The sequence below is a fragment of the Nicotiana tabacum genome, chromosome 7 (assembly GCF_000715075.1).
Source record: "Nicotiana tabacum cultivar K326 chromosome 7, ASM71507v2, whole genome shotgun sequence".
In the NCBI taxonomy this organism is placed as follows: Eukaryota; Viridiplantae; Streptophyta; class Magnoliopsida; order Solanales; family Solanaceae; genus Nicotiana; species Nicotiana tabacum.
The window spans coordinates 165,916,579-165,988,667 of record NC_134086.1 but is presented as its reverse complement, the minus strand read 5'-3'; positions in this window follow the sequence as shown (position 1 = coordinate 165,988,667).

The window sequence follows — 72,089 nt, the reverse complement described above, 5'->3', positions numbered from 1 at the left end:
CTCATCTTTGCAAGGCATTATACAACCAGTATCTCTTCCCGAGAACTGGGGAACATTTGGTTTGGGATTCATACCCACTGTCACAGACGTGAGAAAGGCCAAAAAGACAAAACAGAAGGCATGGGTCTTTCCAAAGTCAGTCCCACATCTATCAAAGTCTTTTGTCAAGTCCGGTACCAGAAATCACCCGATAACAACAATTCCTAAATCCATGATTAATCCTGAGGAGGAATTAATTGAAAGATTTGAAAAGCTGTTTGACGATGTGAACATGGTGGAAAGCAGTGAAGGTTCTAGCAACGCAGAAGTTCAATTCGTTGGGCCAGAGACAAAGCTTAATAACTGGAAAGCCACTCCTCTCCCCATTCGAAAGGAGTCTTGGTAGTTTATTTTGATTTTCCTTCGGTTTGTTTGGGTTACTTCAGGGTTATAATCCAAATTTTTATCTTATAGTTTGTTTGAAGTGTGCAAACCTTGTTATCTTTCATCATCCAATGAAATACAGTTTCCTTTTCATTATCATTCTTGATAGTTTTCTTTTGTTTTTTTCTTTTTCTGTACAGTCCTTTTTACGATGGCTCTAGTGATACGGCATGCATAAGGAATCCTCAGCCCAGTCTTAAAAATCAATTTGATTCCGAAATAATAATTCAAGAAGTATATTGTGATTATGAATCAGAATATGATGAGGATGAGGCTTTCGAAGAGATTAATAAAGAGTTAATCCATTTTGAAGAAAAAACCAAACCTAACCTGAGTGATACCGAAGACATCAATTTAGGAGACACAAATAATATCTGAGAAACTAAAATAAGTATCCACCTCGAACCAAAGATCCGGGAAGAGTTAATTAAAGCACTCATCGAATTCAAAGATGTTTTTGCATGGTCATATGACGACATGCCAGGCTTGAGCACTGATTTAGTGGTTCACAAATTGCCCACTGATCCAATGGTGCCTCCTGTCAAGCAAAAATTGAGGAAGTTCAAGACTAATATGAGTGTGAAAATTAAAGAAGAAATCACCAAACAGCTGGATGCAAAGGTCATTCGGATTAGTCGATATCCTGTTTGGTTGGTTAATGTTGTTCCTGTGCCAAAGAAAGACGGCAAGATTAGAGTATGCGTCGATTACCGCAATCTCAACAAAGCAAGTCCAAAGGATAACTTCCCATTACCCAATATCCATATTTTGATCGATAATTGTGCCAAGCATGAAATAGGATCTTTTGTGGATTGTTATGTCGGGTATCATCAAATTTTAATGGATGAAGAAGATACAGAAAAAACGGCATTCATCACACCATGGGGAACTTATTGCTACCGGGTAATGCCATTTGGTTTGAAGAACGCCGTGGCAACTTACATGAGAGCAATGACTACGGTGTTTCATGATATGATACATAAGGAGATTGAGGTATACGTGGACGATGTGATCATAAAATCAAAGCATCAAGCCGACCACGTTGGGGATTTAAGGAAATTCTTCCTGAGACTTCGCAGGTACAATCTCAAGCTTAACCCTGCCAAGTGCGCATTTGGTGTTTCATCTGGAAAGCTATTGGGATTCATAGTCAGTCGGCGAGGCATCGAGTTAGACCCATCAAAAATCAAAGTCATCCAAGAATTGCCACCTCCAAGGAACAAGACTGAAGTAATGAGTTTGTTAGGGAGGTTGAATTACATCAGCAAGTTTATTGCTCAGCTCACGACAACTTGTGAGCCTATTTTTAAATTGTTGAAGAAGGATGCTGCGGTCAAATGGACTGATGAATGTCAAGAAGCGTTCGATAAGATAAAAGGATACTTGTCAAACCCACCCATGTTGGTTCCGCCAGAACCAGGAAGACCTTTGATTCTTTACTTAACAGTCTTGGAAAATTCATTTGGTTATGTACTGGGGCAACATGACATGACCGGCAGAAAGGAGCAGGCCATCTATTACCTTAGCAAAAAGTTCACAGCTTATGAGGTTAAGTACACTCATCTGGAAAGGACATGTTGCGCCCTAACTTGGGTAGCTCAGAAATTGAAACACTATTTGTCATCCTACACTACTTACCTCATTTCGCGTCTGGATCCGTTGAAATATATTTTTCAAAATCCTATGCCAACAGGGAGACTTGCAAAGTGGAAGATATTGCTTACAGAATTTGACATCATCTATGTGACTCAGACTGCAATAAAAGCCCAAGCATTGGCCGATCATTTAGCCGAAAACCCGGTCGACGAAGAATACGAGCCATTGAGAACTTATTTTCCCGATGAAGAAGTAATGCATATCGATAAGATGAAGCAAATTGAAAAACCTTGCTGGAAACTTTTCTTTGATGGGGCTGCTAACATGAAAGGAGTCGGGATAGGAGCTGTAATTATTTCTAAAACCGGGCATCACTATACTGTTACGACTCAACTTCGGTTTTATTGCACCAATAATATGGCTGAGTATGAAACTTGTATTTTGGGGTTAAGGCTAGCTGCAGACTTGGATATCCAGGAAATCCTGGTCTTAGGAGATTCGGATCTTCTGGTACATCAAATTCAAGGAGAATGGGAAACACGAGACCTGAAGCTCATACCATACCGACAATGTTTACATGATCTTTGTCAGCGGTTTCGGTCAGTGGAGTTCAGGTATATTCCAAGGATCCATAATGAAGTCGCCTATGCAATGGCTACCCTGGCATCAATGTTGCACCATCCGGACAAAGCTTATGTGGATCCACTGCATATTCAAGTCCACGATCAGCACGCTTACTGCAACATGGTTGAAGAAGAATTTGATGGTGAACCATGGTTCCACGACATCAAGGAGTATATCAGAATGGGGATATATCCAGCACAAGCCACAGGGGATCAAAAGAGAACCATTAGACGGTTGGCAAGTGGATTCTTCTTAAGTGGAGGAGTTTTGTATAAAAGAACACCAGACCTTGGATTATTAAGATGCATAGATGCTAGACAAGCTACGGCTGTCATGTCTGAAGTACATTCGGGAGTTTGCGGACCCCACATGAGCGGATATGTGTTGGCAAAGAAAATTCTCCAAGCTGGTTACTATTGGCTTACCATGGAGCGAGATTGTATCAGTTTTGTGCGCAAGTGTCATCAATGCCAGATACACGGGGATTTGATTCATTCTCCACCATCCGAGTTGCACACAATGTCGGCACCATGGCCCTTCGTCGCTTGGGGCATGGATATTGTTGGACCAATTGAGCCGGCAGCATCCAGTGGACACAGGTTCATTCTGGTAGCCATTGATTATTTCACCAAATGGGTTGAGGCCAAAACATTCAAATCGGTGACCAAGAAAGCTGTGGTCGATTTTGTTCACTCCAATATCATATGTCGATTCGGAATCCCAAAGGTGATCATCACAGATAACGGTGCTAATCTTAACAGTAACTTGATGAGAGAGGTATGTCAACAGTTTAAGATTATACATCGCAATTCTACCCCATATCGGCCCAAGGTGAATGGAGCAGTCGAGGCAGCCAACAAAAACATAAAGAAGATACTTCGGAAAATGGTAGAAGGTTCAAGATAATGGCACGAAAAATTACCATTTGCGTTGTTGGGATATCGCACTACTGTTCGCACTTCGGTAGGAGCAACTCCTTATTTGTTGGTATATGGCACTGAGGCGGTAATTCCTGCAGAAGTTGAAATTCCTTCCCTTCGGATCGTCGCCGAAGCTAAGATTGATGATGATGAATGGGTCAAAACCAGTTTGGAGCAGTTAAACTTGATTGATGAAAAACGATTGGCAGCAGTATGTCATGGCCAATTGTATCAAAGAAGAATAGCAAGAGCATACAACAAAAAGGTGCGCCCCCGAAAGTTTGAAGTGGGTCAACAGGTGCTGAAACGTATTCTTCCACATCAGGTTGAAGCAAAGGGCAAGTTTGCCCCGAGTTGGCAAGGACCATTCGTTGTGACCAGAGTATTGTCCAATGGTGCATTATGTTTAACCGATATTGAAGGAAAATGCATAGATATGGCTATAAACTCTGATGCAGTAAAGAGATATTATACATGATTTTTCTTTGGTATAGTTATTGAATGTTTGTATTTGGCATTATTTCGAAGGTTGGAATGACGAAGACAATTTATTCTGCTATCCAAACACTGTACCCTTTGTTCCGCCTATTGAGCCATATTTGTTTCTTTCTTACCCTCTTTTGAAAGAAAAAAATTATTATTTGAGTGAACTACGTTTGACCTGATTCCTCAAAGAGGATACGTAGGCGCCTCACGGCTCGGTCATAGGGTGCATAATATACATAATGTGCATAAAATAAAACATAAAAAGACCCCCAAGCAAAAAACAACTGTGGCAGGAATTGTGTTGGCAATAAGAAAAATGATTCCAAGAGTTGTAATTTTAAACCCATATCAATTTATTTTGGCTTTTGACACCTTTTCATTCCAACCACTTCCCAAAAGACCTTTCGATCAATCTTAGAAAAATGTCGAGTCGAGCAAATGGAGGTGATTCATAACACTCTGGTCCAAACAGGAAAAAGCGATGAAAATGAGAGAGTCTTATTGGTGAAAACCCTCACGGGCACCATGAGACGACGGAAGCTGAGAGAAAGTAAAATGAGAGAGTCTTATTGGTGAAAACCTTCACAGGCACCATAAGGCGAGAAGGAATTAAGAAATAAACAAATGAGGGAGGTTTGCCGGTGAAAACTCTATAGGACACTGCAAGTTGAATAAGGTACGTAAATTGGCAAAAAGTAAAATTAGGTTGTGGAAATTTTGGAAAGCAAAGTGAAACAATTGAAAAAGAGATTGGTTAATAGACTAGGCTGATTAATCCAAAATGCATACCCTGATCATTGGTGTCAGTGACTCCAATAAGATAAGTTCCTTATTCCTATCTCCAACAGTCATCCAAATTTGGATTTTTCTTTTCATTCTTAATTGTCAAAATCGTCATGTTTCGTCACTAATAATCTTACTCTTCTAAAGCTTTTGAGGTAAGTTTCGTTCCAAGCAAATAAAAAGCAATGTCAAGGTATACTACCAAGATTCAAAATTGCACAATGCAAAATACGGCCATGATAGGCGGGAGGTAATAGGATGAAAATGAGATATGGGTGTGAGAAAAGTTGAATCAGAGAAGTGGTTCAGTAATATCATGAGAGACGTATAGTTACGATTGAAAGGGTTTGAAGTGAAAACAACAGTTGGGGATCCTACGGTTAAGGATCAATTATGAGGACAAAACAGTTTTTTCAACCGCTTCAAGGCAGTAAAACAGGACAAAGAGAAACCCACCCCTAGCAAGAATGCCACAACTAACCACCACGCCTTAAACTAACAAGATTTTCCTTGATTTGAAACAGGGGCAAAAACCATATTTATTTCAGGAAACACCCGGTGAGGGAAGCAAGCAGGCGTCCACCTGGAGAACAAGGAAGAACAGTTGAAATAGCAAGCAGTCGTCCACCTGGAGAACAAGGAAGAATAGTTGAAATAGTAAGCAGGCGTCCACCTGGAGAACAAGGAAGATCAATGGAAGTATCAGCAAGCAGGCGTTCACCTGGAGAACAAGGAAGAGCAATGGAAGTGTCAGCAAGCAGGTGTCCACCTGGAGAACAAGGAAGAACAGTTGAAATATCTGCAAGCAGGCGTCCACCTGGAGAACAAGGAAGAACAGTGAAAATATAAGCAAGCAGGCGTCCACCTGGAGAACAAGGAAGAACAGTTGAAATAGCAAGCAGGCGTCCACCTGGAGAACAAGGAAGAACAGTTGAAATAGTAAGCAGACGTCCACCTTGAGAACAAGGAAGATCAATGGAAATATCAGCAAGTAGGCGTCCACTTGGAGAACAAGGAAGAGCAATGGAAGTGTCAGCAAGCAGGCGTCCACCTAGAGAACAAGGAAGAACAGTTGAAATATCAGCAAGCAGGCGTCCACCTGGAGAACAAGGAAGAACAGTGAAAATATCAGCAAGCAGACGTCCACCTGGAGAACAAGGAAGAACAGTTGAAGTAGCAAGCAGGCGTCCACCTGGAGAACAAGGAAGAACAGTTGAAGTAGCAAGCAGGCGTCCACCTGGAGAACAAGGAAGAATAGTTGAAATATCATCAAGCAGGCGTCCACCTGGAGAACAAGGAAGAACAGTGAAAATATCAGCAAGCAGGCGTTCACCTGGAGAACAAGGAAAAACAGTTGAAGTAGCAAGCAGGCGTCCACCTGGAGAACAAGGAAGAACAGTTGAAATATCAGCAAGCAGGCGTCCACCTGGAGAACAAGGAAAAACAGTTGAAATATCAGCAACCAGGCGTCCACCTAGAGAACAAGGAAGAACAGTGAAAATATCAGCAAGCAGGCGTCCACCTGGAGAACAAGGAAGAACATTTGAAGTAACAAGCAGGCGTCCACCTGGAGAACAAGGAAGAACAGTTGAAATATCAGCAAGCAGGCACCCACCTGGAGAACAAGGAAGAACAGTTGAAATATCAGCAAGCAGGCGTCCACCTGGAGAACAAGGAAGAACAGTTGAAATATCAGCAAACAGGCATCCACCTGGAGAACAAGGAAGAACAGTTGAAGTATCAGCAAGCAGGCGTCCACCTGGAGAACAAGGAAGAACAGTTGAAATAGCAAGCATGCGTCCACCTGGAGAACAAGGAAGAAAAATTGAAATAGCAAGAAGGCGTCCACCTGGAGAACAAGGAAGAATAGTTGAAATAGCAAGCAGGCGTCCACCTGGAGAACAAGGAAGACCAGTTGAAATAGCAAGCAGGCGTCCACCTGGAGAAACAGTTGAAGTATCAACCATCAGGTGTCCACCTGGAGAATAAGGGAATATAATTCAAATTTCAAGAGGTCAGGAGCCCCCCTGAAGAACAAAATGACGATTTATTTTTGACATTATTGGTTGAAGTCAGAAGCCCACCCATATAATGGAGGAATACACTTAGAATCAATAAAGCAAAGGAATCCGATCGGAATCCCCAGCAGGAAACAACAAAGAATCCCAAGCAGAGGAAGAAAGTACTAGACTTGATGAAAAAACAATGCAAAACGGAAATAAGCAGTTCAAGACCGGTAGTCTAAGGAGAATACAAGACAAATCGGAAGCAAAAGATACCAAAGGAGTCACCAAGACATCAAAGCAACAAGAGACACAAGAGCGTGATCTAGATAAGATTTTGTAATTCATATACCATGGTCTAGTCTAGCTTTTTGTTTTTCTTTAAGCAGGGTGTAATAATGAGGTCAGCAAGCAGTAAAAGCAGCATGCAACAGCAGTAACATTGCAGTCCCATGGTAGTCCCAGCTACCGAAACTTCCCGAACTACATTGACCTGATTCCCTTTTAGCCAGGGATATGTAGGAAACCTTTGAAGCAAGGTTCGGTTAAAATCTTTCAAAAAATGCTTCCCACGGAGTATTCAAACAGGCAAAAATCGCTTGTATCCACTCACTTTATCTTTGCACGATAACTCTTCGTGTTTCCGGACAAAGAGGGGCAGCTGTGAGCACGCGATTTTTGCCTCATACGAATTACTCCAAAATAACTCCCGAAATTAGGTCTTTTCTTTAATTATGTGGAAATATTGTACGATTTTCCTGTTTGTTTGCATAGGCATATGTGCGTGTGTAATTTTATTAATGCATTTAAAAATACAAAAAATAATATAATGTAATATGTGTTGCATGTGCATTTAGGATTTAGTTTTTCAATTTAGGAATTAACAGGTTTGTTTTACAAAAAGAAAAATCACAAAAAAATACGTAATTATTGTAATTTTGTCATTTAAATGTGCCTTTGTGTGATTTCATTTTCTTTAATTTACGTGTTAATTATTGTAAATATTAATTAATATTTGTAGTTGTATTTAGATTTTACAATTAATTAGGATTTGTATTTAAATCAGAAAATTAAAGAAGAAAAGGAAAAGAATTCAAAAAATAAGGAAAAGATTCGGACTGGGCCTATTTTAGGCCCAAAAAATTTTGCACTTCCTACCCAGCCCAGATCTGTCAACCCAAAAGCCATCAAACAACGTAGTATAGGGCAGGAGCTACGTCGTTTTGATGGTGCCGTCTGGGTAATCTCAAGACAACCAAACGACGTCGCATTGGCATTTATCATCTGGACCGTTGATCAAATAGATCCGACGGTCTAGTTCAGTTCTTTCATTAAACCAAACGACGTCGTATGATTGTATTTAATCAGGACCGTCCATTGATTCTTGATCTAATGGTTCCAGGCCTTTCCTCATGACCCGACCCACCTGCATCTAAGACCGACCCAATCCCCATTAAACCAAAACGACCCCGTTTAGTTAAATGAATTGATCCAGACCATAGATCTTACGTGATCCAACGGACGAGATCAGACCACCCCTCCCCTATATAAGTTAAACTCCTACCCCAGCCCCCTAAACAAACACCTCCCCTCCCTCTCCTGTTCATCATCGTCCCTAAGACGATGCCCTCAAACCCTAGCCACCGTAGCTCCCCCTTGCCTGAAACCCGGCGGCAACGACGCCGCCGGTCACCACCTTAACACCCCTGAACCCCCTCGATCTCCTTATCCCAACCATCACCATAACTCCCCTCGAATCAGGCCCTAACTCTTCGAATCTTAAATCGAAGGTGGGCCTGAGGACACGACCATCTCCGATGGCCACCAAACCAACACCCAGTAACCTTCCAGTCACACCCAACACGGATCTTCAAACCGTTTGGCTCGAATCATCTCAGATCTTCTCGAATCTTCATTTGAAGATTCGAGCCAAACATGAACTCATCCAGATCCGTCCCAAATTCATACCAAATGACCCCTAGGCCTCCCTCACCCCTAAGTCATCATTGGTTCCCTTCGAATCTGCCCAAAAAATGTTCGAACCCCAAATCCGAAGAAAAACAAAACCCTAAAAAACCAAACCAGGGAATCTGGCCAAATTAAATAAAAGATTGGGGTCTAATAGACCTTAATCGAGGTATTCTCAATTGAGAATACTTCGATTAAAGTCTGTTCGACCTCAAAGTGCCCAAATTTGGATTCGAGCTGGGGTTAGAATATTTCCGAGGTATTTTATTTTATTTTTGTATTCATGATTTTCTATCTATGTATCTGATTAATTTAGTTTTATTAATCTTTTCCATTTTCCTAGCAATTAATTCTGCTCATCCTCAGTGGACTTTTATTTTTGTCCAATTTTGTCATTTGTTTATGTATGCTATGTTTGTTATGTGTGTAATCAATTAATAAGTTGCGTCGATTAATTAGTTTCCATTTAATCCTTGATTCTAGCCATAACACTGAAATTTTTTGAATTGCCTGTGTTCATTGGTTGCTGATCAATGTTAGTTATAATATGTAATCGTTCGATTGAGCTTCATTGATTAGTTTGTTTGTATAGATTGAATCATTCAAAATTCTGTTTGGTTTTAATTAATTACCCGATTAGTTAAAATTCTGTAAATATTGTTCTGAATTGGAAATCTTTGTATCTAATGTTTTTCTGCATTAAAACCTTAGGATTTGGTTATAGCTGTTCAATCAGAAACTAGTGTTGATAATTAAGTTTGAACAGATTGTAAAATCTGTTTTGTGTTGGATTCTGATTTTTTGTATTAGGGTCAGTATTATTGAGAGTTTTCAGGAGTTAGTTAAGGGTTAATTTGGGGAAAATAAACTACATGAATACTTGTTTAAGGGCTGCTGAATATTTAAACATGTTAGTGGACTGATTTGAGACATTCCTAAGTAGGTTTGTGTAAAGATAATATACAACTAATGGTAGGGTTCAATAATGTATTTGTTTAAAGAATACTGGGGAACAAAAGAAGATGGGGGGGGGGGGTGAAATTAAGGGAAAAGGTGTCCTTAGTGGCTGATTAAATGAAAAGCAGTTTTAGTGGCAGATTTTAGTGGAAAAATCTGTTTTGAATAACAAAAGGGGTCCGGGCAGTAGGCTGGAAGAGGGGGAAACAAGTTGTATAAAAGGGTGTGTTGGGATTGATTTTAGAACACACACAGAGAAGGAGAGATACTAAAAAAAACAGAAGAGAGAAGACGGAGAGATACAAAAGACAGAACACAGAAAAATAGAAAAGAAAGAGAGAAAAATCAGAAAAAAAAACTTATAACCTTACATTATAAGTTAGAGTGTTAAGGTTGATTTTGAAACTGAGAGTTTTTAGGTTACATCTTCCTGAGTTTTAAAAATCAGAAATATTGTTTCTTCGTATCTGTCCGGATTTGTTTGGTGATATTGTTTGGATTGAATCTGGAGTTTCTTGAGGTTACTGCTTTGTTTGTTTTTTTTTACGGATTTTTGGGGCTGTTTAATCTGCTGAATTGCTGTATGCGTGCTACTGTAAATATTGCTGACTTTCATATTTCTCTACTGCTGGTTTTTTGCTGCTGCTACTGCTGAACTTTACCTCTTTTACCTTCATTTCCAGGTATATATATCTAGACTCATGTTATTGCAAAGTTGCCATGTTGCAAAGAAATGAAATCTGGAATTCTAAATATGTCCGCTATCCATTTAAATTCATTAGTTGAGTTTCAATTTTTAGTCAACTAATATAGCTTATGCTCGGTATGAGAGCTATTAGTCCATCAGACCTCTTTGGAAGTTAGTATAAGCTTTGCAATAATTCTACTTATTTCAAAATCTCATTAAGTATAGTTATATTTGAAATGTCGAGACAGGGGACTTGGTAGAAATTTGACTATTCTTTAAACTTTGTATTTAGACCATGATTAACTAAGTGCTTGGTAACATGAAAATATCGAGGAACCACGCTAGTAAACTTCCTCAAGCCTAATACTGTTTAATTCTAGTTGACATAAGTATTCCCGTTTATACAAAATAGGGCCTAATAATGGGGGATAACTATAAGTGAAAGGCGAATCGATATAATTCGTTACGATTAAGATATTGGAATATTTCGGATGGTTCAGATGTGTATTTGCGGTATATGTAATGTCATTTTATTAAATCAATTTGTAGATTAGTTCGCTTTCTTAACAACAAATGGCCCATTTGTTTTAGGAATGCGATTAACTCATTTCTTATAAAAATAGTATATAAAAATAATGTCAATAATTTTATAAAGTACAGATTTAGTATTTGTAAATAGCTTGTATAAGTCGAGGTAAAAATTGGTTTGATTTTATCTATCCCAAACTCAATCATCGTAAGCAAATTAACCAAATAATTAGAACTTTGGACTAAAAACAAGTTGTGTAGAAGAAGGTCGGATTTATAAATACTAATTGCAACTTTTTAAGTCAAAGATATACAAAGTAGAGTTTGCTCCGAATAGAATAATGGAAATTCTTCGAAAACTATTAGTTTGCTTATCAATTAAAATTTTCTAGTTTTACACGTAATTCGCTTTGGTAAGTTTTCAAACATATGCACTTAGTCTTAAGCCTAGGAAAATAATAAATAACTTGTGCATATAATTATCAAGTACTAAAAATACATAAACAAAATACGGATACTGTATTCACGATAAAAATGGTAGCTTTAGTTGCACGTTATTTATTTTTCATCTCATTAATTCTTTTAGCTTGAATAGTTTTGAGGTATATAATTCACACGTTTAAAATATAACCTGTGGTCAACACCTAATAAATTTTGATTTTTTCAAGAAATCTCGAGGCATCCCATTCGATGATTTCCCATGGCTTTCATATTTAAAAATAGATGGACATAATAAACATTTGTAGAAAATTTATATTTCCATCAAGAATATTTTGTGTAATTGGGGACACGTTCGCGTGACATGATTACATTTCTAAAGACAATTCGGAGTATGCGTTCGCGCAACTTCGAGTAAACTTTCTTAATAAAAGGGGTTTTTCGGAGGTTATTAAATTAATTTATTTCATATAACCCGAGATGTGTAGTTCACTATTTAATCATACAAGAGTGACGAATGTGCGTAATTTTATTTTAAGCACGCGCAATTTCGGCCATAAATTCATTTTTATAATAAAAAATATAAAAAAATACTATCAATCTTATTGTGTACACATATGCGTGACACGGTTCTTTACAGTTATATAAAAAAAAATACGAATATACGTACGCGTGATTCATTTCAAGATAGGTCTATAATTGTAAACAATCTAACCAAAAGCGGTAACAAAATCATGCAACAAGAAAAAATGTATTTAGTAAATCAAGATAATTAGGCCAAGTACAAAAATAGTTAGGCGACCGTTCTAGAACCACGGAATTCGGGAATGCCTAACACCTTCTCCCGGATTAACAGAATTCCTTACTCGGATTTCTAGTTCGCAGAATGAAAAACGGAGTCATATTTTCCTCGATTCGGGATTAAAACCGGTGACTTGGGACTCCATAAAATTCCCAGGTGGCGACTCTGAAATTAATAAAGAATCCCGTTTCGATTGTCCTTTAATCGGAAAAACTCTCTTTACCCTACGCCCTCCTCCGGAATGTTGCGTAAAGAAGAGGTGTGACAAAGTCCAAGGGCCATCGCCAAAAAAAGGAGTTCGACTTCGATCGAACAACGACAGGTTAAAATTTCGAACAAAGATCAAAATAACACCCTTAAGGCCAAGGGCCATCGCCAAAGAGAAGAGTTCGACTGCGATCGAACAATGACGGGTTAACATTTCGATGAAAGTTCGAAATAACACCCTTAAGGCCAAGGGCCATCACCAAAGAGAAGAGTTCGACCTCGATCGAGCAACGATGGGTTAACATTTCGACGAAAGATAGAAATGACACCCTTAAGTCCAAGGGTCACCGCCAAAGAAAAGCATTTGACCTCGATCGAACAACAACGGGTTAACATTTCGATGAAAGATCGAAATGACACCCTTAAGGTCAATGGCCGTCGCCAAAGAAAAGCATTCGACCTCGATCGAACAACGACGAGTTAAAATTTCGGTAAAATTTCGAAATAACACCCTTAAAGCCAACGGCCATCGCTGAAAGAAAAATGACTTCGCCTAAACCAACGGTAGTTTGGCCCCACCCGGATGACCTAAATCATGACTGGCTTCGTCTAACATATTGGATACGTTATATAACCTCATTTTAAATCAAGAGCGAATCTGCTCAAAGCAATAAGTCATCTATCTACTTCGCCCAAGTAGGTAGATCAACGACTCCATTCGGACTCACATAACGAAGTCCTACTCAGTCCGTCAGAGATCAAATTCCCTAAAAATCAAGTATACGGGAATCCAAATTTCATGCCAAAGTTATGCAAAGCAAAAAGAAGGGAAGTGCAAAAGACATACACCGATGAAAACTTCTTTTTATTCCAAGCAGTTGCACAAATAGTCACAAATTACACACGGCTAAGGCCAAGCAAGTCCAAAGGAAAAAAGAACAACACAAGGACAACAAACCCAAAAAAAAAGAACAACACAAACAAAGATAAACAACTCTTTCACTCGGCGTCATCACTGTTGCCCTCCTCATCACCATCTCTAAAAAGTCTCTCTTCAGCATCAACATCTTTGTCGGCCTCCGGCATCGCAGGATCATATCCGCAATTAACACGAGCCTCTCGTGCCTTAGCCCGTGCTCCTTCATATGCATCCTTAGAAGCAATGCCTGCTTCCCACAAACTCTTGTATATGTCCCGCTGTGCTTCGGCATGTACCCAGAGCTCGTGTAGATGTCGGGGAACAACGGTGGAGGTAGATTCAACTTGGACCAACAATTGCGCCTTCTCGGCCTCAATAGCAGCGACCCGATCCCCTAAAGTCAACGCTTCTCGATCGATGTCACTAATACGCTCTTTTAGCCTCGCCTCTTTAAGCGTCATCATCGCCCTCTCAGATTCCTGCTCGGATTGAAGGACGTGGATAGTGTTCTCTAAAGTCGCCGCCCTCGCTGAAGCCAACGCACAATCACTCTCAATGTTCTCCAACCTGGAAACCTTTCTCTCTAGTTCAGCTAACTTTCCCACGCATTCCGCATTCATCGCCTCGACCCTAATGACATTCTGGTGCATCTCGGACTACATTGACCGCACCTTCGCTTGAATATTCTCACACTCTGCGACAACCCCTTTACACAACTCAAGTTCTTCGTCCTTTGCACGAAGTTGCTCCTCGAGCACGCTACTCCTGCGAATGGCTTACATCAACTCCTGATCCCCCTTCTCCAGTTCCTCACCAAGGGATCGATCACCAGCGTTTGCCTTCAGCCACTCGTGCATCTCATGACACTTGTTGTGGTAGAGCCGATACTTCTCCAACATCATCAGGAAAATCTTGGCCCGAGTGTCAACCTTACGAGCACTCTCGATCTCCACCATGTACGTCAGAAAAACGAAAAGATGGGTTAAGTCCAAGATCGCCAATGATGAAGAGAACATAAAAAAAAAACTTACCCTCAAGCCCATAGCGGCCACTTCATGCATCAAGTCAACATCGTGGACGTCCTTGAGAGCCTCGCTCTCGGCGGCAGAACACAAAAGGTCAAATTGCGGTACCAGGTCTTCTGTATCCCCCAAGAGGTTAATATCCAACAAGATTTCAAGTATACGGGACGGGCCTCTCGCATGTACCACCGTACGAGTAAGGCCCTCTTCAAACATCATGACGTAATCATGATCAAAATCAGACTCAGATTCGTAATCATCAACCACGATGCCTTTTCCCCTTTCTGCGGCCGAAGAAGAAGCATGACCTGGTCCAGAAGATGAAGGCCCGCCCAAAGTAACTGCAGTGGCCTTGGGACTCTGACTCCTCGGCGCAATAGTCTATGGTTACTTATAACGGCTGGAGTCTCTATCGATGGGTTGGGCACGATGATCGACACAATCTCTACAGACGGGTTAGCATCGTTCCCCATCTCAGACTCCATCAAGGGGATTCTGAGTCTAGGAATAGCTCCGTATGATAATTTTGGTATTGGGAGCGCGATCGGAAGTGAATTCGGAGGTCCGTGGGTCATTTTGGAGTCATTTGGCTAAAGATAGAAATTTAAGATTTTTGAGAAGTTTGACTGAGAGTTGATTTTTTGATATCGGGGTCGGATTCTGATTCCGAAAGTTGGAGTAGGTTCGTAATTTTAAATATGACTTGCATGCAAAATTTGAGGTCAATCGGACGTGATTTGATAGGTTTAAACATCGAAAGTAGAAGTTTGAAATTCTAAAGTTCATAAAGCTTGGATTGGAGGTCGATTCGTGGTTTTAGCATTGTTTAATATGATTTGAGACCTCGAGCAAGTCTGTAATGTATTTTGGGACTGGTTGGCATGATTGGTTGGGGGTCCCGGGGACCTCGGGTGGTTAACGAATCGAAATGGAATTTTTAGAAAAGGCTGAAGCTACTGGTTGCTGTCATAACCGCACTTGTGGTTGGTAAACCGCAGGTGCGATACCGCAGAAGAGGTCCACCTATCGTAGAAGCATCCCAAGGCCAGGCAGCCCAAGACCGCAGATGCGGCCCTAAATCCGCAGTGGCCTTCATTTATTCGGGCTCTAGGCCATTTTTGCTCATTTTCACTCATTTCTTGGGCGATTTTGGGAGATTTTGAGAGAAGGCTTCCACCTAGAATCTTGAGGTAAGTTATCCCACCTATTCTTAGTTTAATACATGAGTTTTGGGTAGATTAACACATATAAAAATTAGTGAAAATCATGGGAATAGAGTAAAACCTAGAGATTTTGTTTAAACAAGATTCAACCACGAAATTTGTTATAGAATGGAGTAGAAATCATATATTCTTGATCCTTAGGTTATAAATAACAACTTTCTTCGAAAAATTTCGGAATCCGGGCACGTGGTCCTGGGGTTGGATTTTAGGAAACTTGTGTTTAAGGTTGGGAAATTGCCTAAATAGTTAGAATGCGATCTTGCGAGCTTGTATTGACTAGTTCTTACCTCGTTTATTTAGTTTTGGATCGTTCGGCTCCAAATTGAGAGTTTGAGCTCGTTCTTGGTATTGGAAGTATGCTTTGGAGCGAGGTGAGTCTCCTTTCTAACCATGTAAGAGGGAATTGTCCCCATATGTGAATTAATTGGTTATGTGCTCCTATTTGTGGGGGCTACGTACGCACGAGGTGACGAAAGTCCGTGTGTTGCTACTATTATGCCATTGTCCGGGTAGTCTAGGACCCAAAAGCATGCTATACTTGGAATATCTATAACCTTATTGACAGTTGATTGCTTAAATCCTATCGAATTGGTAAATGGATTTCTAAAAAAAGAATTAAACTTCATTTTTCTAAATTGTTAAAAGAGAATTGGTTTTCTTTGGATAATTGTTTCCTGATGACTTCTTGATTGATTGTATGTGCGTGTTTAAATTCTGGAACGGGCTGAACGCCTCGACAAATTAAATAGATGCATCTATGGTTTGCGTCGTTCGACTCTCGGCAGTGCACATTTTACATTTATGTTAGATCGGGTCGTACGACCTCGGCATGATTTGTGCATGCTTGTATTGCTTGTCTGGAAACATATTGAAGCTGTATTGACTCTTCCCGGTTTGAGAATATTTGTATAAACAATGAAAAGGATTTTGGAAATTTTCTATAAAAGAAAGAATTTCTTACCTGCTTCTTTCCATTGAACTACAATCATGTTTATAAAAATCACCGATTTACTATATTATTGAGATGATATTATTGGATCACTAGTAAATGTCGAAGTCGACCTTTCGTCTCTACTTCTTCGAGATTAGACGGGTTACTCATTGGGTACACGTTGTTTTCGTACTCATACTACACTTCTGTGCATTTTTGTTGCACATGCACATGCATCTCTAGTGGCCTACTGGGTGTAGCAGCATGGTTGATACGGAGACGTAGGTGAGCTACATTTTCCGCAACGACCCGCAGCCAGCAAGTCTCTTTCGGATTACTGTATTTATTTTCTGTCCAATATTGTATTCCGGACGATTGTTGTATTCCATTATTCCGTAGAAATTGCTTATGTACTTGTGACACCGGGTTCTGGGATGATCACAGGATTCTTCAGTAGTTAAAATTTTGTAAAGATATCCTCATTTATCCAACGGAGTTTATTATTTATTATTTATTTGTTTAAAGAAAATGTTTTCTAAATAATTAAAATGAGAAATTAATTAAGTATTTATGGTTGGCTTGCCTGACAGTAGTGTTCGGCGCCATCAGACCCTTAGTGAATTTTGGGTCGTGACAACACAGTATCAGAGCACTAGGTTCCCTTAGGTCCCACGAGTCATTACCAAGTCTAGTAGAGTCTCGTGGATCGGTACGGAGACGTCTGTACTTATCTTTGGGAGGCTACAGGGCTGTTAGGAGTACTTCCCTTCTTGATTCCTTTAAGGCTTATGCCTTTGTTTCTTTCCTACTCAATCTTATGAGACATGAAGCGCTTGTTATAAATCGAGAATTGAAGAATTGTAATGGTACTACAGATGTGGTGTGGGATGTTTCTCCCGATATAGTTGGTTGGGCTATTATCATCGCCTTGCGAAGGAATTTTTCTATCGCTTCGGCTCGGTAGTTGTGCTTCTAAGAGCTTGGAGGCTATGCACAGGTTGTTATGATGCTCACAATTGGTTATCGCACAATATTGACTTGATAGTAGGATATTTGCCTATGTGTTGGGGCAGCGAATAATTTGAAAGAAAGTCTACTCAATGCACGATTCAGATAACTGGTATTTAATTTCCGGCGGAGGAAAAGCAATTGGCCTTGGGATGTCCAGATTTAGAGTGATGGAGTAACAAGATTTAGTGATTTTAATGTGTGATGGGATTTTCATCTGCGTCGTAGTTTCGTAATTCGTGATTGAATATGTTAAGTTCGCCGGTGTTATGGTTCTCTTCAATCCACCTTTGGGGCAGGGTATTGTGGAATAATATTAGAGAGACGACTGTCAGAGATCACGGGGTGCGGTGGTTCAGGATTAAATCGGTATTTCTAATGTTGACGGCTCAAGAAAGATGATCTTCAGAAAGGTTTAAAGTTAGTAGTGATTTATGGGTTCAAGTGCTACGAAGATAGATTTTATTTAAGGCAACAACTGAGCAGTAAAGGATGAGGAAGGACATGTGGGGAGTGTCAGGCAGTGGCTAAAATTTCTAGAAGGCCAGGTATAAGAGGCAAAGGTAAAGTAGTCGATTAAAGGGGTGAGTTCCGCCAAAGTGGGAGAGTGTCGGAGTTGCATATGGGCTTGGTGGTAAGATGACTACACACCTTAAGGAGAGTTTGGAATGGTTTGCGAATTTTAGTGATGGGTAATTGGGGTCTATGGATTTAAGCTGAAGTATGGGCTATTATGCGGCAGAAGATTTGGTATAACGGAAAGAAGCTGCTTGAGATGAAGAAGGATACAATATAATTTTGAATTGGACGGATGTTGCCGCACATCTAATTGATGTCCACGAGGGGTGAATGGACTTGTGCAGCTAGAGAGTGAGCTCGGACTTAGGATAGGTTATTGATGTCGTAGTGATTGTACCCCATACAACAGCGATGGAAGATGTCGGAAAGTGATTTCCACAGGTAGGTTATTCCCTGTAAGTAGGTTAGCGGTCGCGTGGTTGGCGAAGCTTCTGCGGAGGATTTTACTGGCCATTCCGGTAAGAGGTCGAATATGTGAATGTTGATGGGAATTCAGGGTGTTCATGAAGTGCTAATAGAGGGATTTTAAGGAATCTATCGGTTTAATTGCACAAGGTCATGTCAATGAGAGATAAAGGATCTTGGTGAATTCGAGAGGTATGTAATAGTGGCTTCAAGCTAAGTGGAAGAGTCTCACCGCCTACGATTGGATTGCATGGTCGTCTAATTGTGAGATTTCTAGTTATTAGCATATTGGTGGGTTATTTCAGCTAAGGGAGAGTAACCTAAGAGGTGATTTGAGCAAAGGAATTGTTAAAGGTGTGTTATGGTTGGCCTTATTGGCTTATGTTCAGACGCGGGGAAGGATTCTGGATTTATGCCTTGTAGGGATGCAGGTTTCACGGGAAGTGATTCTGCCGGGTGCTTCGTCAAGAGGGTATTCATGTGCTAGAAGATTCATGGAGTTGATTATATTCGGGGCCAAGTCAGAGTGGGTGACTCTCAACAACGGTCCTAATGAATTAAAAAGTTAAAGTGTGGTGCCTAATGATTTCGAGCCTATATGTACGGTTAAGAATCAAGCTTTTTTAGCAGCTTATGAGAGGAGGCCCAGAATGTTCTATGATGTTTTGACTTGCAGTGTAGCATTTGGGAGGCAAATGAGAAAAGACTTCGGATTCGTAGAGGGATTATCAGAAGGGACATACTAGTTGAGAATGTGAATGTGCGCACAAGGGAGGTATGAAATATTTTGTGGGATTGGAGACAGCGTGGTCTCGTGATTCAAGGTCACTCGAGATGTGTGGATGGGGTGTGTTATGTGTAGAATGGAGTTATTGTTATTTCTAAGGCAATCAAGGATATATTGGAAGAAGACAGATTGATTAGCCATAGTTGAATTGGCATATTGGTGGTAGTGATCAGTTCTTTCAGTGTGATCAAGTTATGCAAGTGATTTGTGATGGTACGTGTGAGGCTTGTCGGCCACCGTAATTGATGTTATTCAGAAATATTCTACTGTTATGGCCTGTAATGTGTAGGCGGATCCCGGAAGGGGCTGTGGTGGCTAAGACCGCTACTTAGAGGTTTGTATATTTTACGTTTATGAAAATTCACCTGTGTGTTGCTATGGTTCTCCTGAAGTGAGCTAAGTGAAATGTTTTATATGATGAAGTGTTAAACTATTAGTGGTTCCGGAGTTATGATGAAAATCGTGTTCTATCGTATATTGGATTATTGGGTGCAGTGAGTGGTATGGAATTTGAAGTGAGGATCAAGGTTGCAATTCGGTGTTGACAAGAATGTCACGAGCTCGGATGGGCAGGAAATGAGTTTGGATGTTTAAAGTAAGTTTGTATTGTCTTCAGCGTCACTTGAGATCGATGTTTGGTGGAAAAAAAAGATTTGCATCTTGGTTAAGGATTCTTGATCGCTTTTCGGCATTAGTACGACTTGTGGTTTATATGTACAGACCTGTTATCTATTGCGGAAGGTTGTGGGAGCGTGCCCCATAGGAAGGTTGTATAAGTGTGCCATGTAGTCACTTGATTGATTGAAGAGTTAAACCGAGTATAAAGATTGTGGTGATATCGTTGATTTGGTAATCGATGCCTGGAGGGTGCTTGATTTATTGGGTTGGGGACTATGGAGGATTACTCCAGTTATGATGGTTGTTCTTGTTTGTTATGGGAAAAAGGGGTTATTATGGACCCAAGAAAGATTATGGACCCAGATCGGTACTATCAGAATCGGCTTGAGGTATGTGAATGGATTTAAGTATGAATATGGGCTCTATATCAGGCCAGATATGTTCATTTCGGTAATGCACTCCTTATGGAAGAGTAATCAGGGTGGTATTTCATCATCGGCTATTTCACGTGATGCTATATGGTGCCGTGTGAGTTGTGAACGACTCTATAATTTTCTTATGTATTGAGGTTCCGCGTAGAGATGATGTTATATGAGCAAAATGGCTCTTGAGAGTCAGATCGTATATCACACCTCAGTTGTGCTTGAGTTTTGTATCTTATAGCGCTATATGTCCCCTCAGGGATGGTATTATGCACTTAGCGTGCTTGTGACCAATATTCAGTATTTTGTTCTAATGAGCAATTTAGCTCGATGTGCACCTCCTTAAGTGAGTGTTATGTTTGGATCAGGTTGCGCGCCACAACAGTGTGATGTTGAATACAGTTTTCATACTTCGTCTTATGTGTGTGTTTGTTTCCCATTTTCTGAGGAAAGTTCATATTGTCACACCTCCTTTTTGCGCGCCCGGCCCCGAAGGGTTAAATGCGCGAGGGAGTTTTTCCAATTTAAGTGACAATATTCGAAATGGGATTATTTATTCAATTCAGAGTCGCCACTTGGGAAAGGTTTGGTTTTTGGTGTCCCAAGTCACCGGTTTATCTTGAATCCCAAATCGAGGAAATTTTCGACTTTTCCAAATGAAGTCTGCGAACCAGAAATTCTAAGTAAGGAATTCTGTTGACCCGAGGGAAGGTGTTAGGCACCCTCGAATCCCGGGGTTCTAGCACGGTCGCTTAAATTGTTATAATGGCTAAATATCTGATTTAAATACATGTTATGACTTACGTGCTTTTATTAAGTTTAAACCGCTTTTATTATTGTCATTTATTTTTATAGAATTGCAACGTCGTGAAAATGCATCTCGAACCACGTCACAATCAATGCACCCGTGGTCGTCGACACATTTTGACTCCGTTGAGATTTGGATTTGGGTCACATCAATGTGCACCCGTGTTTAAGAAGGTTAAATTATTAAAGGTGCGCCTAAAGCAACTAGCGTATTGTTATTTTGGGAAGGCCGTAAAATTCGCTAAACGGCCTGTCCCGAATTCTAAGTATTTTAATATATACATTTAGAGGGCCCCGCAGCTTGTGCATTTTTGTTTGTCGAGGCTCGTCTCAATTTTATTTAAAAGGATAAACCTACAGTGACTATATTTTCCTATTAAGTTCATCTCTAAAAATAAAAGAAAATCTCTTAATTAATTACATGCTAAAAAATGTAACTTATTAGTTATTAGTTTACGGCTAATGCGAATGGAAAATTGCGACCGAGTTTGTACAAAGAAAAACTGCTTTCATTCTATATTCTATTATTCAATAATACTAAAACGTGAGATTGACACACCATAATATCAAAACAGATTAACTACTCTTTGATTAATTTAGACTAACATTATTAGATGAAGAAGTTATACATATGCGACATCATTACTCATTTAATCAATCAACTACATTTTTATACAAGAAAGGAAAATTATATTCAAACACAAATCTAAATAGGAGGGATTCAACAGGAATAAAGCCTGATTAATATTTCATTTTTCTCTTCAATCCGAGAGTATACAAATGTGTACCTGGAAATGGCAGTACAAGAACAAAAGAAGGAGAAGTCAGCAGCAATAATAACACAACAACAGCAGGTCCAGCAACACCGCAGACCAGTAAGAACCAGTAGAATAACCTAGCAACGGATTGAACACTCAGCAATACCAAAGTGCAATTGTAGTCAAAATAGAAGAGAGACAGATTCAAGATGCAGTAGTTTACTGATTTTTAATAACACTCGAGAAAAGACAAACGAAAATTATTCAAGTGAAAGTTTAAGTCGTCTTTCTCTTTTCGAAACTCTACCACACTTATTAAGATTTTCAGAAAATATTACTCTCAAAAAATATTCTCCCAAATAATAATCCTCTCTCTCTCTAAGTCTTCCTCTTCTCTCTTTATGTTCAAGTCCCCGTTTTTTTTCTCAAGTCTAGTCCTCAAAAAACTCCCCTATTTCAAGTCAAGAATCACTCTATATATAGCAAGACAAGTCTTCAATTTCCAACCCCAAATTATTTCCCAATGGCATGCTTTGTCCCACTATTAAATGTCTTCTTTAAATAAATACCACATTTCCAACCCATTACCATATGTCCCCCATGCCTACATTAAATAAATGCCACATTACCAACCCATTACAATATGTCCCCCATGTCTACATTAAACAAGTACAAAATTCCTCCCCATTATGTTTTGTCTTGTCCCCCATTATATTAAACAAGTACATCAAAAACCCCACCCCATTATATTTGTCCCCCATGCTTAACATAAAGAATCAAAATAATGTTCAATTACCAAACTACCCCTCCGACCTTATTGCAATTACAAATCTACCCCTGAATGCAATGCAATTTACCAAATTACCCCCATCAGCTCTAAACACTCAATTAATCATAACTTGACCAAAATATGATCAAGATGACCAATTTCTCAACAATCTTCAACAACAATTTACATGAACATGATGAACAACACAAACTCCAAATTAGTGAAAATAAATTAACCATATCGGGAACTAATCCTGGTTAATTTAGACCATTAATGGATGAACAAAGAGACAATAATACAAACAACAATATGCATGATTCAAATTAAATCAAGCAAATCACAAACAAACATAAACTCACATTATATCACTGAATTTAATCATGAACTTCAAACAAAGATGAACATGAATTAAATCTATTTTTAGCAACAAACATGACGGATTCACATGACTCAAACAACATTAATGATTCCCGGAAAATACATAACAACATGAAACAAATTGAAGAAATAACCAATTAAATTTCAATTTGAATCTAACAAACATTAAACTAACAAATAATCAATTAAACAACAATACAAACATGAAAACAATTAATTAATCTTTCATTTGAAATCTGAAAAATTAATTTAACAAGAACACATGAACATGAACAAAACAAAAAAATCATTTCTAACGATTTTAGATTCGAGAAATATCAAAACGAAATACGGACAAACATAAAACTCAAAAACTACTAACCGGACTGAAACGAAGAGCGTATGGACTGACTCGACAAACCTCGGCCAAAGTTCGACCACACGACGATGAACGAATTTAAGAAGCGAACCAAGCAGCGCCGAAGCAGTAGCAGCAGTTCGGCGCAACGGAAGGGATGAAACAGGAGCAGCTGGGGTGCGTTTGGCTTGCTTGTAGACGACGAAGTTCGGCGAGGCAGACGACAGAACCCCGGAGGTCCGTTTGGATGACGAAAGCTAAAAGCAGAAGGAGCAGCTACGGCAGCCATGGATGACACGAAACAGGAGCAGCTGGGTGCGTTCGCTCGTGAAGAAACCATGGACGACGAGCTGGAACAGACGCAACTCGCGTCCAAGTAAACACATGCAACTCAGCCATGAATGATGAAGCTGGAACGAGGTCGGGGGAAAAGACTGCCATGGACTTCGAGCTTCAAACCCAAGCTTGATGTCGACGCAGCAGTCGCGGGGTTTACTTGGACGCGAGGGAGGTGGAGCTTGTGTGTGTGCGTGTGTTGTTGATAGGGAGGCAGCCATGGGAGATGCTCGTGCGGAAGGGGAGGTAGCCATGGATGGCTTGGGGTGTTTTGTGTTTTGGAGAAGAAGAAACCCAAAAAAGGGGGCGGATGGTTTAGGTCTCTTTTTTAGGGTTTTTTGTTCTTTTTCTTTTTTTCTTTTTTTTTTTGTGTCTTTGAAATGCAAGATAGGGGTATTGGGTTATGGATTGGGTTAATGGGGCGGACCGGGTCGACCCATGTGGAGATGGACTGGGTCATGGAGAAGGTTGGACAAATGTTTGGGCCTGGGGTTGAATTTTGAAGAAGTGGCCCAATCCGATTTTTCTTTGTATTTTTGTTCTCTTTTCTTCTATTATTTTTTCTAAACTAAATTATAAAAATACTTAAATTATTATTAAGAACTAAATTAAGTTATAAAAGCGCAAATTAACTCCCAATAACAATTAACGCACAATTAAATAATAATTAAGGATAAAATTGTTCAATTGGACATTAAATGCTAAAAATGCAAAAGATGCCTATTTTTGTAATTTTAATTTTTGTAAAACTAATTTAATTACTAACAATTGTAGAATTAAATCCTACATGCAAAATGCGATATATTTTTATATTTTTTATTAATTTAACAAATAAGCAAACACAGACAAATGCAAATAATTATCCAAAAATATCACAAAAATACTCAAAATTGCACACCAAGGAAAAAATCATTTTATTTTGCATTTTCTGGGAGTATTTCTCATATAGGGCAAAAATCACGTGCTTACAGCTGCCCCTCTTTGCCCGAAGACACGAAGGGTTTTCGCGCAAAGATAAAGTGAGCGATTTTTGCCTATCCGAGTACTCCGTGTGAAGCATTTTTTTTTTGAAAAAAGATTTAACCGAACCTCTGCTTCAAAGGTTTCCGACATATCCCTGGCTAAAGGGGAATCAGGTTAATGTAGTTCGGGAAACTTTGGGTAGCTGGGACTACCATGGGATTGCAATGCATGCTGTTACTGCTGTTGCTGTTGTCACCGCTGCTTTACTGACCGCCTTATTACAACCAAAGAAAAATTGAAACTGAACTAAACACTTATATGCATGTCAACTGCTAGTTACAAGATTCCTATCTATGATTCTTGTGCGACTTGATCTTGGGTCTTAGCTGATTCTGCTTGTAGACTCCGATCTGAATCTTGATGCTTGCAAGTTGTAGGCGCCTATTTATTTCTGTGATACTGAATAGGACGGGGTTGGTAGAACTCGGGACCTTGATCAAACCTTTGAACGATCTACCTCTCGCCTTTTCTCCGGTATCTCGGGGGTCATTTCGATCCGTGTGGCTCGAGGTTAGACCTGCGGGAAAAAACAAACGAACGAAATTTTCTGCCCCAGTTTCACTTGGAAATTTCGTGAATTATTCGCCGGGAAGTTCATAAAATTGATGAAAGAAGATATGAATGCTCAGTTCAGGGTTGGAGCCCTAATACCGACTAGCTGGGAGAAGTTCAGTTTAGAGTTAAAACTCTAATACCGACCAACTGGGGAAAAGTTCAGTTTAGGGTTTTAAAACCCTAATGCTGACTAAAGGAAAAGTTCAGTTTAGGGTTTAAAACCCTAATGCTGACTAAAGGAAAAATTCAGTTTAGGGTTTAAAACCCTAATGCTGACTGAAAGGAAAGAGTTCAGTTTAGGGTTTAAAACCCTAATACTGACTAAAGGAAAAATTCAATTTAGGGTTTAAAACCCTAATGCTGACTAAAGGAAAAATTCAGTTTAGGGTTTAAAACCCTAATGCTGACTAAAGGAAAAGTTCAGTTTAGGGTTTAAGACCCTAATGCTGACTAAATGGAAAAAGTTCAGTTAAGGGTTTAAAACCCTAATGCTGACTGAAGGGAAAAGTTCAGTTTAGGGTTTAAAACCCTAATGCTGATTGCATGGAAAATCTCAGATTAGGGTTTAAAACCTTAATGCTGACTGAATGGAAAAAGTTCAGTTTAGGGTTTAAAACCCTAATGCTGATTGCATGGAAAAGCTCAGTTTAGGATTTAAAACCCTAATGCTGGCTGAATGGAAAAAGTTCAGTTTAGGGTTTAAAACCCTAATGCTGACTAAAAGGAAAAAAATCAGTTTAGGGTTTAAAACCCTAATGCTGATTGCATGGAAAAGCTCAGTTTAGGGTTTAAAACCCTAATGTTGATTGCATGGAAAAGCTCAGTTTAGGGTTTAAAACCCTAATGTTGGCTGAAAGGAAAAGAGTTCAGTTTAGGGTTTAAAACCCTAATGCTAATTGCATGGAAAAGCTCAGTTTAGGGTTTAAAACCCTAATGCTGGCTGAATGGAAAAAAGTTCAGTTTAGGGTTTAAAACCCTAATGCTGACTAGAGGAAAAAGATCAGTTTAGGGTTTAAAACCCTAATGTTGATTGCATGGAAAAACTCTGTTTAGGGTTTAAAACCCTAATGCTGGCTAAAGGAAAAAGTTCAGTTTAGGGTTTAAAACCCTAATGCTGATTGCATGGAAAAACTCAGTTTAGGGTTTAAAACCCTAATGCTGACTAAAGGAAAAATTCAGTTTAGGGTTTAAAACCCTAATGCTGACTGCATGGAAAAGCTCAGTTTAGGGTTTAAAACCCTAATGCTGGCTGAATGGAAAAAGTTCAGTTTAGGGTTTAAAACCCTAATGCTGACTAAAGGAAAAATTCAGTTTAGGGTTTAAAACCCTAATGCTGACTGCATGGAAAAGCTCAGTTTAGGGTTTAAAACCCTAATGCTGGCTGAATGGAAAAAGTTCAGTTTAGGGTTTAAAACCCTAATGCTGATTAAAGGAAAAATTCAGTTTAGGGTTTAAAACCCTAATGCTGACTGCATGGAAAAGCTCAGTTTAGGGTTTAAAACCCTAATGCTGGCTGAATGGAAAAAGTTCAGTTTAGGGTTTAAAACCCTAATGCTGACTAAAGGAAAAATTCAGTTTAGGGTTTAAAACCCTAATGCTGACTGCATGGAAAAGCTCAGTTTAGGGTTTAAAACCCTAATGCTGGCTGAATGGAAAAAAGTTCAGTTTAGGGTTTAAAACCCTAATGCTGACTAAAGGAAAAATTCAGTTTAGGGTTTAAAACCCTAATGCTGACTGCATGGAAAAGCTCAGTTTAGGGTTTAAAACCCTAATGCTGGCTGAATGGAAAAAAGTTCAGTTTAGGGTTTAAAACCCTAATGCTGACTAAAGGAAAAATTCAGTTTAGGGTTTAAAACCCTAATGCTGATTGCATGGAAAAACTCAGTTTAGTGTTTAAAACCCTAATGCTGACTAAAGGAAAAAGTTCAGTTTAGGGTTTAAAACCCTAATGCTGATTGCATGGAAAAGCTCAGTTTAGGATTTAAAACCCTAATGTTGGCTGAATGGAAAAAAGTTCAGTTTAGGGTTTAAAACCCTAATGCTGACTAAAGGAAAAAGGTCAGTTTAGGGTTTAAAACCCTAATGCTGACTGCATGAAAAAGCTCAGTTTAGGGTTTAAAACCCTAATGCTGGCTAAATGGAAAGAGTTCAGTTTAGAGTTTAAAACCCTAATGCTGACTAAATGGAAAAGCTCAGTTTAGTGTTTAAAACCCTAATGCTGGCTGAATGGGAAAAGTTCAGTTTAGGGTTTAAAACCCTAATGCTGATTAAAGGAAAAATTCAGTTTAGGGTTTGAAACCCTAATGCTGATTGCATGGAAAAGCTCAGTTTAGGGTTTAAAACCCTAATGTTGGCTGAATGGAAAAAGTTCAGTTAGGGTTTAAAACCCTAATGCTGATTAAAGGAAAAAGGTCAGTTTAAGGTTTAAAACCCTAATGCTGACTGCATGGAAAAGCTCAGTTTAGGGTTTAAAATCCTAATGCTGGCTGAATGGAAAGAAGTTCAGTTTAAGGTTTAAAACCTTAATGCTGACTAAAGGAAAAATTCAGTTTAGGGTTTAAAACCCTAATGCTGACTGCATGGAAAAGCTCAGTTTAGGGTTTAAAACCCTAATGCTGGCTGAATGGAAAAAAGTTAAGTTTAGGGTTTAAAACCCTAATGCTGACTGCATGGAAAAGCTCAGTTTAGGGTTTAAAACCTTAATGCTGGCTGAATGGAAAAAGTTCAGTTTAGGGTTTAAAACCCTAATGCCGACTAAAGGAAAAATTCAGCTGAGGACGAAATCAGGCCAAGATACACCGAAGAAGAGGACGATGAGGTCTTCACGGCTGAGGAAATCGAGGAGATATGTGGGGCAATGAGATAAATGCTCTACGAGACTCACATGGTTCAACCAGGTGAAGGCTCAAGCGCTGCTGAGATGCTGTACGTGGGGCCGAACGCCAAACTTCGAAACTGGGAGGCCACGCCATTCCCGACTAGACGGAAGTCCGGGTAGACCTGTCCTGCCACCTTTCCTGTGTCACAAGTTGTCTCTAGTACATAACTTGAACGTTTTCTTCCTTTCAATTGTTGTTTTGAATTCCTAAATTGTAAACATTGTTGTCTTCCAATTTTCCAAAGAAAATAAAAAAAAATCATCATTGCTTTCCCATTCTTTCTTTTGTTCTGATTTTTGTTATTTTTCCTTTTATCTTTCCTTTCAGTTATAATAATGCGGCTTTAAATATGACATGCTTGCGGACTTCAGGCCCGGATCACAACGAGCTATTTAACTGTGAATTAATGAACCCAGAACCAGAATATGATGAGGAAGAAGTTTTTAGGGAAATAAACCGGGAGTTGGAACATTTTGAGAATAAACCTAAGCCAAATCTGAACGACACTGAACCGGTTAATTTAGGAACTCCTGAAGAAATTCGGGAGACCAAAATAAGCATTCACACGGACAGGAAAATGCGAGAGGCGATAATTCAACTTCTTTTTGAATTTAAAGACGTGTTTGCTTGGTCATATGATGACATACCGGGACTAGGTGTTGATCTAGTGGTTCATAAATTGCCGATTCATCCTGATTGTCCTCCAGTTCAACAAAAGCAACGAAAGTTCAAAACTGAGGTCAGTGACAAGATCAAAGAGGAGATCACCAAACAACTGAAAACGGGAGTGATTCGGGTAGTCCAGTATACAACATGGTTGGCAAATGTGGTTCCAGTACCGAAAAAGGACGGGAAAACTCGGGTATGTGTAGATTACCGAGATTTGAATAGAGCAAGTCCTAAAGATAATTTCCCGCTGCCCAACATCCACATCCTCATTGATAATTGCGCCAAACACGAGATACAGTCTTTCGTAGATTGTTACGCTGGGTATCATCAGGTATTGATGGATGAAGAGGACGCCGAGAAAACTGCCTTCACCACGCCTTGGGGCACCTACTGTTATCGGGTCATGCCATTTGGTTTGAAGAATGCTGGGGCTACTTACATGAGGGCCATGACTGCCATTTTTCATGACATGATGCATCAGGAAATAGAGGTGTACGTGGACGACGTGATAGTCAAGTCCAGGACGCAGGATAATCACATCCAAGACTTGAGGAAATTCTTCGAGAGATTAAGGAAGTATGACTTGAAGCTGAACCCAGCCAAATGTGCTTTCGGAGTTCCGTCGGGCAAACTTTTGGGCTTCATCGTAAGCAGGAGAGGTATCGAACTAGATCCAACTAAGATAAAATCCATCAGAGATCTGCCTCCCCCGAGAACGAAGAAAGACGTGATGAGTTTGTTGGGCAGGTTGAACTACATCAGTCGTTTTATTGCCCAGCTGACAAGCACGTGTGAGCCCATATTCAAGCTGTTAAGGAAAGATGCGGCGATCAAATGGACAACTGAGTGTCAAGAAGCCTTTGATAAAGTCAAAGAATACCTTTCGAATCCCCCAGTTTTAGTCCCTCCAGAGCCATGAAGACCACTTTTCTTGTATCTGACAGTCTTGGAGAACTCTTTCGGTTGCGTCCTTGGGCAACACGACATGACCGGAAAGAAGGAGCAAGCAATCTACTACTTGAGCAAGAAATTCACCGGCTACGAGGCCAAATACACTCTGTTGGAAAGGACATGTTGCGCCCTCACGTGGGTTGCTCAAAAGCTGAGACATTATCTCCAAGCCCACACGACTTTCCTCATAAGCAGGCTGGATCCTTTGAAGTATATATTTCAGAAACCAATGTAAGCACGTGATTTTTGCTTCACGGACAATCGCTCCAAAAGAAAATAAAAATAGTGACAAATGACTTCGCTGTACAATTTTTCGATTTTTTCGTGACATGTGTTGTTATTCATTTGTGGGTCTGTCCATTTTGCATCTAATCATTATCAAACAAAATACAAAAAATATGTGTCATTAAAAGAAAATTCAAAAAAAATATATATATGTGCATCGTTCGTTCTGGATTGTGATTTAACTTACTTAAACATGTTAATTTGGTGTGATAATTATGTTGAAATGCTACATTGTTGTTTGTTTTTAATCCTATTTGTTTTATTTGTTATTTTTCATTTTAAAATTAGAAAACAAAAAGAAAAGAGTTGAAAATCGGTTTGGGCCCAAAAATGAAAAAAACAGGCCCAAACCAGCACTCAAGTCCTGTCCAAATCCGGCTGCCCAGGCACATCCCAAACGACGCCGTATAAAGGCGTCTGATCTGAGCCGTTCAACCACACTAATCCAACGGTCCACCTTAGCACCCGTAACCCGACCTATTTAGCCGGTCCAACCCAACCCATCACTTAAACCCAAACGACCCCGTTTTAACGCCAAACGACCTCGTCTCACCCCTCACCATCAGATCCCGGCCGTTCAGATCAGATGATCTAACGGTCTGGATTCAATCCTCTACGCCGTATATAAACCTTCCCTCACACCCCACGCCCCCTATCCGAACCCCCCTTCACTCGTCTCCTTCCCCAAGCCTTGAACCCCTAAACCCTAGCAGCCGCCCTGATATCCCTTTCACCAGAACACCGGCGGCATGAACGCCGATGACCACCTCCTGAACACCCTAGGATCACCTCACTGTCCTGAACATGGATCTGCTATCCATTAGCCTCGAATCACCTCCCATCATCTCGAATCTGGATTTGAAGATTCGAGACAAAACTCGATCTATACCAAACCTCACCATCTTCATACCAGGCACTCCCATGACCTCCCTTGTGACCAAACCAAGCTTGGTTTGGTCCGAATCTACCCACAACTTCTAAAAAACTAGATTTGAAAATCCTGACCCTAGAACACATGAACCTGGGGAATTCGGTTAGCCTTAACAGGGGTTTGAGGTCTAATAGACCTTAATCAAGGTGTTCTCATGTGAGAACACCCTGATTAAAGTTTGTTCGGCCTCAAAGGGTCAAAGTTGAATCAGATTTGGGTCAGTTTGGTTTAAACTTTTTCAGTAAGTTTTCTCTTTTCTTTGTTTTAGTTTTGATTGAGTTGTTAGCATGCCTTGTTGTGACTGTTTGTTATTGTCTGATAGTTTTCTTAATTTCTTCCATCTCTGTCAAAGACCTTTTTATTTGGTCGATTGTTTTCTGTGTATGATTTGAACATATCCTGTGATAAACATGTCCGATTAGGATAGTCGTCGCATAAATAATTTATATAGGTTCCGAGTGATTGACCAAAGTTGTCCGAAGCCCTTTAGGTCCATGTATATATTTGTTTATATGAACGACTGATTGTTACCTGTTATAATTAGTATAGTCGACTTGATAAATATCGTCGATTAACTTCCTACGACTGAATGTTCAAATATTCTAATTCGTACAACTTCACGTAAGTGAATGAACCTGTTGATTGTTAATTGGATGCTTGACATTTGCTGTGACTACTAGCTTATAACTGCATTGTAAACAAATTAAAAGAATCAGGCTAGGGCAGTCTTGAATTGAACTTTCAGAAGTTCAAAATGCCCTGATGCTGCAAGGGGTTTAGGGCAGTAATAATCAAGGTTTAACAGGGGTAGTCTGGGGGTTTGAAAAGAACAGAAAAGCTTAGTTTAAATGAGCTGACAAGTAGGGTACTAAATTAGGATTAAACTAATACAAATGGGGAACAAGACACAAGAGTATGGGGTTTTAAATGAATACTTAAATGAACCCATAACTCTTGATTAAAGAATAAGGCCAAGCATGGGGAACAAATGGCTGGCATCAAAAGATGCTTAGGCATGGGATTTAAGAGGTATGGGCAGTCTGCAAATTGGCAGAATCCAGACAGCTTGACTGCACTGGTTGCTTGGCTTATAAATAGGCCATTTCAGAACTTAAAAGGGGCTGGAAAATTTAGTCTGGAGAGAGGTTTTTTTGTGAGTTGAAGAAAACTGAAAAAAACATAAAGAAATTTCCAGAAATACTGTAACTGAACACTGTCCAAAAACTGCACAAAGAAACCAAGTTGGTTATCCTCACTGGGATTGTTATTTGTTCCATTAAGAGAAGTCTGTGTTCTTCTGCTGTGATTGTTACTACACTGAGCTTTCTGTGTACTGTTGGATTGAGTTTTTGATTATCGGAACTGTAGTAGTTATTTGTTGAGCTTTTGGGGTTATTGGGATTACTAGATTGCTGTTACATTCAACACTCTGGGTTGTTGTTTCCTACTCTGTTTTTCTGGGATAGTCTGTTCATTGCTTGATCACTCGCTGAGCTTCATCATTGTGGCTGCTTTGTTTGTTGCTGTGTTGTGTTGATTACCTGCTGTTGCTGTGCCTGCTGTGTGCCACTCAACTGATTTTTCCTTCTTTTGTTCTCTATACCAGGTACACAGCTAATACACTGTCAGATGTAATTGGAAAATTGAGCATGAATACAAATGAAAAGACCTGAAGAATGTCTTTTATACATAGATTGTTACATTAAATATCATGTAATGTATAATAATTTTATTTTTGTTTGGATGCTGGAAGTAGCTTGCCTGTCTAATAGACGTCAATGTAGGGCAATTGAATGTAAGTCTATATATGCATGCGGTTAGGTAAAACATTCCCAATACAATAGGTTGCACCCCAGATTCGGTTTAATCGTGTAACATGTCATTTAATACATGCTAAGCATGAAATTATCCATTCCTAGCTAAGCTCGTCTCCCTTGGATGAATTGCTTTGCTATAATTAGTAATCAGCCACACCTACAGGACAAAGACACAAGTTTACGGTCTCAACCTCACGGAGGTTGAGCCTAGGTAGAAACGGACCAGGCAGGTCCGCATTAGATGAACAGTGGCCCAGGTCTGGCCCATCCCGTATGAGCTGGATTTGGGCCCATAATGTCCGATCAGCTGTCCGTGTGCGTAATCCCGTTTACTTATTCTGTAAAAGCATTTTTGAATCCTGCTATAAATAAGCCGGCAAGCATGTAATTAACTAGGACTATCTCCGTTTTCTATTAGTAGAGACAAACGCGACAAGAAACGTAGTTGCTATAGGATATCCTTTTAAAATAAGGACGAGATGAGCCTCGACAAAAATAAATAAATAAAGAAAAACGTACAAGCTGCGGGGCCCTCGTTAAATGTAAATACCGAAGCATTCAGTTTCCAAGGTGGGTCGTTTAGCAAATCTCACGACCCTCCCGGAATAATAACGCGATAGCCTCTTTAAGCGCGTGTTTAATAATGTTATCTCCTTAAACTCGGGTGCACATTTATGTGACCCAAATCCAAATCTCAATGGAATCGAAATGTGTCTCTAATCACGGGTATATTGATTATGGCGTGGCCCGAGATGCATTTCCATGACATTGTAAATTCCTTTTAATAAATGAGACGAGCCTCGACAAACAAAAATGTAGAAGTTGTGGGGCCCTCTAAATTTATATATATTAAAAAATACTTAGGATTCGGGATATGCCGTTTAGCAAATTTTACGGCCTTCCCCAAAATAACAATACATTAGTTGCTTTAGGCGCGTATTAATAATTTATTTTTCTTAATTCGGGTGCACATTCATGTGACCCAAATCCAAATCTCAATCGTGTCGAGATATGTCAATAACCACGGGTGCATTGATGTAACGTGGTTCGAGATATATTTTCACGACGTTGCAATTTCTCGTAAAAATAATAATAAAAGCGGTCAAGAGTTTAAAACTCGCACATAGGTTTAACATGTACAAAATCAGATAATCAAGCCAAATATAACAGTTGAGCGACCGTGCTAGAACCACGGAACTCGGGAATGCCTAACACCTTTTCCCGGGTTAACAGAATTCCTTACCCAGATTTCTGGTACGCAGACTATAATATGGAGTCATTCTTTTCCTCGATTCGGGATTAAAATTGGTGACTTGGGACACTCTAAATCTCCCAAGTGGCGACTCTGAAATAAATAAACCAATCCCGTTTCGATTGTCCTTTAATTGGAAAAAACTCCCTTGCGCCCTCGCGGGTGCGGAAAAAGGAGGTGTGACAGCTCTGGCGACTCTGCTGGGGATTCAAAACCAGAACTACTGGTTCTGGGATAGAAATTCGAGCTTAGAATAAATTGTTATATTCAGCTTTATCTGATTTTGTTACATGATCTGTGCTTAATGCGTTAATTGGTTGCCTTTTACTGCTTTGATATTACGTGAACTGTATATAAATTGTGCCGAAACCCGTCTTCTTTCTGAGTCTTCTAAATCATGAAGAAGGGTGTACTTCGTACGGCTTCTTTTCTGTATAGTATCAAATCCCAATTTAGAACGAGGTTCGGACAAGTTGCTAAGCCGGTGAAGCTTCTGTATTTCCGGTACGCTGCCCCCCCCGGCTCGAGCTGTCCGCTCGGGTAAGCCAGGTCTAGAACAAACACCCAGGTTCTGAACCTAGAATAACTCAACTTCATGTCGGGTACCTAGTAGGAACGCTTATTTGCATCATGTGCATTTTTGACTTAGGGGACTCAACACAGGGGTTGGGTCCGTCTAGGAATAGCAACATGAAATAGAAAAGGCCATCCTGATGCATCCTACTCACTGCTTGTGCATTTATTTGCTTCAAACATGCATGATGACCGGTTTTGAATGTTGGGAAATTTTTACAAAAAAAAATAATAAATAAAAAAAAATGACAAAATGCAGATAGAAGAGAAAATGGGTATATTTATGAGTTTGTTTTACTAAAAACAAAGGAAAAGAGAAAAGAGAAAAATAGCAAGCTGAGAATGAGGAATGAGTTTTTATTTTATTTTACTCTATTTTCAAAAAATAAAAAAAAATATTGATAAATAAATAAACTAGTTAGTTTATTACCCGAACTACGTCGGTTTGATTATCACCGGATGTGAGATACGTAGGCAACCCTCATCGGGTCCAACTCCCTTTTTCATTTTACCAAAAATGATATACCATAAAGCATATATGTATATATATATACACATGTATATAAATACATATATTGTTTGTTTTTGTGTTCAAAGATTTTTGTTTAGAGTCAAAATAAAGGTTTTTGTTTTCGCCTAAAAGGTCACCTTAATAAATGTGCAGGATGAGCACAGAGCAAAATGAACCATTCTCGGCCCTCAGCGAGGTCCCCCTACAACTCCACATGTGGTGGAATGACTTGGAAGCCGATAGCAAAGGGGTAGTAGGAAGAATATTGGGAGGTTTTGTAAATTTGTTGGGTGTTAGGCCGAGGACAGATATTCTTGAAGCTCTAATACCATTTTGGGACCCAACCCGCAATGTATTCCGTTTTGTTGACTTTGAACTTTCACCGACACTTGAGGAAGTCGCCGGATATACGGGATTGAATGAGAGGTTAAGAGGGCAATATTTGCTTTTGCCAAGGCCAGTGTCTCCGCATGTGTTTCTGGATCTACTAAGCATTAGTCGGAAGATACAACATGACGATTTATCGAGAGGATGTTGTGATCTCCATTTCTTGTATCAGCGGTACGGAGCCCCGCAGGGTTTCGAGGAACCGAACCTTGGGCTAACTCACGGCGGGAACAGAAACAAATGGGAAGCAAGACGTACTTTGGCTTTTATCACAGCATTCTTGGGAGTCATGGTCTGTCCAAGGAAGGATAAAAAGATAGAGATAGGTCTGGTAGGGATGGCCGACGTGGCAATCAAAAGAACCAATAGTACTGTGGTTCCTTTGATTTTGTCCGAAATCTACCGGGCTCTGACTATATGCCGAGAAGGAGGCAAGTTCTTCCAAGGTTGCAACCTGTTACTTCAGCTATGGATGCAGGAACATCTCCATCACCGAGTAGGATACATGAACCACGGGTTGACCGAGAGGAATTGTATCAGCGGATTCAAGAAGCGCATGACAGGCGCCAGATTTCCTGAAGGTGTCTAAGCATGGTTTACACGGTTAAGGTCAACAACAGCTGACCAAATTAAATGGGCATTCGGTTGGTTGAGTGATACTGAGGTGATCTACATGTCGGCTGAAGAATGTCATGTTCTCTTAATGGGGCTTCGCAACATCCAGCCATATGCCCCTCATCGGGTATTACGACAACTGGGCAGGTTTCAAGTAGTCCCTACTGATGAAGATCTGAGCAAGCATGCCTTGGAATTAAGCCCGGGAGTCATATTCCCCGAGGGGAAGATTAGAAAACTGTGGCATGAATGTAGATTCTTGGAGCCCAAGACCATGGTGCGAGAACTAGCTAAAGGTGAGGTAGACCCAAAGTACGATGCTTGGTTCGAAAGAAGGTTTCAGATTCGGCAAAGACCTGCTAAAAGGGCCCACATACAACACTTCACAGATGATTCACAAGAGCAATGAGGATGGTTAAAAAGGGAGGAAGGTTACCAGGTTGAAATCGGGAAGCTAAAGCAACAAGTCGAAAGGCTTGTATTTGAGAACAATGTGCAAGTCGCCTCGGAGTAGGCTGAAAGAAACAAGCTAGCCCAAGAAAACCAAACCTTGAAGGCCCGCCTTCGCCAAGCCAGTAAGAGTAACGTTGACCGACAGAAGCATCGCTCTGACGAAAGATTGATAGCAAGTTTGAGAAATCAGGTCGTCCAAAGCCAAGAAGAATTAGAACAATCAAAAGCTTGCATAGCAAGGATGAAGGTCAGATGGGCAAAGTACACAATGGCCCGGAAGCAGCGTTTGCAACAGGTCATAAGGGATTATGAAATGAGCGTCGGGATATTAAGGGAGACGAACTCCACTCTACATGATCGGATCATCAAACAAGCACGAGACGCCCAGGCCGACAGAAGACAGTGCTACGATGTAATGGCCTGCATGGAAAGACAAATGGAGTTGTTCCAGGATCGACTTGCCGACAATGCTCAGGCACTGGGGTTAAAGAACCGACAAATCAAGCAGTTGTTCAGTGAAAGGGATAACATTCGAGCAAGGATTGACGAAATCGGGCATTACATCTACATGAAATGTCTGGCATGTGAGCGAACACCTCGGAAGACCCTCCTTGTTTCCATCATGGGCTGCGTCCACCGGATTATGAACGAGTTGAAGAGCCTGCAAAGAGACCTCACACCTAGAGCCGCAGAAAGGCCGAATGATGCCTCGCGGGCCCTTAAGTTGGAGAATTAGTTTTTGGTCAAGTCCTGTTTATTTGGCTTTTGTTGTTTTCCCATATGTTGTTTTCTTTTCTTCAAACCGAGTTTAAAATCGTGGAGTCTGTACTGTTGCTATTTTTATTTGAAGTAATGTGTAATAGCAAATTTTGATAATGAAATTAAGTGATTCCAGAAGAATTTCTATGTGTCTTTACTTTGAGGCAGAACTACGTCTGGTCTGATTCGCGCAGGGACGTGATACGTAGGCAATCCCCATAAGATTCGACCGCTTTTAATAAAGAAAGAAAAGAAAATACAAAAAAAAACAACTAAAAAGGGGACAAATGAGCAAGCCGAGATGACGCATGTTGTTTGAAGCAAAGCATGTAGAAACGGTTAACTACCTAGGAGCATTGCATCCTCTATGTGTTATGATCAAATCTGTTAAGCTCTAACGCTAACAAAGTTTGTTGTTGTCTGATCCAGACAAGTTAGTTGTTAAAGAACTCTGGCAACACACTCCTATCAAACCAGATCCAAAGGACCAATAGCAACAAACATGACTACTTCAGAGAATAGTAATGAGGAAGAGAGGCCGATGAGCCAGTTGTTAAAAGAAGCGATGGAAAAGATTGAAAGGATGGGACTAGAGATGAATGCAATGCAGCTAGCCATAGCCAAAACACAAAAGAGTCCTAAAACACTGGGACACATGCCAGAATACCCTCACTCCGGCCCTTCCACAAGCCGCCCAAATCCCCTTTATCATCAAGAGAGAAGCCCTCATGATTCCCAAGCTCCACCACCCCATCAACCTCTCCCAACACCTAATATTCCCATTTTTGTGGGACCAACATCAGCCCCTTTGCAAAGAACGACTAGTGAGCCATTGTTTCAGGCTCACGATACACAATACTATCCCCTTGAGCCTACATTCCATGCACCCGAGCCACAAGCTTACAATCCACATTTGGAAGTGCCGGCAGAGATTGAAAAGTCGGCTAAGGCCCCTGAACAGGATGAAGTATTGAGAAAGTTCAAAAGCCTGGAGCAGTCTTTCAGGAACTTGCACGGACTGGGCAACCAAGTCAGCGTAGCATATAAAGATCTGTGCCCTTTCCCAGACGTCCAACTCCCGGCTGGGTTCAAGATGCCTAAGTTTGATTTATATGAAGGGCACGGTGATCCCATGGCACATTTGCGGGGATTCTGTAGCAAAATGAGAGGGGCAGGCGGTAAGGATGAGCTACAGATAGCTTATTTCGGCCAAAGTCTGAGCGGATCTGCACTAGAATGGTATACCAGGCAGGATTCCAGTAGGTGGTATACTTGGGATGATCTGGCGCAGGCTTTCGTAGGTCATTTCCAGTACAATCTCGAGATAGTCCCTGACCGTCTCACATTATTAAGAACTGGGAAGAAACCTGGGGAAAGCTTTCGCGAGTTCGTATTCCGTTGGAGAGAACAAGCAGCTAGAGTCGATCCTCCCATGAGAGAGGGAGAGATGGTGGACTATTTCTTGCAAACATTGGATCCAACCTACTTTGGTCACTTGGTGACAACAGTTGGAAAATCTTTCAACGAGGTGGTCAAGATAGGGGTCATGATAGAAGAGGGTCTGAGGTCTGACAAAATCTTGAACTATTCGGCACACAAGGCCACAACCCAGGCTATTCAAAGCGGCACGGGAGGTGCGCTGAGAAGAAAGAAAGAAGAGGTTGCCATGATCGAGGCAGACAGTTGGTCCAGGGCTGGCAGGCCGCACTACAACCAACCCAGACCTCACAGGTCAAACTACCCATACAACCCACCACAAAATTTCTATCCACCTTGAGAACCACATTGTTCCGTACACCAGGCCCAAGCATACACTCAGCCTCCGGTTCGCCCGCAATGGCGCGCGCCGGCTCCCCAGAACATATATGCACCACCACAAAACACCTATCCTCTACCGAGGGCATATAGAAACCCTTCAGGGGCAGGCTTTTGGGGAAATTCAGATGCTAGGAATAATAGGTTGCGGAAACAGAGAACTTTCACGGAGTTGGGAGAAACCTACACCGCTTTGTTCCACAAGCTGAGGCAATTAGGTTTGGTTAGTCCTGTCCAGACTCGAGAACCGAATCCCCCACCTCAGAATTTGGATCGATCAATAAGCTGTGAGTACTGCTCAGGGATGCTCGGGCATGATACCGAGAAGTGTTGGAAATTGAGGCATGCCATACAGGATCTTATTGACACCAATAAGATCGAGGTCCAGACACCGGAAGCTCCCAACATCAACCAAAACCCACTGCCAGCGTACCACGAGACTCACATGATTGAGTTGGTGTATGAGGGAGGAGAGTTGAGAAAACCTTCACAAACAGTGATAATGATCCAGGCCGCCCCGAAAGAAGTTTTAACCAGTGGGGGAGCGAGGGTACAGTCACAGGGAGAAGGAGTCAAGCCTGTAGTGATATTGGGAAAGAGCCCGTCCGCCATAACAAGCAAACCCGAGCCAAACAAGTTGGTAATATCAGGGGTTCCGCCCGCACCTGCTGTTGTGCTGAAGGGGGCATATAGAGAACTGGTCACCATAAAGCCTGTAGTCCAGCTGCCAATGATTGATAGTAAGGTTGTGCCTTGGAAATATGAAAAGGCGGTGGTGATGTACAAAGGAAAACAGGTGGAAGAAGTTAGTTGTGAAGCGCAAGGGCTGACTCGATCAGGTCGATGTTTTGCTCCGGTGGAGCTAAGAAGAACCAATCTAGTTGCAACCAAGAAACCTGTGTCCGAAGAAGAGGCTAAGGAGTTCCTGAGGAAGATGAAAGTTCTCTCTTTTTGTCCTATTTTAATTTTTGTTTTGTTCTTTTTTTTTTCTGAACAGTTCTCTTTTTACTGGTTCTAATGACATGGCATGCACAGCGGATCTTCGACCTAGTCTAATAAATCAATCTGAATCCGACTCAATGATGCAAGAGGTCGTTTGTGACGATGAATCTGAATGTGACGAAGGTGAAGCCTTCGAAGAGATAAACCGAGAACTGTGCCAATTTGAGGAAAAACCCAAACCCAACCTAAATGACACTGAGGCTGTGAATCTAGGAGACGCTGATAACGTCCAAGAAACCAAAATCAGCATCCACATTGAGCCGAATGTCCGGGAAGAATTGATCAAAACCCTCATGGAATTCAAAGATGTTTTTGCATGGTCATATGATGATATGCCTGGATTAAGCACCAATTTAGTGGTTCACAAATTGCCCACTGACCCGGTATACCCTCCGGTCAAGCAAAAACTAAGGAAATTTAAAACAGAAATGAGTGTAAAGATCAAAGAAGAGGTGATTAAGCAGCTGCAGGCGAAGGTCATTCGGGTCACTCGATATCCCGAGTGGTTGGCCAATGTGGTACCAGCCCCCAAGAAGGATGGAAAAATCAGGGTGTGCGTCGACTACCGCAACCTCAACAAAGCAAGTCCCAAGGACAATTTTCCATTGCCCAACATCCATATCTTGATCGATAATTGCGCTGGGCGCGAAATCGGATCCTTTGTAGATTGCTATGCGGGTTATCATCAGATCCTAATGGACGAGGAGGATGCGGAAAAGACAGCGTTTATTACGCCATGGGGAACCTACTGCTATCGGGTAATGCCGTTCGGATTGAAGAACGCCGGGGCAACGTACATGCGAGCAATGACTGCTGTGTTCCATGACATGATACACAAAGAAATCGAGGTGTACGTCGATGATGTGATCATCAAATCTTGGCATCATGAGGACTATGTAGCAGACCTAAGGAGATTTTTCCAAAGACTCCGAAGGTATGATATCAAGCTTAACCCGGCCAAATGCGTATTCGGGGTTCCATCAGGAAAGCTGCTAGGATTCATCGTCAGTAGACGGGGGGTTGAGTTAGACCCATCCAAAATTGAATCCATCCGAGATTTGCCACCGCCAAGGAACAAAACAGAGGTAATGAGTTTGCTGGGTAGACTCAATTACATCAGCAGGTTCATCGCTCAACTCACAGCAACTTGTGAGCCCATATTCCGGCTGCTGAGAAAGGATGCTGCGGTAGGTTGGACGGCAGAGTGTCAAGAGGCCTTCGACCAAATCAAAGGGTATCTGTCTAATCCACCCGTATTGGTCCCGCCTAAGCCAGGGAAGCCCTTAATTCTTTATCTGACGGTCCTGGAAAATTCATTTGGTTGTGTGCTGGGGCAACATGACGACACAGGAAGGAAGGAGCAGGCCATCTACTATCTTAGCAAGAAATTCACAGTACATGAGGTCAAGTACACTCAACTTGAGAAAACATGTTGCGCCCTAACTTGGGTAGCTCAGAAGTTGAAGCACTACATGTCTTCATATACTACTTATCTCATATCCCGTTTGGACCCATTGAAGTATATCTTTCAGAAACCTATGCCCACGGGAAGGTTAGCAAAATGGCAAATTCTGCTCACAGAGTTTGATATCATCTATGTGACGAGGACAACCATGAAAGCCCAGGCGCTGGCCGATCATTTGGCAGAGAATCCCGTTGATGAAAAGTACGAGCCTTTAAGAACATACTTTCCCGACGAGGAGGTAATGCATACAAATGAGATGGAATTAACTGAGGAACCGGGTTGGAAGCTTTTCTTCGATGGAGCTGCAAACGCAAAAGGGGTTGGAATAGGAGCAGTACTCATTTCTGAAACAGGACGCCATTATCCTGTTGCGGCTCAACTACGCTTCTATTGCACCAATAATATGGCCGAGTATGAAGCTTGCATTTTGGGTCTGCACTTAGCTGCGGACATGGATGTCCAAGACGTCTTGGTCTTGGGAGACTCGGACCTCTTGGTACATCAAATTCAGGGTGAATGGGAAACACGAGATCTAAAGCTCATACCGTACCGACAATGCTTGCATGATCTGAACAAGCGATTTCGATCGGTGAAGTTCAAGCATATCCCGAGAGTTCACAATGAGGTTGTGGATGCCTTGGCCACCTTAGCATCAATGCTGCACCACCCTGACAAAATGTATGTTGATCCTCTGCACATCCAGGTCTGTGATCAGCACTCTTATTGAAACGCCGTAAAAGAGGAACCAGATGGCGAACCCTGGTTTCATGATATCAAGTAATACCTCAGAATGGGGATATATCCAGAACAGGCCACTGGAGACCAAAAAGAGCCCTTCGGCGTTTGTCGAATGGTTTCTTCCTTAGCGGAGGAGTATTGTACAAAAGAACCCCGGATTTGGGATTGTTGAGATGCGTAGATGCCGTTCAAGCTACGACGGTTATGGCAGAGGTACATGCTGGAGTTTGTGGACCACACATGAGTGGGTATGTATTGGCAAGGAAGATCCTTCGAACAGGGTGTTATTGGCTCACCATGGAACACGATTGTATCACTTTCGTGAGGAAATGCCATCAGTGCCAGATACATGGAGATTTGATTCATTCTCCGCCAACAGAGTTACATACGATGTCAGCACCCTGGCCGTTTGTAGCATGGGGCATGGATGTCATTGGACCTATCGAACCAGCAGCATCCAACAGCCATAGATTCATTCTAGTGACCATTGATTACTTTACCAAATGGGTTGAGGCTAAAATCTTCAAGTCAGTAACTAAAAAGGCAGTGGTGGATTTTGTGCATTCCCATATCATATGCAGATTTGGGATCCCAAAAGTGATCATCACGGATAACGGTGCGAATCTTAATAGCAGCCTGATGAGAGAGGTATGCCAACAATTCAAGATTACACACCGCAATTCCACCCCATATCGTCCCAAGGCGAATGGAGCAGTCGAAGCAGCCAATAAGAATATCAAGAAGATACTGCGAAAGATGGTGGAAGGGTCCAGACAATGGCACGAGAGATTACCCTTTGCTTTGTTGGGTTACCGCACTACCGTCCGAACTTCCATAGGCACAACTCCTTATTTGTTGGTGTACGGAACTGAGGCCGTAATACCAGCGGAAGTCGAAATTCCGTCCCTCTGGATTGTCGCTGAAGCCGGGATTAATGATGATGAATGGGTCAAAGCTCGATTGGAACAGTTGAGCTTGATAGATGAGAAAAGATTGGCAGCAGTGTGCCATGGTCAGCTATACCAGAAGATAATGGCGAGAACATATAATAAGAAGGTGCGCCCCAGGAAGTTTGAAGTAGGGCAGCAGGTATTGAAGAAGATCCTCCCACATCAGGTCGAGGCAAAAGGCAAATTCGCCCCAAATTGGCAAGGGCCTTATATCGTGACCAGAGTATTGTCCAATGGTGCTTTGTGTTTGACAGATGTCGAGAGTAGATGTGTCGACATGGCTATCAATTCAGATGCAGTCAAGAGATATTATACGTAATTTCTTTAATTATGGCAATTTTTGGTTCATTTGTTTGTATTTGGCATTTATTGGATAATGAGATGACGGAGGCAATTCTTTCTTCTATCCAAACACTTTTAACCCTTGCTTCCCCCTTTGAGCCTTAAGTTATTCTTTCATACCCCTCTTTTGGAATCACTAATGGAAAAGACATGAAAAAAAAGAGAGAAAAGAAAAGAAAAAGAAAAATGAAAAGAAGGAAAAAGAAAAAGGAAGATAAAAATCATAAGAAATACAAAACCGTGGGAACTACGTTTGACCTGATTCCTCAAAGAGGATACGTAGGCACCTCACGGCTCGGTCATAGTGTGCATCATAGTGAATATAGGATGCATAATGTACATAGTGTGCATAATAGGCACGGTGTGCATAACGCACGTAGCTCAACACAAGTATAAAATAAATAAATAAATAAAATTCCCCAAGCAAGAAAACTGGGGCAGAGGTTATGTTTTAAGTTCCAACAAAGGTTTGATTCCAAAAATTGTAGCAGATCACCCATCAAGTTATTTCATTTTTTGATAGCTTTTCTTTAACCCCACACCAAAACCAACATCGACGTCCAAAAGACCTCCCGATCAATATCCAAGAGATGCCAAGTCAGGCAAATAAAGCCGAGAATAATACACCGATCCCCAACAAAGAAGAGGATCGTAAGACTGGGAATGAATTGATGGTCAAAGGAATCTCCAGAAGAGAGGGTCGTATCAACAACACCCCGATTCCTCGATGAAAAATAGAATGAGAGAGTCTTATCGGTGAAAACCCTCACAGGCACCGAAAGGCGACGTAAGATGAGAGATATGAAATGAGAGAGTCTTATTGGTGAAAACCTTCACAGGCACCATAAGGCGCCGGGAGATGAGAGAAAAGAGAGAGTCTCATTAGTGAAAACCCCTCGAAGGGCACTATGAGGCGACAAGACAGATCAACAAAAAAGCGACCACATTCGCAACAAAATGGACACTCATTTATCATCCCCAGCAAGTCAGACCATCGGGCAAATCGATTGATACGAATAGACTAGGTCGGGAATCTATGGTGCACGTCATGATCACGGGGACCAGTCATGTCCTCCAGATAAGTTCTTCTGAGTTTCTTCTCCCACCAAATATTGGTTCAGAAAGATTTTCTCCTTTTTCTATCTTTTATTTCTCTTCCTAAAATTTGTCTTGAAAAGGATTTTTCAAAGCTTACTACCACAGACCGAAGGGGAATTCATCCAGCGCAGGATAACACAAACAGTCTTAAAGGCCGGTCCCAGGCAATGCAGTGATCGTGCCCGGCAGTTTTGGAGGAAGTAAGCTCCTAAAGGGAGTGATTCCAGGAGTAAAAGCAGACTCCCACAACCTGTGCTTAAAGAGAAAGCAAAAAAGGGGATAAATTGAAAACTAATCCTCAGCAGGCTAGAGACCCCCAGCAGGCAATTTTGTCCACCAACCAATTATGGGGACATAGAGCAAGAAAAGGGGAAGAGAGAAAAAAAATCATCCGCCGGAACGGCACCCTCTACCATCACGATTAAAACTAACTAAATCCTTTTGTCTGCTGCAGGAAAACAAAGGATTGATAATGGCAGCAAGGCGCAACGCCAGGGAAATCACAAAAAACCGGCGCAGAAAATTTTCTGCCGATTGTCAAAATTTTCTCGAAAGAACGGGGTAACAATTTCAATACATTTAAGTTCTAGGTCGCCCACCAGTATAATGCGGGAATACATTTAAGTTCTAGGTCGCCCACCAGTATAATGCGGGAATACATTTAAGTTCTAGGTCGCCCACCAGTAAAATGCGGGAATACATTTAAGTTCTAGGTCGCCCACCAGTATAATGCGGGAATACATTTAAGTTCTAGGTCGCCCACCAGTATAATGCGGGAATACATTTAAGTTCTAGGTCGCCCACCAGTAAAATGCGGGAATACATTTAAGTTCTAGGTCGCCTACCAGTATAATGCGGGAATATATTTAAGTTCTAGGTCGCCCACCAGTATAATGTGGGAATATATTTAAGTTCTAGGTCGCCCACCAGTATAATGCGGGAATACATTTAAGTTCTAGGTCGCCCACCAGTATAATGCGGGAATACATTTAAGTTCTAGGTCGCCCACCAGTATAATGCGGGAATACATTTAAGTTCTAGGTCGCCCACCAGTATAATGCGGGAATACATTTGAGTTCTAGGTCGCCCACCAGTATAATGCGGGAATACATTTGAGTTCTAGGTCGCCCACCAGTATAATGCGGGAATACATTTAAGTTCTAGGTCGCCCACCAGTATAATGCGGGAATACATTTAAGTTCTAGGTCGCCCACCAGTATAATGCGGGAATACATTTAAGTTCTAGGTCGCCCACCAGTATAATGCGGGAATACATTTAAGTTCTAGGTCGCCCACCAGTAAAATGCGGGAATACATTTAAGTTCTAGGTCGCCCACCAGTATAATGCGGGAATACATTTAAGTTCTAGGTCGCCCACCAGTATAATGCGGGAATACATTTAAGTTCTAGGTCGCCCACCAGTAAAATGCGGGAATACATTTAAGTTCTAGGTCGCCCACCAGTAAAATGCGGGAATACATTTAAGTTCTAGGTCGCCCACCAGTATAATGCGGGAATACATTTAAGTTCTAGGTCGCCCACCAGTATAATGCGGGAATACATTTAAGTTCTAGGTCGCCCACCAGTATAATGCGGGAATACATTAAGTTCTAGGTCGCCCACCAGTATAATGCGGGAATACATTTAAGTTCTAGGTCGCCCACTAGTATAATGCGGGAATACATTTAAGTTCTAGGTCGCCCACCAGTATAATGCGGGAATACATTTAAGTTCTAGGTCGCCCACCAGTATAATGCGGGAATACATTTAAGTTCTAGGTCGCCCACCAGTATAATGCGGGAATACATTTAAGTTCTAGGTCGCCCACCAGTATAATGCGGGAATACATTTAAGTTCTAGGTCGCCCACCAGTATAATGCGGGAATACATTTAAGTTCTAGGTCGCCCACCAGTATAATGCGGGAATACGTTTGAGTTCTAGGTCGCCCACCAGTATAATGCGGGAATACATTTAAGTTCTAGGTCGCCCACCAGTATAATGCGGGAATACATTTAAGTTCTAGGTCGCCCACCAGTATAATGCGGGAATACATTTAAGTTCTAGGTCGCCCACCAGTATAATGCGGGAATACGTTTAAGTTCTAGGTCGCCCACCAGTATAATGCGGGAATACATTTAAGTTCTAGGTCGCCTACCAGTATAATGCGGGAATACATTTAAGTTCTAGGTCGCCCACCAGTATAATGCGGGAATACATTTAAGTTCTAGGTCGCCCACCAGTATAATGCGGGAATACATTTAAGTTCTAGGTCGCCCAATACATTTAAGTTCTAGGTCGCCCACCAGTATAATGCGGGAATACATTTAAGTTCTAGGTCGCCCACTAGTATAATGCGGGAATACATTTAAGTTCTAGGTCGCCCACCAGTATAATGCGGGAATACATTTAAGTTCTAGGTCGCCCACCAGTATAATGCGGGAATACATTTAAGTTCTAGGTCGCCTACCAGTATAATGCGGGAATACATTTAAGTTCTAGGTCGCCCACCAGTATAATGCGGGAATACATTTAAGTTCTAGGTCGCCCACCAGTATAATGCGGGAATACATTTAAGTTCTAGGTCGCCCACCAGTATAATGCGGGAATACATTTAAGTTCTAGGTCGCCCACCAGTATAATGCGGGAATACATTTAAGTTCTAGGTCGCCCACCAGTATAATGCGGGAATACATTTAAGTTCTAGGTCGCCCACCAGTATAATGCGGGAATACATTTAAGTTCTAGGTCGCCCACCAGTATAATGCGGGAATATATTTAAGTTCTAGGTCGCCCACCAGTATAATGCGGGAATACATTTAAGTTCTAGGTCGCCCACCAGTATAATGCGGGAATACATTTAAGTTCTAGGTCGCCCACCAGTATAATGCGGGAATACATTTAAGTTCTAGGTCGCCCACCAGTAAAATGCGGGAATATATTTAAGTTCTAGGTCGCCCACCAGTAAAATGCGGGAATACTTTTCAGCTCTAGATTTTGGAATCAGTAACCTCATATGAAAGCGGAAGGTTACAACAGAGATCCCCAAGCATGAAACTATAAAATCCCCAGCACCAAGAAGCAGAAGGCTGCAAAAGCAAGCGCGCGATTCAAAATGAAGAAGGAACGCGTCTCAAAAGGAGCAGTTGGGAACGTTATAGCATGCTTAACATAACAATTTTGATGAAGAAAGCCATACCACCGGAGAAACCATTGAAAGGCTTAAAGAAGAGGGCCATGTTCCCAGCAGATCAAGCGAAGTGATGAAAACTGGCATTCAGAAAAGGCGAAGGACCAGTATCATCCCCCAAGTTCACAAAATAAAGGCATCAGAGGAAAGCGTTAGCCGACAAGAAAGCAAGGCAACAAGAACAAGTTGAAGATAGATGAAACCTCATGATCCATTGTCTAGCTTAGCTTCTTGTTTTTCCTTTCAGAACGATGTAACAGGGAGATCGGTTGAGCGGTAGCATCCTACAGCAGCATGCAACAGTGCACAACAGCAGCAAGCACTACAATCGCACGGTAGTCCCAGCTACCAAAATTTCCCGAACTACATTGACCTGATTCCTATTCAGCCCAGGATATGTAGGAAACCTTTGAAGCAAAGGTTCGGTCAAATCTTTTTCAAAAATGCTTCACACGGAGTACTCGGACGAGCAAAAATCGCCTGCTTTATCTTTGCGCAAAAACCCTTCGTGTCTTCGTGCAAAGAGGGGCAGCTGTAAGCACGTGATTTTTGCTTCACGGACAATTGCTCCAAAAGAAAATAAAAATAGTGACAAATGACTTCGCTGTACAATTTTTCGATTTTTCCGTAACATGTGTTGTTATTCATTTGTGGGTCTGTCCATTTTGCATCTAATCATTATCAAACAAAATACAAAAAATATGTGTCATTAAAAGAAAATTCAAAAAAATATATATATGTGCATCGTTCGTTCTGGATTGTGATTTAACTTACTTAAACATGTTAATTTGGTGTGATAATTATGTTGAAATGCTACATTGTTGTTTGTTTTTAATCCCATTTGTTTTATTTGTTATTTTTCATTTTAAAATTAGAAAACAAAAAGGAAAGAGTTGAAAATCGGTTTGGGCCCAAAAATGAAAAAAACAGGCCCAAACCAGCACTCAAGTCCAGTCCAAATCCGGCTGCCCAGGCACATCCCAAACGACGCCGTATAAAGGCGTCTGATCTGAGCCGTTCAACCACACTAATCCAACGGTCCACCTTAGCACCCGTAACTCAACCTGTTTAGCCGGTCCAACCCAACCCATCACTTAAACCCAAACGACCCCGTTTTAATACCAAACGACCTCGTCTCACCCCTCACCATCAGATCCCAGCCGTTGAGATCAGATGATCTAACGGCCTGGATTCAATCCTATACGTCGTATATAAACCTTCCCTCACACCCCACGCCCCCTATCCGAACCCCCCCCCTTCACTCGTCTCCTTCCCTAAGCCTTGAACCCCTAAACCCTAGCAGCCGCCCTGATATCCCTTTCACCAGAACACCGGCGGCATGAACGCCGATGACCACCTCCTGAACACCCTAGGATCACCTCACTGTCCTGAACATGGATCTGCTATCCATTAGCCTCGAATCACCTCCCATCGTCTCGAATCTGGATTTGAAGATTTGAGACAAAACTCGATCTATACCAAACCTCACCATCTTCATACCAGGCACTCCCATGACCTCCCTTGTGACCAAACCAAGCTTGGTTTGGTCCGAATCTACCCACAACTTCTAAAAAACCAGATCTGAAAATCCAGACCCTAGAACACATGAACCTGGGGAATCCGGTTAGCCTTAACGGGGGTTTGAGGTCTAATAGACCTTAATCAAGGTGTTCTCATGTGAGAACACCCTGATTAAAGTTTGTTCGGCCTCAAAGGGTCAAATTTGAATCAGATTTGGGTCAGTTTGGTTTAAACTTTTTCAGTAAGTTTTCTCTTTTCTTTGTTTTAGTTTTGATTGAGTTGTTAGCATGCCTTGTTGTGACTGTTTGTTATTGTCTGATAGTTTTCTTAATTTCTTCCATCTCTGTCAAAGACCTTTTTATTTGGTCGATTGTTTTCTGTGTATGATTTGAACATATTCTGTGATAAACATGTCCGATTAGGATAGTCGTCGCATAAATAATTTATATAGGTTACCAGTGATTGACCAAAGTTGTCCGAAGCCCTTTAGGTCCCTGTATATATTTGTTTATATGAACGACTGATTGTTACCTGTTATAATTAGTATAGTCGACTTGATAAATATCGTCGATTAACTTCCTACGACTGAATGTTCAAATATTCTAATTCGTACAACTTCACGTAAGTGAATGAACATGTTGATTGTTAATTGGATGCTTGACATTTGCTGTGACTACTAGCTTATAACTGCATTGTAAACAAATTAAAAGAATCAAGCTAGGGCAGTCTTGAATTGAACTTTCAAAAGTTCAAAATGCCCTGATGCTGCAAGGGGTTTAGGGCAGTAATAATCAAGGTTTAACAGGGGTAGTCTGGGGGTTTGAAAAGAACAGAAAAAGCTTAGTTTAAATGAGCTGACAAGTAGGGTACTAAATTAGGATTAAACTAATACAAATGGGGAACAAGACACAAGAGTATGGGGTTTTAAATGAATACTTAAATGAACTCATAACTCTTGATTAAAGAATAAGGCCAAGCGTGGGGAACAAATGGCTGGCATCAAAAGATGCTTAGGCATGGGATTTAAGAGGTATGGGCAGTCTGCAAATTGGCAGAATCCAGACAGCTTGACTGCACTGGTTGCTTGGCTTATAAATAGGCCATTTCAGAACTTAAAAGGGGCTGGAAAATTTAGTCTGGAGAGAGGTTTTTTTGTGAGTTGAAGAAAACTGAAAAAAACATAAAGAAATTTCCAGAAATACTGTAACTGAACACTGTCCAAAAACTACACAAAGAAACCAAGTTGGTTATCCTCACTGGGATTGTTATTTGTTCCATTAAGAGAAGTCTGTATTCTTCTGCTGTGATTGTTACTACACAGAGCTTTCTGTGTACTGTTGGATTGAGTTTTTGATTAACGGAACTGTAGTGGTTATTTGTTGAGCTTTTGGGGTTATTGGGATTACTGGATTGCTATTACATTCAACACTCTGGGTTGTTGTTTCCTACTCTATTTTTCTGGGATAGTCTGTTCATTGCTCGATCACTCGCTGAGCTTCATCATTGTGGCTGCTTTGTTTGTTGCTGTGTTGTGTTGATTACCTGCTGCTGTTGTGCCTGCTGTGTGCCACTCAACTAATTTTTCCTTCTTTTGTTCTCTATACCAGGTACACAGCTAATACACTGTCAGATGTAATTGGAAAATTGAGCATGAATACAAATGAAAAGACCTGAAGAATGTCTTTTATACATAGATTGTTACATTAAATATCATGTAATGTATAATAATTTTATTCTTGTTTGGATGCTGGAAGTAGCTTGCCTGTCTAATAGACGTCAATGTAGGGCAATTGAATGTAAGTCTATATATGCATGCGGTTAGGTAAAACATTCCCAATACAATAGGTTGCACCCCAGATTCGGTTTAATCGTGTAACATGTCATTTAATACATGCTAAGCATGAAATTATCCATTCCTAGCTAAGCTCGTCTCCCTTGGATGAATTGCTTTGCTATAATTAGTAATCAGCCACACCTACAGGACAAAGACACAAGTTTACGGTCTCAACCTCACGGAGGTTGAGCCTAGGTAGAAACGGACCAGGCAGGTCCGCATTAGATGAACAGTGGCCCAGGTCTGGCCCATCCCGTATGAGCTGGATTTTGGACCATAATGTCCGATCAGCTGTCCGTGTGCGTAATCCCGTTTACTTATTCTGTAAGAGCATTTTTGAATCCTGCTATAAATAAGCCGGCAAGCATGTAATTAACTAGGACTATCTCCGTTTTCTATTAGTAGAGACAAACGCGACAAGAAACGTAGTTGCTATAGGATATCCTTTTAAAATAAGGACGAGATGAGCCTCGACAAAAAAAATAAAATAAAGAAAAACGTACAAGCTGCGGGGCCCTCGTTAAATGTAAATACCGAAGCATTCAGTTTCCAAGGTGGGTCGTTTAGCAAATCTCACGACCCTCCCGGAATAATAACGCGATAGCCTCTTTAAGCGCGTGTTTAATAATGTTATCTCCTTAAACTCGGGTGCACATTTATGTGACCCAAATCCAAATCTCAACGGAATCGAAATGTGTCTCTAATCACGGGTATATTGATTATGGCGTGGCCCGAGATGCATTTCCATGACGTTGTAAATTCCTTTTAATAAATGAGACGAGCCTCGACCAATAAAAATGTAGAAGCTGCGGGGCCCTCTAAATGTATATATATATAAAAAAAATACTTAGGATTCGGGATATGCCGTTTAGCAAATTTTACGGCCTTCCCCAAAATAACAATACGTTAGTTGCTTTAGGCGCGTCTTAATAATTTATTTTTCTTAATTCGGGTGCACATTCATGTGACCCAAATCCAAATCTCAACCGAGTCGAGATATGTCAATAACCACGGGTGCATTGATGTAACGTGGTTCGAGATATATTTTCACGACGTTGCAATTTCTCGTAAAAATAATAAATATAAGCGGTCAAGAGTTTAAAACTCGCACATAGGTTTAACATGTACAAAATCAGATAATCAAGCCAAATATAACAGTTGAGCGACCGTGCTAGAACCACGGAACTCGAAAATGCCTAACACCTTCTCCCGGGTTAACAAAATTCCTTACCCAGATTTCTGGTACGCAGACTATAATATGGAGTCATTCTTTTCCTCGATTCAGGATTAAAATTGGTGACTTGGGACACCCTAAATCTCCCAAGTGGCGACTCTGAAATAAATAAACCAATCCCGTTTCGATTGTCCTTTAATTGGAAAAAACTCCCTTGCGTCCTTTCGGGTGCGGAAAAAGGAGGTGTGACAACCAATGCCTACTGGGAGACTGGCCAAGTGGCAAATCTTGCTTACTGAATTCGACATAGTCTATGTCACTCGCACGGCAATGAAAGCCCAGGCGCTAGCAGATCATTTGGCCGAAAATCCGGTCGATGAGAAATACCAGCCATCGAGTACTTACTTTCCCGATGAAGAAGTAAACACCGTAGAAGTGGTCTCGGAGGATGCTCATGTTTGGAAGATGTTCTTTGATGGAGCCGTGAATGCCAAAGGTGTAGGGATTGGGGCAATTCTAATTTCGCCTTCTGGTCAGCATTATCCCGCCACAGCTAGACTTCGTTTCTTTTGCACAAACAATACAGCTGAGTATGAAGCCTGCATCATGGGCATGCATATGGCAATCGATCAGGATGTCGAAGATTTACTGATTATGGGAGATTCCGACCTGATTATCCGGCAAGTCCAAGGCGAATGGGAAACTCGGGATGTCAAACTTATCCCTTACCGACAGCATGTGGAGGACCTCGGCAAGCGCTTTACATCAATAGAGTTCAGGTATATCCCGAGGTGTCACAATGAACTGGCGGACGCACTTGCTACTCTGGCTTCAATGCTACCCTACCTGGGCAACACCCACGTCGATCCTTTGGAAATCCAAATCAAGGAAAGACACGGTTACTGCAATGTAATCGAGGCAAGATCAAATACGCAGCCTTGGTACCATGACATCAAGAGGTTCTTAAAGACGCAAGAGTACCCCAAGCACGCTACTGGAGATCAAAAGAGAACCATTAGGCGACATGCAAGTGGTTTCTTTCTGAGCGGTGAATTGTTGTACAAGAGGACCCTGGACCTCAATCTCTTAAGATGTGTCGACGCCGAGGAGGCGAGAAAGATCATGCACGAAGTACACGCAGGTGTGTGCGGACCTCACATGAACGGGTATGTTTTAGCAAAGAAAATCCTTCGAGCAGGTTATTACTGGATGACCATGGAAAAAGACTGCTTTAGCTTCGTTCGGAAGTGTCATCAATGTCAGGTGCACGGTGATTTGATTCATGCACCTCCCACAGAACTGCATCCCATGTCTGCGCCTTGGCCATTTGTCGCCTGGGGCATGGACGTCATTGGACCAATCGAGCCGAAGGCTTCAAATGGACACAGATTTATACTGGTTGCCATAGACTACTTCACAAAATGGGTAGAGGTTGTCACTCTCAAGTCGGTCACTAAAAAAGCTGTAGTGGATTTTGTACACTCAAATCTTATCTGTCGTTTCGGTATTCCTGCGACTATCATTACAGATAACGCAGCAAACTTGAACAGTCACTTGATGGGAGATGTGTGCGAGCAATTCAAAATAATGCATATGAATTCTACTCCTTATCGGCCAAAGGCCAATGGTGTTGTAGAAGCGACGAACAAAAACATCAAGAAGATTTTGAGAAAAACAATCCAAGGTTCCCGACAGTGGCACGAGCAGTTGAGAGAGATAAAATGAGAGAGTCTCGTCGGTGAAAACCTTCGGGCACCACGAGGCGACGGGAGTAGAGAAACCAAAATGAGAGAGCTTGTTTAGTAAAAACTCACAAAGAGTGCTATCAAGCGATGACAGGAAGAGAAATAAGAGAGGTCAGCCAGCGAAAACCCGCAATGGGCGCTGTTGGCCGAAAAGAATGACTCCACCCCAAGGAGGTCTCGGCAAAGTTCCACCGGTTTGGAATCATAGATCCGTTCTGGTTCAGGGAAACGCAAGTTCATGGAAGGTCAGGCGTCCAGTCCAAAGAGCATGTCATGTCATTTAAAGTCAGCGTTATCTTCCTCAGATAAGTCTTTCTCGTCCCAAAAGGGACACTCCCTTCCTGAAATTTGTTTTCTCCTTTCTTTGTTTCTCTTCGAATCCCTTTTATGTTTTAACCCCAAGTTCAGGATACACCGGAAAGGGCAGGTGGCAGGTTTGTTTTCACGAAATTCCGTTTCATGAAGGAAAACACCCCGTTTCGTTGGTACGTCTGTCCAAACTGGATGAATCATGATATTTGATGGCGTTCGAAGTAAAGAGGAAAAAGAGAAATTTCCCCCAGCAAGTCCGCCTTCGGACGCATCCCCAGCAGAGTCGCCAGAGCTGTCACACCTCCTTTTTGCGCGCCCACCCCGAAGGGTTGAGATGCGCGAGGGAGTTTTTCCAATTTAAGTGACAATATTCGAAACGGGATTATTTATTTTAATTCAGAGTTGCCACTTGGGAAAGGTTTGGCTTTTGGTGTCCCAAGTCACCGGTTTATCTTGAATCCCAAATCGAGGAAATTTTCGACTTTTCCAAATGAAGTCTGCGAACCAGAAATTCTAAGTAAGGAATTCTGTTGACCCGAGGGAAGGTGTTAGGCACCCTCGAATCCCGTGGTTCTAACACGGTCGCTTAAATTGTTATAATGGCTGAATATCTGATTTAAATACATGTTATGACTTACGTGCTTTTATTAAGTTTAAACCGCTTTTATTATTGTCACTTATTTTTATAGAATTGCAACGTCGTGAAAATGCATCTCGAACCACGTCACAATCAATGCACCCGTGGTCGTCGACACATTTTGACTCCGTTGAGATTTGGATTTGGGTCACATCAATGTGCACCCGTGTTTAAGAAGGTTAAATTATTAAAGGTGCGCCTAAAGCAACTAGCATATTGTTATTTTGGGAAGGCCGTAAAATTCGCTAAACGGCCTGTCCCGAATTCTAAGTATTTTAATATATACATTTAGAGGGCCCCGCAGCTTGTGCATTTTTGTTTGTCGAGGCTCGTCTCAATTTTATTTAAAAGGATAAACCTACAGTGACTATATTTTCCTATTAAGTTCATCTCTAAAAATAAAAGAAAATCTCTTAATTATTACATGCTAAAAAACGTAACTTATTAGTTATTAGTTTACGGCTAATGCGAATGGAAAATTGCGACCGAGTTTGTACAAAGAAAAACTGCTTTCATTCTATATTCTATTATTCAATAATACTAAAACGTGAGATTGACACACCATAATATCAAAACAGATTAACTATTCTTTGATTAATTTAGACTAACATTATTAGATGAAGAAGTTATACATATGCGACATCATTACTCATTTAATCAATCAACTACATTTTTATACAAGAAAGGAAAATTATATTCAAACACAAATCTAAATAGGAGGGATTCAACAGGAATAAAGCTTGATTAATATTTCATTTTTCTCTTCAATCCGAGAGTATACAAATGTGTACCTGGAAATGGTAGTACAAGAACAAAAGAAGGAGAAGTCAGCGGCAATAACAACACAGCAACAGCAGGTCCAGCAACACCGCAAACCAGTAATAACCAGTAGAATAACCCAGCAACGGATTGAAAAAAAATCAGCAATACCAGAAGTGCAATCACAGTCAAAGCAGAAGATAGATGGATACAAGATGCAGTAGTTTACTGATTTTGAATAACCCTCGAGAAAAGACAAACAGAATTTATTTAAGTAGAAGTTCAAGTTGTCTTTCTCTTCTTCAACACTCTAACACACTTCTTCAGATTTTCAGAAAGTATTACTCTCAAAAATATTCTCCCAAATAATAATCCTCTCCCTCTCTAAGTCTTTTTTTCTCTCCAGTCTAGTCCTAAAAAAAACTCCTCTATTTCAAGTCAAGAATCACTCTATATATAGCAAGACAAGTCTTCAATTCCCAACCCCAAATTATTCCCCCAATGGCATGCTTTGTCCCACTATTAAATGTCTTCTTTAAATAAATACCGCATTCCCAACCCATTACCATATGTCCCCCATGCCTACATTAAATAAATGCCACATTACCAACCCATTACAATATGTCCCCCATGCCTACATTACACAAGTACAATATTCCTCCCCATTATGTTTTGTCTTGTCCCCCATTATATTAAACAAGTATATCACCCACACCTCATTATATTTTGTCCCCCATGCTTAACATAAAGAATCAAAATAATATTCAATTACCAAACTACCCCTCCGACCTTATTGCAATTACCATTTTACCCCTGAATGCAATGCAATTTACCAAATTAACCCCATCAGCTCTAAACACTCAATTAATCATAACTCAACCAAAATATAGGCAAGATGACCAATTTCTCAACAATCTTCAACAACAATTTACATGAACATGATGAACAACACAAACTCCAAATTAATGGAAATAAATCAACCATATCGGGAACCAATCCTGGTTAATTTAGACCATTAATGGATGAACAAAGAGACAATAATACAAACAACAATATGCATGATTCAAATTAAATCAAGCAAATCACAAACAAACATAAACTCACATTATATCACTAAATTTACACATGAACTTCAAACCAAGATGAATCATGAATTAAATCTATCTTTAAACAACAAACATGACGGATTCACATGACTCAAACAACATTAATATTTTCTGGAAAATACATAACACATGAAACAAATTGAAGAAATAATCAATTAAATTTCAATTTGAATCTAACAAACATTAAACCAACAAATATTCACTTAAACAATAATACAAACACGAAATAACATGAAAAACAATTAATTAATCTTTCATTTGGAATCTGAAAAAATTAATTTAACAAACAACACATGAACATGAACTAAAAATTAATTCAAACGATAAACAAAACAAACATTTGCCGATTTTAGATTCGAAAAATATCAAAACAAAATACGGACAAAATAAAACTCAAAAATCACTAACCGGATTGAAATAAAATATGTACGGACTGTTTCGTCGACCCAAGCTTAGAACAAATGACGATGAAAACAAACTGTCCGGAAACGAGTATCGCACCAAGATAATTTGTCGCCGAAGACGACCACGAACGGACGACCAAAGAAGATGGACGCCCGTCACAAGAAGATGGACTGTGAATCAGCTGGGGCGTGTATGGTCACATGAAGAAACTGGCGCGAGCAGCAGTGATGGGTCTGTTTGGCGTCGAACTGGACGACGAGCGGCTGCGGCAAACGACTGCCATGGTAGAAGGGGAAGCAGCGTCAACGACGCACTGGGGAACGGACTGGACGACGAGCAGTGACAGCAGCCGTGGTTGACGCGAAACAGGAACAGTTGGGTGCGTTCGCTCGTGAGAAACCATGGACGACGAGGTCGGGGGGCAAAGGCTGCCATGGACGCGATTTTGAAACAGAAGTAGCAGCAGCTGGAGCAGAAACAGTGACGAGCTCCGAACTGGAACGAGGTCGGGGGCGAAGGCTGCCATGGACGTCACGCTTCAAACCCGAGCTTGACGTCGACGCAGCAGTCGCGGGGTTTACTTGGACGCGAGGGAGGTGGAGCTTGTGTGTGTGCATGTGTTGTTGATAGGGAGGCAGCCATGGGAGCTGCTCGTGCAGAAGGGGAGGTAGCCATGGATGGCTTGGGGTGTTTTGTGTTTTGGAGAAGAAGAAACCCCAAAAATGGGGGCGGATGGTTTAGGTCTCTTTTTTAGGGTTTTTTGTTCTTTTTCTTTTTTTCTTTTGTTTTGTGTCTTTGAAATGCAAGATAGGGGTATTGGGTTAATGGGGCGGACCGGGTCGACTCATGTGGAGATGGACTGGGTCATGGAGAAGGTTGGACAAATATTTGGGCCTGGGGTTGGATTTTGAAGAAGTGGCCCAATCCGATTTTTCTTTGTATTTTTGTTCTCTTTTCTTCTTTTATTTTCTAAAACTAAATTATAAAAATACTTAAATTATTACTAAATTAAGTTATAAAATCGCAAATTAACTCCCAATAACAATTAACGCACAATTAAGTAATAATTAAGCATAAAATTGTTCATTTGGACATTAAATGCTAAAAATGCAAAAGATGCCTATTTTTGTAATTTTTAATTTTTGTAAAACTAATTTAATTACTAACAATTGTAGAATGAAATCCTACATGCAAAATGCGACATATTTTTATATTTTTTATTAATTTAACAAATAAGCAAACACAGACAAATACAAATAATTATCCAAAAATATCACAAAAATACTCAAAATTGCACACCAAGGAAAATCATTTTATTTTGCATTTTCTGGGAGTATTTCTCATATAGGGCAAAAATCACGTGCTTACAGCTGCCCCTCTTTGCCCGAAGACACGAAGGGTTTTCGCGCAAAGATAAAGTGAGCGATTTTTGCCTATCCGAGTACTCCGTGTGAAGCATTTTTTTTGAAAAAGATTTAACCGAACCTCTGCTTCAAAGGTTTCCTACATATCCCTGGCTAAAGGGGAATCAGGTTAATGTAGTTCGGAAAACTTTGGGTAGCTGGGACTACCATGGGATTGCAATGCTTGCTGTTACTGCTGTTGCTGTTGTCACCGCTGCTTTACTGACCGCCTTATTACAACCAAAGAAAAATTGAAACTGAACTAAACACTTATATGCATGTCAACTGCTAGTTACAAGATTCCTATCTATGATTCTTGTGCGACTTGATCTTGGGTCTTAGCTGATTCTGCTTGTAGACTCCGATCTGAATCTTGATGCTTGCAAGTTGTAGGCGCCTATTTATTTCTGTGATACTGAATAGGACGGGGTCGGTAGAACTCGGGACCTTGATCAAACCTTTGAACGATCTGCCTCTCGTCTTTTCTCCGGTATCTCGGGACATCTTCTTTTTGTCTTTTTCTTCTTAGATTCTGAGTTGAGACTCATCTCGTGGGTCATTTCGATCCGTGTGGTTCGAGGTTAGACCTGCGGGAAAAAACAAACGAACGAAATTTTCTGCCCCAGTTTCACTTGGAAATTTCGTGAATTATTCGCCGGGAAGTTCATAAAATTGATGAAAGAAGATATGAATGCTCAGTTCAGGGTTGGAGCCCTAATACCGACTAGCTGGGAGAAGTTCAGTTTTAGAGTTGAAACTCTAATACTGACCAACTAGGGAAAGTTCAGTTTAGGGTTGGGGCCCTAATGCTGACTAAAGGGAACGAGTTCAGTTTAGGGTTTAAAACCCTATTGCTGACTGAAAGGAAAAAGTTCAGTTTAGGGTTTAAAACCCTAATGCTGACTGGCTGGAAAAGTTCAGTTTAGGGTTTAAAACCCTAATGCTGATTGCATGGAAAACCCTAATTGTTCTTATTCATTAAATTAATAAAAAATATAAAAATATGTCGCATTTTGCATGTAGGATTTCATTCTACAATTGTTAGTAATTAAATTAGTTTTACAAAAATTAAAAATTACAAAAATAGGCATCTTTTGCATTTTTAGCATTTAATGTCCAAATGAACAATTTTATGCTTAATTATTACTTAATTATGCGTTAATTGTTATTGTGAGTTAATTTGCGATTTTATAACTTAATTTAGTAATAATTTAAGTATTTTTATAATTTAGTTTTAGAAAATAAAAGAAGAAAAGAGAATAAAAATACAAAGAAAAATCGGATTGGGCCACTTCTTCAAAATCCAACCCCAGGCCCAAATATTTGTCCAACCTTCTCCATGACCCAGTCCATCTCCACATGGGTCGACCCGGTCCGCCCCATTAACCCAATCCATAACCCAATACCCCTATCTTGCATTTCAAATACACAAAACAAAAGAAAAAAAAGAAAAAGAACAAAAAACCCTAAAAAAGAGACCTAAACCATCCGCCCCCATTTTTGGGGTTTCTTCTTCTCCAAAACACAAAACACCCCAAGCCATCCATGGATACCTCCCCTTCCGCACGAGCAACTCCCATGGCTGCCTCCCTATCAACAACACACGCACACACACAAGCTCCACCTCCCTCGCGTCCAAGTAAACCCCGCGACTGCTGCGTCGACGTCAAGCTAGGGTTTGAAGCTTGATGTCCATGGCAGCCTTTGCCCCCGACCTCGTTCCAGTTCGGAGCTCGTCATTGTTTCTGCTCCAGCTGCTGCTACTTCTGTTTCAAAATCGCGTCCATGGCAGCCTTTGCCCCCGACCTCGTCGTCCATGGTTTCTTCACGAGCGAACGCACCCAGCTGCTCCTGTTTCGCGTCAACCACGGCTGCTGTCACTGCTCGTCGTCCAGTCCGTTCCCCAGTGCGTCGTTGACGCTGCTTCCCCTTCTACCATGGCTGTTTATGCAAAGTCAGCCTTCCGGCGTCCCTTTCGGGAACATTCGGCTATTTATGACAAAACAGCATCACCTGACTTATTTATGACTCTTTTTATCGTTTTTCAAATTAGAAAACTCAATATTGCCAACACGGCCTTTCAACGCCTCGGTGACGAAGATTTTAAGGCTGTGTGAGTCAACTGGACCAAACCTTAAAAAATGACCCAAAGGTGGCTGTTTATGCAAAGTCAGCCTTCCGGCGTCCCTTTCGGGAACATTCGGCTATTTATGACAAAACAACATCACCTGACTTATTTATGACTCTTTTTATCGTTTTTTTTTCAAATTAGAAAACTCAATATTGCCAACACGACCTTTCAACGCCTCGGTGACGAAGATTTTAAGGTTGTGTGGGTCAACTGGACCAAACCTTTAAAAAATGACCCAAAGGTGGCTGTTTATGCAAAGTCAACCTTCCGGCGTCCCTTTCGGGAACATTCGGCTATTTATGACAAAACAGCATCACCTGACTTATTTATTACTCTTTTTATCGTTTTTCAAATTAGAAAACTCAATATTGCCAACACGGCCTTTCAACGCCTCGGTGACGAAGATTTTAAGGTTGTGTGAGTCAACTGGACCAAACCTTAAAAAATGACCCAAAGGTGGATGTTTATGCAAAGTCAGCTTTCCGGCGTCCCTTTCGGGAACATTCGACTATTTATGACAAAACAACATCACCCGACATATTTATGACAGATTTAAAATTTGACATATATTTTTGACTATTTTTAGCAAAAGGGAAGGTTGAACACCACCCAACTTGTTTATGCAAAGTCAGCCTTCCGGCGTCCCTTTCGGGAACATTCGGCTATTTATGACAAAACAACATCACCCGACTTATTTATGACAGATTTAAAATTTGACATATATTTTTGGCTATTTTTAGCAAAAGGGAAGGTTGGACACCACCCAACTTATTTATGGCAAAATTTAAAATTTGACACGTTTTTATTTATTTATTGATTTTTGGCTATTTTAGCAAAAGGTGGGGTTGGACCCGATGAGGGTTGCCTACGTATCTCACATCCGGTGAGAATCAAACCCGCGTAGTTCGGGCATCGAAAATGGAGTAACTAGACTAACCCTTTTTTTTTGGAATTTTTGAAAGAAATGCTTTAAAAGAAGAAAGAAAATTTTGTTTATTTTGATTTTTATTTTATTTTTTTAAAGAAAGACTTCTAAAAATTTATTTGCTTTTGACTTGAACTTTGGAAATGTTTTTTTTCTTTATTATTTTTTAAACAAAAAGAAAATGTGTTTGGTTGATTTTTTTTGTTTGTTTTACCTTTTCTACGGAAGAAAGAATGTATATGATGTTGCCTCTTAAATTTTGAAAGAGGGACTTTTAAGAAAATGATGTGGAATTCCTGAGTTTTTATTTATTTACAAAAGCACTTCTAAAGAAAAAGTCCTAATATTTTGGGAATTCAATTTTTCAACTATTTTGTTTTTTGAACATTTTACAAAAGAGAGATTAAAAAGCAAAGAGTATTTTTTTTGGATTTTTGTTGCTGATTTTTAATTCTTATTTCATTTTTTCATATGAAAGATTTCAGAAAGAGGAGACTATTTTTTTTTATTTGAGTTTAAAGAAAACTTCTATATTATTCTTTATTTTATTTTTTTTGTATTTTCTAAAGAAAATTTATAAAGAAAGAACTAAAGGAAGATATATTTTTTTTGGATTTTTGAAAATTGGGGCCGGAACCGATGAGGTTTGCCTACGTATCTCACATCCGGTGAGAATCAGACCCGCGTAGTTCGGTTAAATTAACCGAATTATTTTAGAACAAAATTCTTTCCTTTTCAACAAACAACTTTCCAAAAATAAAAGACTATTTTTCTATCTTTTTGTTTTTTCTTTTTCTTAGTAAAGCAAATTACTGAAAACAAAACATTTTCCCTTTTATTATCGTAAAATTTCGGCAGAGTTTTGACAGTAATTGGGCATTGCTATTTTTCAAAGTAGAAAATTAGTCCTATACACTGTTATTATTATTTTTTTGTTTATTTTTCAAATATTCCAAAGTCAGGCAGCATGCATGTCCGAGACAAATAAATGCACGAAAACAAATAGGATGCAACAAGATGGTCTTTTCATTTTAGGTTGCTAATCCTATACGGACCCAACCCCTGTGTTGAGTCCCCTAAGTCAAATGCAACATGATGCAAATAAGCGTTCCTACTAGGGATCCGACATGAAGTCAAGTTATTTTAGGTTCGTAACCTGGGTTTTGTTCTAGACTGTGTACCCGAGCGGACAACTCGAGTCGAGGAGGGGGCTACGTACCGGGGACCCGCGAGATCGTCCGGCTTTGTAACTTGTCCGACCTCTTTCTTATTTCAGGTATTGACACTAACAGAATAGGGAGTCTCGACCAGCGAGCTTCTCCCTGGAGGTAAGAAGAGAAGGGTTTCGGCACAGTTTATATACAGTTCAGATAATATCAAAGCGGTAAAAGACAACATTTAGCACGTTATGCAAAAACATGTAATAAAGATCAGATAATAAAGCCAAATATAACAATTATTCTAAGCTCGAATTCTTGAACCCTGAACCAGTGGTTTTGGGTTAATATTCTCCCCAGCGGAGTCGCCAGAGCTGTCACACCTCCTTTTTGCGCGCCTGGCCCCGAAGGGTTAAATGCGCGAGGGAGTTTTTCCAATTTAAGTGACAATATTCGAAATGAGATTATTTATTCAATTCAGAGTCGCCACTTGGGAAAGGTTTGGTTTTTGGTGTCCCAAGTCACCGGTTTATCTTGAATCCCAAATCGAGGAAATTTTCGACTTTTCCAAATGAAGTTTGCGAACCAGAAATTCTAAGTAAGGAATTCTGTTGACCCGAGGGAAGGTGTTAGGCACCCTCGAATCCCGTGGTTCTAGCACGGTCGCTTAAATTGTTATAATGGCTAAATATCTGATTTAAATACATGTTATGACTTACGTGCTTTTATTAAGTTTAAACCGCTTTTATTATTGTCATTTATTTTTATAGAATTGCAACGTCGTGAAAATGCATCTCGAACCACGTCACAATCAATGCACCCGTGGTCGTCGACACATTTTGACTCCGTTGAGATTTGGATTTGGGTCACATCAATGTGCACCCGTGTTTAAGAAGGTTAAATTATTAAAGGTGCGCCTAAAGCAACTAGCGTATTGTTATTTTGGGAAGGCCGTAAAATTCGCTAAACGGCCTGTCCCGAATTCTAAGTATTTTAATATATACATTTAGAGGGCCCCGCAGCTTGTGCATTTTTGTTTGTCGAGGCTCGTCTCAATTTTATTTAAAAGGATAAACCTACAGTGACTATATTTTCCTATTAAGTTCATCTCTAAAAATAAAAGAAAATCTCTTAATTAATTACATGCTAAAAAACGTAACTTATTAGTTATTAGTTTACGGCTAATGCGAATGGAAAATTGCGACCGAGTTTGTACAAAGAAAAACTGCTTTCATTCTATATTCTATTATTCAATAATACTAAAACATGAGATTGACACACCATAATATCAAAACAGATTAACTATTCTTTGATTAATTTAGACTAACATTATTAGATGAAGAAGTTATACATATGCGACATCATTACTCATTTAATCAATCAACTACATTTTTATACAAGAAAGGAAAATTATATTCAAACACAAATCTAAATAGGAGGGATTCAACAGGAATAAAGCCTGATTAATATTTCATTTTTCTCTTCAATCCGAGAGTATACAAATGTGTACCTGGAAATGACAGTACAAGAACAAAAGAAGGAGAAGTCAGCAGCAATAATAACACAGCAACAGCAGGTCCAGCAACACCGCAGACCAGTAAGAACCAGTAGAATAACCCAGCAACGGATTGAAAACTCACCAATACCAAAGTGCAATTGTAGTCAAAACAAAAGAGAGACAGATACAAGCTGATTTTCAATAACACTCGAAAAAAGACAAACGAAAATTATTCAAGTGAAAGTTTAAATCGTCTTTCTCTTTTCGAAACTCTACCACACTTCTTCAGATTTTCAGAAAGTATTACTCTCAAAAAATATTCTCCCAAATAATAATCCTCTCTCTCTCTAAGTCTTCCTCTTCTCTCTTTATGTTCAAGTCCCCGTTTTTTTTTTCAAGTCTAGTCCTCAAAAAACTCCCCTATTTCAAGTCAAGAATCACTCTATATATAGCAAGACAAGTCTTCAATTCCCAACCCCAAATTATTCCCCCAATGGCATGCTTTGTCCCACTATTAAATGTCTTCTTTAAATAAAAACCACATTCCCAACCCATTACCATATGTCCCCCATGCCTACATTAAATAAATGCCACATTACCAACCCATTACAATATGTCCCCCATGCCTACATTAAACAAGTACACGATTCCTCCCCATTATGTTTTGTCTTGTCCCCCATTATATTAAACAAGTACATCAAAAACCCCACCCCATTATATTTGTCCCCCATGCTTAACATAAAGAATCAAAATAATGTTCAATTACCAAACTACCCCTCCGACCTTATTGCAATTACAAATCTACCCCTGAATGCAATGCAATTTACCAAATTACCCCCATCAGCTCTAAACACTCAATTAATCATAACTTGACCAAAATATGATCAAGATGACCAATTTCTCAACAATCTTCAACAACAATTTACATGAACATGATGAACAACACAAACTCCAAATTAATGGAAATAAATCAACCATATCGGGAACCAATCCTGGTTAATTTAGACCATTAATGGATGAACAAAGAGACAATAATACAAACAACAATATGCATGATTCAAATTAAATCAAGCAAATCACAAACAAACATAAACTCACATTATATCACTTAATTTAATCATGAACTTCAAACAAAGATGAACATGAATTAAATCTATTTTTAGCAACAAACATGACGGATTCACATGACTCAAACAACATTAATGATTCCCGGAAAATACATAACAACATGAAACAAATTGAAGAAATAACCAATTAAATTTCAATTTGAATCTAATAAATATTAAACTAACAAATAATCAATTAAACAACAATACAAACATGAAAACAATTAATTAATCTTTCATTTGAAATCTTAAAAATTAATTTAACAAGAACACATGAACATGAACAAAACAAAAAAATCATTTCTAACGATTTTAGATTCGAGAAATATCAAAACGAAATACGGACAAACATAAAACTCAAAAACTACTAACCGGACTGAAACGAAGAGCGTATGGACTGACTCGACGAACCTCGGCCAAAGTTCGACCACACGATGATGAACGAATTTAAGAAGCGAACCAAGCAGCGCAGAAGCAGTAGCAGCAGTTCGGCGCAACGGAAGGGATGAAACAGGAGCAGCTGGGGTGCGTTTGGCTTGCTTGTAGACGACGAAGTTCGGCGAGGCAGACAACGCAACCCCGGAGGTCCGTTTGGACGACAAAAGCTAAAAGCAAAAGGAGCAGCTGGGTGCGTTCGCTCGTGAAGAAACCATGGACGACGAGCTGGAACAGATGCAACTCGCGTCCAAGTAAACACATGCAACTCAGCCATGAATGATGAAGCTGGAACGAGGTCGGGGGCAAAGACTGCCATGGACGTCGAGCTTCAAACCCGAGCTTGACGTCGACGCAACAGTCGCGGGGTTTACTTGGACGCGAGGGAGGTGGAGCTTGTGTGTATGCGTGTGTTGTTGATAGGGAGGCAGCCATGGGAGCTGCTCGTGCGGAAGGGGAGGTAGCCATGGATGGCTTGGGGTGTTTTGTGTTTTGGAGAAGAAGAAACCCAAAAATGGGGGCGGATGGTTTAGGTCTCTTTTTTAGGGTTTTTTGTTCTTTTTCTTTTTTTTTTCTTTTGTTTTGTGTCTTTGAAATGCAAGATAGGGGTATTTGGTTATGGATTGGGTTAATGGGGCGGACCGGGTCGACCCATGTGGAGATGGACTGGGTCATGGAGAAGGTTGGACAAATGTTTGGGCCTGGGGTTGAATTTTGAAGAAGTGGCCCAATCCGATTTTTCTTTGTATTTTTGTTCTCTTTTCTTCTTTTATTTTTTCTAAACTAAATTATAAAAATACTTAAATTATTATTAAGAACTAAATTAAGTTATAAAAGCGCAAATTAACTCCCAATAACAATTAACGCATAATTAAATAATAATTAAGCATAAAATTGTTCAATTGGACATTAAATGCTAAAAATGCAAAAGATGCCTATTTTTGTAATTTTAATTTTTGTAAAACTAATTTAATTACTAAAAATTGTAGAATTAAATCCTACATGCAAAATGCGACATATTTTTATATTTTTTATTAATTTAACAAATAAGCAAACACAGACAAATGCAAATAATTATCCAAAAATATCACAAAAATACTCAAAATTGCACACCAAGGAAAAAATCATTTCATTTTGCATTTTCTGGGAGTATTTCTCATATAGGGCAAAAATCACGTGCTTACACATATTAGTTGCGCGAGTTGAGTAGTTTCTTCTATAGTTCGTTTCCCTTTGTATTCCGTTCTAATTGGTGGCCTATTGGCATATTGGGGCATCATATGAGACTTTTGATCATGTCCGGGGTGGCTTATTGCATGATCAGTTCGTACTGGGTGAGACGAGATCATTGGATTTAGGATCAGTGCAATCTGATTATATGAAGTATATTAAGGAGCTAAGATCATTATTTGGTTCAGGATGAGGTGCTGGTTTTTTTCGGGAGTACAGACCAAATGATTTGTTGAATTTGGCAGTCGGTTATGAATTTCTACACATCTCTTCTGTCGCGGCGGTATTGTAAGAGTTAGAGCAAGACCTATGTAGGTCATGAGGTGCAATGGGAGCATCTGATTCGTGGAATTTCGAATTATTTGATCGGAGAATGTTATTGTGGTCCTATGAGTAAAGTGGTACAAGTTGTGAATTCAGCTAAGGTACGTGGTCACGTTTTGGTGCTACGTGTAGTTATTGATACGGTGAGCGTATGTTGGAACAGGCATGACAGAGCATTTCCGGATGTTGGAATTAGGCTCTAAAGGCTTACTTGCTTAAATTAAAAAGGATATCTTCAGATTGATCGAGCTAGGGTGCCCAGTTGAGTTGTGGTAGCATGGGTAGGTGCTCGAGGTGTTAAATAGAGAATTCGGACAACCCCAACACAGTTCTTAGCACGTTCGAGGACGAACGTATGTTTAAGTGGGAGAGAATGTAACGAGCCGACTGGTCGTTTTGAGCTTTAGCACGTTCTTCGGTAGTTTGAGGCCATGAACAACTTCACTTCAGGTATTATGACTTGTACGCATTGCCAGAATTGAATTCCGGGAAGTTCGGAGTTGATTTGGAAAGAGAATTCTCATTTCAGAAGCTTTAAGTTGAACGAATTGACTAAGGTTGGATTTTTGAGTAAATGACCTCGGAATCGGGATTCGAAGGTTCCAGCAGGTTCGCATGATGATTTCGGACTTGGGCGTATATCCAGATCAGGTTTTTGGAAGACCCATGAACGTTTCGGCACCTATTATGGAAGTCAGCATTTTTGAAAGAATTTCATAAGTTTGGGTTGAAGTGCATTTCAGTGTTATCGATGTCCGTTTGGTATTCCGAATCTAGGAATAGCTCTGTATGGTGATTCTGGTGTTGGGAGCGTGATCGGAAGTGAATTCGGAGGTTTGTGGGTCATTTCGGAGTCATTTGGCTAAAGATAGAATTTTAAGGTTTTTGAGAAGTTTGACCGAGAGTTGACCTTTTGATATCGGGGTCGGATTCCAATTCTGGAAGTTGGAGTAGGTCCGTAATGGCAAATATGACTCGCGTGCAAAATTTGAGGTCAATCGGACGTGATTTGATAGGGTTAAACATCGAAAGTAGAAGTTTGAAATTCTAAAGTTCATAAAGCTTGGATTGGAGGTCGATTTGTGATTTTAGCATTGTTTGATATGATTTGAAACCTCGAGCAAGTCCGTAATATGTTTTGGGGCTGGTTGGCATGATTGGTTGGGGGTTTCGATGGCCTCGGGTGGATATCGGGTGGTTAACAGATCGAAATGGAATTTTTGGAAAAGGCTGAAGCTGCTGGTTACTGTCATAACCGCACCTGCAGTTGGCAAACCGCGGGTGCGATACCGTAGTAGCGGTCCACCTATCGCAGAAGTGGCCCAAGGCCAGGCAGCCCAAGATCGTAGATGCGGCCCTAACTCCGTAGAAGCGGTGGGCCTGTCCGCAGAAGCGTCCCAGACTGCAGAAACGGTCTTCCTTCCGCAGAAGCGGTGGTCGCAGGTGCGGCCCGGGACCGCACATGCGGAAATCGCAGAAGGCAGTGGCCTTCATTTATTCGGGCTCTAGGCCATTTTTGCTTATTTTCACTCATTTCTTGGGCCATTTTGGGAGCTTTTGAGAGAAGACTTCCACCTAGCATCTTGAGGTAAGTTATCCCACCTATTCTTAGTTTAATACTTGAGTTTTGGGTAGATTAACACATATAAAAATTAGTGAAAATCATGGGAATAGAGTAAAACCTAGGGTTTTAACCTAGGGTTTTATTAAAAACAAGGTTCAACCACGAAATTTGTTATAGAATAGAGTAGAAATCATATATTCTTGATCCTTAGGTTATAAAGAAAAACTTTCTTCAAAAAATTTCGGAATCCAAGCACGTGGGCCCGGGATCGGATTTTAGAAAACTTGTGTTTAAGGTCGGGAAATTGCCTAAATAGTTAGAATGCGATCTTGCAAGCTTGTATTAACTAGTTCTTACCTCGTTTATTTAGTTTTGGATCGTTCGGCTCCAAATTGAGAGTTTGAGCTCTTTCTTGGTATTGGAAATATGCTTTGGAGCGAGGTGAGTCTCCTTTATAACTTCGTAAGAGGGAATTGTCCCCATAGGTGAATTAATTGGTTATGTGCTCCTATTTGTGGGGGCTACGTATGCACGAGATGACGAGAGTCCGTGCATAGCTACTATTATGCCATTGTCCGGGTAGTCTAGGACCCAAAAACATGCTATACTTGGAATATCTGTAACCTTATTGACAATTGATTGCTTAAATCATATCGAATTGGTAAATGGATTTCTAAAAAAAGAATTAAACTTTATTTTTCTAAATTGTTAAAGAAAATTGGTTTTCTTTAGATAATTGTTTCCTAATGACTTCTTGATTGATTGTATGTGCGTGTTTAAATTCTGGAATGGGCCGAACGCCTCAGCAGATTAAATAGATGCATCTACGGTTCGCGTCGTTCGACCCTCGGCAGTGCACATTTTACATTTATGTTAGATCGGGCCATACAACCTCGGCATGATTTGCGCATGCTTGTATTGCTTGCCTGGAAACTTATTGAAGTTGTATTGCCTTTTCCCGGTTTGAGAATATTTGTATAAACGATGAAAAGTAATTTGGAAATTTTCTATAAAAGAAAGAATTTCTTACCTGCTTCATTTTATTGAACTACAATCATGTTTATAAAAATCACCGATTTACTATATTATTGAGATAATATTATTGGACCAATAGTAAATGTCAAAGTCGACCTCTCGTCTCTACTTCTTCGAGATTAGACGGGATACTCATTGGGTACACGTTGTTTTCGTACTCATACTACACTTTTGTGCATATTTGTTGGACAAGCACATGCATCTCTAGTGGCCTACTGGGCATAGCAGCATGGTTGATACTGAGAAGGTGAGTTGCATTTTCCGCAACAACCCGCAGCCAACAAGTCTTTTTCGGATTAATCTATTTGTTTTCTGTCCAATATTGTATTCTGGACGGTTGTTGTATTCCATTATTTCGTAGAAATTGCTCACGTACTTGTGACATCGGGTTCTGGGATGATCACGAGATTCTTTAATAGTTAAAATGTTGTAAAGACATCCTCATTTATCCAGCGGAGTTTATTATTTATTATTTATTTGTTTAAAGTAAATGTTTTCTAAATAATTAAAATGAGAAATTAATTATGTATTTATGGTTGGCTTGCCTGACAGCGGTGTCCGGCGCCATCACGACCCTTAGTGAATTTTGGGTCGTGACAGGATAAGCGTAGAACGCACAATATTCCGGGCGATCAAATTGTATGATATTGTCTCCCATCGCTTGCAGCATTTTAACATGGTGAGGGATCCCCCATTTGGTTCTTAGCTCCGCAGTCCCCGCCTCAGTCATAACAGAGGGAGCAGGTTCCGGCTCTTCTCTTGCAGGACTATGGAAATCGTTCCACGACTTTCCAAGGCGAGGCAATATTTCGGCCTCCGTCAGAATCCCCTCATTCTCTATCACTTCTACTCATCCGGGAGCAAGAACATCACTTTACGACGCCGGAATTGCGACAGGATTGTCAGCGAGGGAAGAACTACCTGCCATTTATATCGATTTAATAGAACAAAGGGCTTAAGAAAATGAAGAGATTGGGACGAAAATTTCCGGTTAACCGAAGAGGACCGAAAATCTGAAAATATCGAAAAAGAGGAAGATCTACAAAATCTTTCAACAAAGGCAAGAAAAGTGTGCTAATCGAATGGTGTTTTTCCTCTATTTATGGGGACATAAATTCCCCAAGCGGGAAACCCAAGAGTCTCAAATCGAAACTAATAAGGGCACGAAATGGTTCAATCTCCAGGAAACGTGTGTCATAATGGCAGTAGCCACGAACGATATTTCAAATCGAACAATGCTTCGATTCCGAACGGTTGCAACGGTCCAAAGGTATCGTTACAATGTCGTCCCATTGTCTCGATCTAAACACTACGCCCAAGGTACAGACAATCAGATTTCTTGTAAATGTTCAAAATCATAATCCGTCTACTGGGCCCACCAATAGATGACCCCGACGGACGGAGAGACTAATTGTATAGGTCAAAATCTGACCACAGTAGCCGACCCAATTGGGATCCCGCCTAAGTGGTGGGATAATGAGAGACATCATGACCTACTTCGGTCTAAGCACCTACAATGCACATTAAGTTAAAAACAATGTTCAAGCAACGACAAAAATGGTCACAGCATGAAGGTACATCGTCCAAAGAAGATATCAAGGACTCTAAGACTATATATAGGGGGGAGAACTCTCAAAAAAGGGGGGGGGGGGGCTTTTTGGTTTTTCTCTCTCTATTCTCTCCTTCTATTTTCCTTCCAAAATAGGATGCAAAATTGATCATCTTCTCTGTCTCATGAAAGAAGAAACGATAATATCAATGAAGATTGTTCGCTCTTATTTTAGTCTACTCATTATTTTTTGATTCAT